Source organism: Saimiri boliviensis, chromosome 14 (assembly GCF_048565385.1).
Source record: "Saimiri boliviensis isolate mSaiBol1 chromosome 14, mSaiBol1.pri, whole genome shotgun sequence".
Taxonomy (NCBI): domain Eukaryota; kingdom Metazoa; phylum Chordata; class Mammalia; order Primates; family Cebidae; genus Saimiri; species Saimiri boliviensis.
This window is the reverse complement of record NC_133462.1, coordinates 25747708-25819796: the sequence shown is the minus strand read 5'-3', so window position 1 is coordinate 25819796 and position 72089 is coordinate 25747708. Positions and strand designations below refer to the sequence as shown.

Genomic DNA, 72089 nt, shown 5'->3' with positions numbered 1-72089 from the left:
CAGGGGAGGAAGGTGGGGAAGGGATGGCAGCGGGCAGATGCTATGCCGTCCAGCCAGGGGCCTCTGCAGACAATGGCACTTAATGCCCACAGGGAAACTGGGAGTTAACGTAGAACATGCACCACAGCTATCCGACTGCACGGTGAGGGAGCTGGGGTATTTATACACCAATGTCCAAGAGCTGACAGCTGCTGTTACCAGGGCAGAACTGATAAAAATAACTGGGAAAGTTTATTTTTCTTAGTTTTTCATTATTCCCTTATTTCTAGTCACAGCTGCATAAAGAAACGAGGGACTGTGCCAGAGCTTCCTGATCTCTGGCCAGATACCAGAGGAAGATAAAACCCCGCAAACTGGTGCAAACTGGAAGAGAGGATCCCTAGTTGCCTTTAGATCATTAAAATATCATCATGGCACTCAAGTTCTGTCCCTTGAAAAAAATCTCTGCCATCTTTTAGACATGCGACATATGAAGATGGATGTGTGTGAACTGTGCCTGCACTCCTGGAGTCTCACCTGTGCGAGTTCCTCCTTCAGCCCGTAACCAGTCTCGAAAAACTCCGTGTGTCCTATGCTTCAGGGAGAAGGCACATTTAGGGTATCAGTTCCCGTCTCCATGTCTAGCCAGTGAGCAGAACCTGGTGGCCTTTTCCAGCAAGACTTTTGTAAAATGACCAATACAAAGTGGGAAAAGGACTCTGTTTACTGGGGACACGACTGCTTGCGGAGAGGGGTGATGATGTTCATTCTCTCACACTTGGTGTGGGCAGCAAAGTTGGCTCTGGAGACCAGAGAAAACCCCCAGGAAGGGCCTGGGCTGGCAGGAAAGCCCTCAGGCAGGGTCTAGGGGGCAGTAAGGACACGGGGCATGGATAGGCACTGAGAGAGCTGCTTCAGGGGACGTTGGGAAGAGGGAGAGGAAAAGGCAGGAAAGTTACCTGTGAAGCCAGATTGCGAAACTCGGGTGTCAGGCTAGAGTCTGGACTTCGTTCCTTAGACAGTAGGGAGGTGATAAAGCTTTCTGAGTGGAGGAATGACCAGATTAGAGCTCAGCTTTTGGGAAATGAATTTGGCCGAGTGTATTGGAGAAGCAAAAACAGAACAGTGACGGTTAATTGTGCTTGCCTTACAGTGCTCAGTGACAAAGACGGGACTACAGTGACATAGTGAGGAGGAGAAGGCAGTAGGAAATGCTGGCTTACTGCTCCATAAGCCACAGGGTCCCGGCTTAGAGACTGTCGAGGAGACTGAGGGTCAGGGTGTGGAGAAGGGTGGCTCCGGGCACCTGAAATAAGCAGGTTTGGGTAAAGAACTGCCCACCATACCTTTCACTCCCCTCTCAAGTCCGCATTTCAGACCAAATGAGAAACATAAGCCCCTGGGAATTGAGAAGATAGCTTTTCCAAAGCTTCCCCAGATTTCATTCCATCCAAATCAAACGTGGATTGGAAGCCACAGGGTTTGTAAATGCCACTGTGCCATTTGAAACTAGGATCTCTTTTGCCAGCTTGCAGCCTGTACTTCAGATGCTTCAAAAGAGAGGGTTATCAACACTGACTTAAAAATAAATGCAGAAAATAAATAATGCATTCCGTCCTAATGTGGCTTTCATTTCCTTGATGATTATAGAAAAATCACTAACCTAAATTGCCCAACCGATAGGAGACCCTCAAAAGGAAACCCGAGGGAGAAGTGGCCCTCTCTCATTCCGTATAAATCAGAGAGATGCTGCTTTTCTTTACATCTGAGCAAAGGGTCCTCCAGGCTGGAGCGGCACAGGAAAGTAGCTGCTTCCTCCTCCTCAGCTTCCTGACTGCCTGAGAACAGATAGCCACTGTTTGGGGGCTGGATCTGTCAGTTCCTGAGTTACCAACAAGCCCGGAGCTCAGGGAAAGGCGTGGCGACTGTGGGCTCTCAGAAGCAGTTCTGGGAGAATCCAGTTGCAGACTTAGCAGGCTCGGGCAAAAAAGACAATTAGCTCTGCTCAGGCCAAACTGTGCTGTGCCTCTGCGTGCGTCGGGACGAGGATGGTCACCAGGAGCTGACAGGACCCTTATTCGGAAAGCGATGCCCCAAAGGTACATTTACTCATTCTACTGTCAAAGGAAGGAAGAGCAGGATGCCTTTCAGAGGAAAGGGAGCCTGAGGGTCCTCACCTTCCAAATGCCTGGCATTTACTCATTTCTTCTTCATGGTAAGTCCTACTGCCCACACTGTAGGTGAGAAACTGAGGATCAGAAGTGAAGCGAGCCGCCAGCATCACACCTTTGTTAAGCAGCTGGGTTGGGAACTCATCTCCGGACTCCTGCTCATAGCCTCCAACCACACTCCAAGCCACTGGGGAGGAGGCTGACAGCAGTTTCCACTATAAAGCCACCTTTAAAAAGCATCATGATAGAAAGAAAATCTGACTTACTTGACTTCATCTGACTTCTACCAGGCTGAATTGCTTTTGCTAATCCTTGTGTGGCCATAATAGTGCTTTTCTTGATTTTCTCCTCACCTTGTTCAAAGGTTGAAATTGTATTTGTAAAGACTGATAAAAGGCCAGAAGATCAGAATTCGGGTAGGGGCCTAAACTTTGCTAAAGAATGGGCACGATTAAACAATAATCAGGACTGTCTCTGTGGGGCAGAGTGGCCTCTCTGACCTTTTGAACTAAGATAACATGCATCATGGAACAGAGAAAGAGTGGCCACGGGGACACTCCCAGTTGGAAACAGGGAGAAGGGGGTCAGTTTCTGCCCTACTGGGTGGACATTGATACTGCTCCTTGGGAAGGCCCCCAGTACCTTGTCTTCTGTGCCTCTTAAATCTTAAATCATAGCCTGGCATTATCCTAAGAAAATTAAGGCAGAAATTGAAAGCCAAATACCACATGTATTCACTTAAAATGGAAATAAAACATTGGGTACACGTGAACACAAAGGAAAAATAAACCTCAGGGATTCCAAAGTGGGAGACAGAGGGAGGGGTTGAAAAACTACCTATTCGGAACTATGTTTGCTACTTAAGTTCATTAGAAGCTAAAACATCGCATCATACAATATACCCAAGTAACAAACCTGCACCTAAGCATCACACAATATACTCAAGTAACAGACCCGTACCTTGGCATCACTCAATATACTCAAGTAACTAACCTGTACCTCAGCATCACATAATATACCCAAGTAACAAACCTGTTCCTCAGCAGCATTACACAATATACCCATGTAACAAACTTGCTCCTCAACATCTCTCAATATACCTGAGCAACAAACCTGTACCTCAGCATCACACAACATACCCATGTAACAAACTTGCACCTCAGTATCATGCAATATACCTTAGTAACAAACCTGCCCTTAATCATCACTCAGTATACCCAAGTAACAAACCTGCACCTCAACATCATGCAATATACCCAAGTAACAAACCTGCACCTCAGCATCACATGATATATCCGAGTAACAAACTTGCACCTCAGCATCACACAATATACCCATGTAACACACCTGTACCTCATCATCACAAGAAACCCATGTAACAAAACTTCACCCCATAATCACACAATATACCCAAGTAACAAACCTGCTCCTCAGCATCACACAATATACCCATGTAACAATCTTGCTCCTCAACATCTCCCAATATACCTGAGTAACAAACCTGTACCTCAGCATCACGCAATATACCCATGTAACACACTTGCATCTTGGCATCTCTCAATATGCCTGAGTAACAAACCCCCACCTCAGCATCATACAATGTACCCAAGTAAGAGACTGGCAACTTGGCATCATGCAATATACTCAAGTAACAAACCTGCCTCTCAGCATCACACAATATACCCAAGTAACAGACCTGCACCTCAGCATCACACAATATACCCAAGTAACAGACCTGCACCTCAGCATCACACAATATACCCAAGTAATAGACCCGCACCTCAGCATCACACAACATACCCAGGTAACAGACCTGCATCTCAGCATCACCCAATATACCCAAGTAAGAGACCTGCAACTCGGCATCATGCAATATACCCAGGTAACAGACCTGCATCTCAGCATCACCCAATATACCCAAATAACAGACCTGCACGTCAGCATCACACAACATACCCAAGTAAGAGACCTGGACCTTGGCATCATGTAATATACCCAAGTAACAAACCTGCACCTCAGCATCACACAATATACCCAAGTAACAGACCTGCACCTCAGCATCACTCAATGTACCCAAGTAACAAACCTGCACCTCAGCATCGCTCAATGTACCCAAGTAACAAACCTGCACCTCAGCATCACTCAATGTACCCAAGTAACAAACCTGCACCTCAGCATCACACAATATACCCAAGTAACAGAGCTGTACCTCATCAACATTCAATATAGCCATGTAACACATCTGCACCTCAGCATCACGTAATAGACCTCCACCTCAGCATCACACAATATACCCACGTAACAGACCTGTATCTAGGCATCACTCAATAAACCCATGTAATAAACCTGCATCTCGGCATCACTCAATATACCTGAGTAACACACCTGCACCTGATCATCACACAATATACCCGAGTAACAAACCTGCACCTCAGCATCACACAATATACCCAAGCAACAGACCTGCACCTCGGCATCACACAATATACCCAAGTAACAGACCTGCACCTCAGCATCACTCAATGTACCCAAGTAACAGACCTGCACCTCAGCATCACTCAATGTACCCAAGTAACAAACCTGCACCTCAGCATCACTCAATGTACCCAAGTAACAAACCTGCACCTCAGCATCGCTCAATGTACCCAAGTAACAAACCTGCACATGCATTCCTTTAATATAAAATAAAAATAAGGTAAAATGCAGGTTCTCAGACTCCAAAAACAAAATCTATGGCATAGAAGGTGTTCTCTGTTTCATTATTCTTGCCCACCTCTAAAGAGGGTGGCGGAAAATGAGCTCTACTTGTGGAAACAGTTCTGTTTCCCCAACACGCTTCCTGATCAGATGAGGCTGGGGGCCCAAGCATTGTTTTAAGCCCCAGACAGCCTTGCCCTCTATATGCCAGGCTTGCAATTCTTTTGCAGCAGGACTCTCTTAAAACATACGTGTTTCTTATTTGTTGGATTCCAGGCAGACCCAGGAAGCATGGACCACACTGGTGTCCATTTCTTCTGACTTAATTGTGGGTGTCCTGATCGCATCAGGCTTCTATGGGAGAGTCACACCCCTAGTCTTTTGTCCTGGAGCCATAATGGGGAAACTTAGGCTCAGAAAGGTGAAACAAACTTTCTCCGGCTTCAGCCCTGGGTTTCAGGGTCTCTAGGTCTTCAGAGCTATCTACACCACCTCTGCTCATCATCCAAAATGTCCAGATTTATTCTCCTACTCTGTGTTAAGTAATTCCACAGCCTTAATAAGTCATTGTCAGAGGCTTGAAGAAAACTGAATTAGATGCTCCTAAGGACTGCAGAACTCTTAGGACTTAAGGACTCTGTTCAGACCCCTGTCCTAAGACGTTTAACCAAAACTCGAGCACGGCTCCTAGTCACATCCCCAGGATGAGGCCATGTCCCCAGGATGACCCCAGCCCTCGATTAAAATGGCTGTCTGAGAAAGCTCAACATGGCCAGGAAAGTTGCCTTTTCATTCCAGGCAACACCTGACCTCCCTTTCTTAGAGCATTTACTAAAACCAGCTCATAATTGTGAATATGTCTCTTCCGCAACTCAGGAGCATCCTTGTGGAGGACCTGAGGGCTGGTCCTTTGAAATACAATCATCAAGAAGGATAGAGCCTCTGTCTCCCAGCCTCTGTCAGAGAATGGAGCTCTAACTTAGATCACTACCCACTGGCAGACCCAACTGACATCAACACATTTACCCCAACCAACCCCCTACCCATTTTCCCTTCTCTGGCTCTACTGAGCCCCACCCTTCCCACTTCCTCCTTCTCCCTTTAACACATCCAGCTCACCTCTGCAGGAACCTGGATGAGGCTCAGCTCTTTCCCCATCACCAGTAGTTACTGGATAACATCTGTTTTCACTATTTTAGCTAGTATCCGGCTATGCTTATTTTGACACCCCCTTCTCACCCAGTGCTTCTTCCACAGACACCCCTTTGCTTTCCCCCAAGGCTCACGTGTCCTTCTCAAGCTTTAAGGAATGTTAGCATCACTGGCAGGTGGGAGCATGCTTGTTAAAAACACAAACTTCCAAGCGCCAATCTCTCGGGATTTCATTTTGTAGAGTGAGTAGAAACTCAGAATCTGCATTTTAGCAAGGAGGACCCCTCCTCAGCACCCCCCAGGGGATTCTGGTGCAAAGGGTAGGCTTGCCACTCTTTGAGGAACATTGCTCTATCAGTTCTGTCATTGCCACCTGCTAAGAAAGGAATAACGTTCTGCGAGAAAGCAGCAAGTTCTTCCAAAGATATTTGCAGACACGTGAGAGGCACTTCATTAATTTGCACCCCAGTCCTTGGAGGTGGCACCGTGATAGTTATAATAATCCCTCGATTACTTGGAGGGATTAAAGTTGTTCTCAAAGAACAAACTTAGGCACAGAAGTTAAGTGACAGCCAAATGTACCCAGCAGGCCATGAAGGGGCAAACCAAGGACACACAGGTCCCCACGGAGGCTGGACATTAGCCACAAGGTACAATAAAACACCTCCCCTTGGGCCCCAACCCACAAGGAGGGAAGAAAGCAGACAAGACAAAAGGAAGGAAAGAGTCTCCTCACTGAGCGTCCAATAAATGCCTGACTTGCAGGGTCTGCAGAGTGGGGCTCCTGTGATGGACAGGTGCTTCCAGTCAGTGTGGAAAGCCTTTCATCATCTTCCAAGAGATCTGTGCAAACTCTCCCTCCTCTGGCAGAGAAGGTAATCATCTGGACATTTCATCACACCTTGAGACAAGTAAATCACTTTGAAGTTTACTAAAATCTGCTCTACTACCATTGGCCATTGCCAGGCCATGGAAACAGGGAAGAATTTGTGGAAGCAAAGCAAACTCCTGCAGGCGAGAAAAACCTTACTCAGGTTTTCTGGCAGCAAAAGCACTTGAACAAAGAGGGACTTCTAAGAGCAAATGAACAGCTTTAGAATGAGTTTATCACCAACAAAGCCAGCTCAGGCTTGGGGCTTTTTCATAATATTTTAAAATTAAGTTAACATTCATTTAATACTAAAACAGGAATTTAATGAAGTCTGAAAAAATAATCCGGCCTTTGAATGAGATACCTAAAATTCCATTTTAATATGCAAAACAATGTAAGATAATTGTATTCAAGCAATAATTCAAAAACATTTTATCGTAATTGCAAGTTCACACAAAAATATGAAGGAATCACTTTAGTGCTCTCAATATGAGGAAATATGAGGAAACTAAAAAAGTAATGGTCTTTAATTCAAAACCAACTATTAAGGCATACAGATGAGTATTAGATTACCATAAAATTTTATCTGCAACGGTTATACCCTGGACCATGTGTGAGAATCAGTGAAAACCAAAGCCATGCTCTACAACCAGCCAGATGCACAGTCACTTCTGATTGTAATTAGCCATCCTTGGACAGCCATCTTTTCTCCTTAAGAAACCAAACAGAATTCCAGAATCTCTCTACTCTGCCACAGGTTCCCTATTCATAACGCATTTTTCGTTCTTGAATCTCTTAGTTCCAGATGATATCCAGAAATCCATTTTCAAAAGCAGCTTTTAAAAATGGCACAAAACGGCCAGGCATGGTGGATCATGTCAGTAATCCTGGAATTTTGGGAGGTTAAGGTAGTTAGATCACTTGAGGTTAGGAGTTCGAGACCAGCCTAGCCAACATAGTGAAACCTCGTCTCTACTAAAAATAAAAAAATATGAAAATTTGCTGGGGGAGGTGGTGCATGCCTGTAATCCCAGCTACTTGGGAGGCTGAGGCAGGAGAATTGCTTGAACCTGGGAGGCGGAAGTTGCAGTGAGCAGGATCATGCCACTGCATTCCAGCCTGGGCAACAGAGCAAGACTCTACCTCAAAAAAAAAAAAAAAAAAAAAGGCACAAAATATATGGATATTTTCCTGTAAGTGAAATTTATAAACATGAAGTCCACAATTATACAGCAAAGATAGTTGTGTTTCCTAGGATCAAATGGAAACCCTTATTCAGAAGTAAATGGGCCAGGTGCGGTGTCTAACGCCTGTAATTTCATCACTTTGGGAGGCTGAGAAGGGAGCATCACTTGAGCCTAGGAGGTCAAGACCAGCCTGGGCAACACAGCAAAACCCTCTCTCTACAAAAAATTCAAAAATTAGCTAGGCGTGATGGTGCATGCCTGTAGTCACAACCACTTGGGAGACTGATGCAGGAGGATCAATTAAGTCCCAGAGATCACGGCTGCAGTGACCTGTAATCACATCATTGCACTCCAGCCTGGGCGACAGAGTGAGACCTTGTCTCCAAAAACAAAACAAACAAAAAACAAATAAAGCCTAAACAATTTAAACCGGGAACTTTCTTCTGATCTATTCCGTGTGTAAGAAGTACCTCCTATCTAGAACATGGGAATGATACTGGACATCTATGATAAATCCAGTAAGATCGCTTTGGAGTGAGGGGTGACATGAGCTTATGCTTGCAAAATTATCAAATGCTGTCTTGAGACTCTTTTGGTTATAAGTCCTACAACCTATTCAACTCAACTTAATCACAAAAGGAATTACTGGTTCATGCCACTGAATAGTTGGGTTCAGATGCAGCTGGATGCAGGAGATTCAGCTGTCATCAGAATTCTGTCTGCGTCTCTTCACGTCTCTTCATGGTGTTGGCTTCATTCTCAGTCTGCCTCTTCATAAAGCTTTCTGTAGGTTCACATTTACACTAGCCTTGTGGCAATCTCAGAAGGAAACGTGTCTTCTACCCTATGGTTCTAGCAAATATTAAAGAGTTGCCTTGTTCTGACTCGATCATCTTGAATTGCGGAGCAATCCCTAAACCTACTGCCGTAGCCATTCAGGGAAGTGAAATGTTCTGATGGGCAAAGACAGATTTATGGACTCACTCCAGGATCCTTGGGGAAGAGGTCTTAGCTCCACTCAAATGTCACAGATTAAGCTTGGAGGAAAGATTAATCCCCCAAGAAAAAAAAATCATGATGCTGTTATCACAAAAAGAGGACAAGAATAATAGAAAAGCGAAAATATCCATTGTTTCCTACAAATGCCCTACAAGATATTTAATTAATCCGCAGTGGGCATACCCAGAGAGAAACAGAAGTGTTATAACAGTGGGCGGCCTCACACACAACAGAAAAAGTTCAAGGAGAGGGAAGGATGGAGGGGAAGCTGCTACCATACTTGGCTTGAGTTTCAGTTTCTTTAGATTTTCTTTCTCATAAGTCACAGACCCTTTGGCAACAAGAATCACCTCTTCCAGTACCCTGCCATTATGGACCTAAGAATCTAAATTTACATCAGTCTATGCTCCATGCATTATTAATTCATTCGATAAATACTGATTTCGTAACTACTATATGCAGAGTCCTCATCGATATCCAGAGTTAGAGTAATGACAATGAGCACACAAAAATCCTTGCCCCTGCGGAGCTTACAGTCAAGTCAGTGGATACAGACAACAAATATACCCAAAGGACTATACATTGTTCTACTATAAAGACACATTCACACGTATGTTCATTGCAGCCCTGTGTATAATAGCAAAGACCTGTAACCAACCCAAATGCCCATCAAGGATAGACTGGAGAAAGAAAATGTGGTACCTATACACCATGGAATACTATGTAGCCATAAAAAACGATGAGTCTGTGTCCTTTGTAGGGACTTGGGTGAATCTGGAAAACGTCATTCTCGGCAAACTGACACAAGAACAGAAAGCCAAACACCACATGTTCTCACTCATAGGCGGGTGTTGAACAAGGAGAACTCGTGGACTCAGGGAGGGGAGCATCACACACTGGGAGCAGTTGGGGGTGGGTAGGGGAGAGACAGCGGGGGTTAGGGAGGGAGGGGAGGGATAACATGGGGAGAAATGCCAGATATAGTATGCACCTAAATTAAAATAAATTTTAAAAAATAATAATTTTTAAAAAGAAGGCGAAAAGTAGAAAAACTTAATATAAAGGATGTCAGATGGTGATAAGCACTTGAAAATAAAAGACGGGAAAGAGAAAAGGTGTGTCAAGACTAAAGAGGGACTCTGACAGTAAGGATATGAGAAAAGTAAAGAAAGCGAAGGGATGTACCATGTGGCTACTTAAGGGAAGAGCATTCCAGGCATAGGGAACAGCCTGTGAAGAGCCCTGAGGTACCTCTGTGCCTAGATGCTTTAAGAAGACCAGTGTGGCATGAGACTGAGCAGTAAGTGGACGACGTGAGAATGGTAACACAAAGTAGAGCGTGTAGGATCCTAGATGTTGTAAGAATGCTGGCTTTTACGCTGAGTGCCTGGGAAGTAGCTGGATGATTTAAATCAGGCATCCCCAGACTGTTTACACAGGGGGCCAGTTCACTGTCCCTTAGAACGCTGGAGGGCCGCCACATACTGCGCTCCTCTCACTGACCACCAATGAAAGAGGTGCCCCTTCCTGAAGTGCAGCGGGGGGCCGGATAAATGGCTTCAGGGGACCGCATGCGACCTGCGGGCCGTAGTTTGGGGATGCCTGATTTAAATAGTAGAGGTCATATTATGAATTCTTTTTTTTTTTTTGAGACGGAGTTTTGCTCTTGCTACCCAGGCTGGAGTGCAATGGCGCGATCTCGGCTCACCGCAACCTCCCTCTCCTGGGTTCAGGCAATTCTCCTGCCTCAGCCTCATGAGTTGCTGGGATTACAGGCACGTGCCATCATGCCCAGCTAATTTTTTGTATTTTTAGTAGAGACGGGGTTTCACCATGTTGACCAGGATGGTCTCGATCTCTTGACCTTGTGATCCACCCGCCTCGGCCTCCCAAAGTGCTGGGATTACAGGCTTGAGCCACCGCGCCTGGTTTATGACTTCAACTTTTAAAACATCATCCTGGAATGGGCTACAGAGGGAAAGAGCAAAAACCGGGGGACATCTGCAATAATCTAGGTTAGAGATGAGATGGTGTCTAAAGAATTTTCAGCATCCTTGGAAGGTGAAGCTGATAAGATTTGCTGAGAGATTTGATTTCGGCTATTCTCCAAGAGAATAGGCAAGGATGACCCTGAGAATGGGTCCTTCATCTCTGGAGTTGCTGTTTACTGGCGTGGGGAAGGTAATAGAAGAAGCTTGGGAGAAGGCGGTGGAAGGTGGGAGTTCCATGTTGGACGTGTTGCGTTTGAGATGTCAGTTAGACATCTGAGGGAGTATGGAGAGTAGGTAACTGGTGTACAATTCTATAGTTCCCGGGGACGGTCTGAGATAGAAGTGAACATTTGGAAATGACCACTCTGTCATGTCTAGATGGTATTTAAAACCATGAGACTAAAGGCCATCACTAAGAGAGAGACTGTTAATAAAAGAGGATACGTATCAAGACAGCCTGGAGACATTCCAGTTTTAGCAATCATGGAAAGGACGAGAAAATGGCAAAAGAAAAGCAGAGACCCAGGAACACAGAAGAGAAGCTACAAGAGTCTGGCTTCCTGGAAGAAATGAACAAAATGTTTATGGAGGAAAAAGTTTTCAAATATTGCAAACATGGAGGAAATATTTCAGATTGCAAATAGGCCAAATAAGACGAAGGCTGATAATGGAAAACCTCATGGCCAAGGTGTAAGTCATTAGCAGTTTCAGTGTAGCTATATAAGAACATGAGAACTGGAGACAGAATATAGCAGCAATTCTTTTGTAGAGTTTTGTTGATGTATCAGCTATTTGGAAAGGTGAACTGCTGGTTCACCAGCCTCAAAAACACCCTTTAATTTATTGTCTAATATTAATGTGTGATGAGGAGCCAGACTCTGTTGGAGTTATCCTGTGCATAGCACTTTTCAGAAAGAATAAAAATCACAGAATGACAATGCAAATGATCAAGACCGAGGTGTTTCAAACCAATCTGAAATAAGATAAGCACGCTGCTCACATGAAATAAACCAGAAGTTCTCTATGTCTTTCCCCTCCTTGAAACAGGGGCTCATTCTGTCACCTAAGCTAGAGAGCAAGGGGGCCATCTCAGCTCACTGCAACCTCCACCTCCCGAGTAGCTGGGATTATAGGTGCCAGCCACCATGCCCAGATAATTTTTGTATTTTTAGTAGAGACAGGATTTCACCACATTGGCCAGGCTGGTTTCAAACTCCTGACCTCAAGTGATCTGCCCCCCTCAGCCTCCCAAAGTGCTGCAATTACAGGCGTGAGCCACCGCGCCCTGCCTCTCTATGCCATTTTTTTATACTAACACAAACATCAAAAAATTTTTATTCTTTCTCTTCTTTTCAATAATATTTGCAGATTTCCTGTTCCAGGAATGGTAGAACCTTTCCAAAGATAGCAATTACAAATTCTAGGGAAAAAATATATAAGACATGCCACTTAAGGGAACTTGGAAGCAATCAAAAGTAAGCAGAACCTGAAGAGATTTTTTTTCATTTCAAATAAGAGAGTCCACAAGGAAAAAGATCAATATTCCCACAACTTTGTCCCTAGGGTGCAAGCTGAAAACTGTAGTTATCTTGACTTGAGATGTCAAAGAAGGGAGTCTGAAACTCCTGGTGTAGACGAAAATTGAAGGGAATACCCTTTAAGGAAGAAGTCACAGAGGAGGGGCAGTCACCAAAGCTGTCTATAAACTACCCTCCAACTCTAGACTTATCCCTAAACTGCATGTGAATGATGGAGAGTCTAGGAATCAAAGGAAAATACAACAGCTGGAAGGCTGAAATACAGACCAAATCTGTCATTCAGCTCCTTTTCTGTGCATGGAAGCCAGAGTTTGAAAGTTAAAGGGGCCTGAGAAAGACTTCAGGCATTCCCCTGACATCCTAGAAACACTACACCTTAGGAAATAAGATTCTACCCCAGAATTAAGGGATTCTTCCTAGATCTCAGAGCAAAACAATGGACCTACCCTAACCATGCCTCCAGTGACTCCGGATGATAAACTAGGAATTTGTCTGGGACCAGGTGCAGTGGCTCATGCCTGCGCTCCCAGTGCTTTGGGAAGCTGAGGCAGAGAATCACTTGAAGCCAGTAGTCTGAGACCAGCCTAGGCAATGTAGCAAGACCCCATTTATACAAACAAAAAATTATTTAAAAATAGCCAGGAGTGTTGATGTATGCCTGTAATACTGACAACTCAGGAGGTTGAGATGGAAGAATCACTTGAGCCTAGAAGTTCAAGGCTGCAGTGAGCTATGATTGTTCCATTGCACTCTAGCGAGGCAAAAAAATAAATGAGACCGTTTCTAAAAAAAAAAAAAAAAAAAAAAAAAAAGAAAGAAAGAAGGAAGGAAGGAAAGGAGGGAGGGAAGGAAGGAAGGAAAGAAGGGAGGGAGGGAGGAGACTTAGGAACATAGTAATAGGAGGAAGAAAAATGAGTAAAACAAAATCAACACTTTCAAGAAGAATATAACAGAATTCAGAGTCTTTACAAAATATCATTCACAAGTGGCCTCAGGAACCTCAGCTCAATGCCCCAATTGTCCCCAACTCTCTGTGGAGGAAAGTACATGGAGCCCCTGGGAACTGAGGGTTTCCTAGTTAAAAAGGAAAAATCTTCCTAGCAAAACTTTACGCTACAGACCAGGTACAGTGGCTCATGCCTATAATCCCAGCACTTTAGGAGGCCAAGGTGGGAGGATCATTTGAGCTCAGGACTTTGAGACCAGCCCTGGCAACATAGTAAGACCTTTTCTCTACTAAAAATCCAAAAAATTAGTGAGATGTAGTGCCTCACTTGTAGCCCCAGCTACTTGGGAGGCAGAGGCAGGAGGATGGCTTGAGCCTGGTACATCGAGGCTGCAGTGAGCTATGATCGTGTCACTGAACTCCAGCCATGGTGACAGAAGGAGACCCTGTCTCAAGAAAAAAAACAATTACACTATAAAAGAAAAAAACACATCTTTTCTCTCCAAATACTTATATTTGTGCTGCTCCTGACTCTTTTTAGATGTGTGTTATTTTTTATTGTGCATTATATTTTTAGAATTTTATCTGTGGAAATAAAGACCTGGTTAGAAAGCAAGATCCCAAAAGAGTATTTGGATTTGCTTCTGCCTCATGCCTTTGAATCTATCAGCCAGAATCAAGTTACAGTAACTTTTTGGCAAAAAAAAAAAATTTTGGCCTAGGGCTGGGCACAGTGGCTCACGTCTGTAATCCCAGCACTTTGGGAGGCTGAGGTGGGCAGATCACAAGGTCAAGAGATCGAGACCATCTTGTTCAACATGGTGAAATCCCGTCTCTACTAAAAATTACAAAAAATTAGCTGGGCATGGTAGTGCGTGCCTGTAATCCCAGCTTCTCGGGAGGCTGAGGCAGGAGAATTGCCTGAACCCAGGAGGCGGAGGTTGCGGTGTGCTGAGATCACGCCATTGCACTCCAGCCTGGGTAACAAAAGCAAAACTCCGTCTCAAAAAAAAAAAAAAAAAATTTTGGCCTATTTGAGTGGTTCAATTTTGGGTTGCAAAACTATATGAGAGATAGTTTGTGATTATAAATTTTAAGAGGTTTCTTCTTGCTGTTGTTTTTTTGATTTTTACTCTCCTTCACCGACTCAGCTTCAAACTTTGAGATGGACAATTTTCTTTAAAGTTCCCTGGTCGGTGGTCAGTCATGAGAGTAAACGGTTTATTTCTAGTTCACACTCACAAGGACCACTGGTCATTTGGGATACAAGTTTTCAGTGTGGGGAAGGTGAAGGAAGAGATTTCTACTGGACTCCTACTTTTGGACAGACTCTAGACTTACTGTGTGCTCTACAGAGCCACAAAATCCAAAACTCAAAGTTACTCCATTTGGCAAATACCCTTGAACTGAGAGCTGGTTTAAATGCTCTTCTTGCTTCTGGGCTGCTGGTTTTACTTAGTTTTTGACCTCTGACTATTCCCAATGAATGTACTGTTCAGTGATGAATTTTCCAATAAGTTATATACCCAGCATTTTAGAAGAAGGATTTGGCAGAGTACCTAGTCTATTTTTCTATTGGCATTGAAATTCTCGTCTACTCTTCATATAACATTGTACTTCTAAGGCTCACATATGCTATGGTTTGAATTTTCATCCCCTCCAAAACTCATAGTGAAATCTAGCTGCCACTGTAACAGTATTAAGAGGTGAAATATTTAAGGGGTGTTTTAATGAACTTAATGCCTCTCTCGTCCTCTCTTTGCCTTTCTACTATGTGATATTTTCTGCCATGTGAGGATACAGCAAGAAGGCCCTTACCAGATGCCAGCCCCTTGATTTTAGACATTCTAGTTTTTGAAACTGTAAGCCAATAAATTTCTGTTTATTATAAATTATCCAGTCTGTGATATTCTGTTAAGAGCAGCACCAAAAAAAAAAAAAAAAAAAAATGAACTATAAAACATTTAATTAAGTTATTCTCTTTAAAACCTGTGTAGGCTCTACATTGCCCCAAGGAAAACACCACACACTTTGCATGGTTTAAAAGCCCCCTCCATCTTGCCTCTGCAGATCTCTCTGGGCTTCCTTCTTATCAGTCATCTCCCATGAAGCTTTCTTTTGCTGAAGTTGGATTAAACTATTTGCAATCATCAGAGAACTCCTGATCCTCTTCCTCTCTAGGTATTCAAATGCTATGGCCACTGCTTCTTTTTTTTTTCCTCTCTTTTCTTCTTTTTTCCATATCCTGCCTTTTCTTATCTAACTCCTGGTCATTGCCAGGTTTCACTTTTATTGTGCTTTATGGCACTGTTCCTAGAAATCTGGACTCAGGGTTCTTCCTCTGTGCTTCCACTTTACCTGTCTTTGTGTAACTGCGTGCTTACAGATTTCTGCTCCCTGAGGTTTAAGACTGACTGAACTTTCCAGCATGGTGTCTAGAACTCAGTATGTGCCCAATGCTGATCCTTTGTAATCAACTTTTGTTAGAGGAGCTTTCTGAAGCTCTGGTTGTCACCATCATGGTACCTGTCAGGAGACAGCGATAGACCAGGCAGAAATTACTGTGAACCCTGCTTGCTATAGATGAGGTCATCAAAAGCAGAGGCTGCATGCCAGGTGGACACAGTTGCCCAGGCACCTCAGTGACCATGGTCAGCAGACCCAGCAGGTCTGTACGTGTGACCAGATTCAGCAGAGGCACTCTGGAGTGGCAGTGGAAGTAAATGAAATATCGCTCTGGACAATTGAACACACCTACTTGAAAGAAAGTGTGAGCCACCCCCTGGAGCCTTCCAAAAGTCTGGAGTGACCTTTTACAGAGGAATAGCTCTAAGTTAGCAGTGCAGAGCCAAAAGTATATAATGGAATTTGTTGCTTCATTGATTCTATAGGCAAGTGAGGTCCAGAGAAACTCAGTTTATGCCCAATGGATATGACATCATTCCTGCCCCTCAATTAACTTACCAACTAGTGGAAGAAAGAGCAAGTTAACAAAACATTAACTTTGCTGGATAAGAAGTGCTACAGAGCTCTCAAAGACCTGGTGACTTAATAGCAAAAAAAAAAAAAAAAAAAAAAAAAAAAAAAGAGGAGCCTAACACAATTGCTACTTCTCCCACTACCTTGCCTATAAGGGACCCAAAGTGTGACCAAAAATCGGCACAGAATAGGTGGAGCTGCTGGTTTCCTGATACTTTTTTTTTTTTTTTTTTTTTTTTTAGACGGAGTTTCGCTCTTGTGACCCAGGCTGTAGTGCAATGGCACAATCTCAGCTCACCGCAACCTCCGCCTCCTGGGTTCAGGCAATTCTCCTGCCTCAGCCTCCTGAGTAGCTGGGATTACAGGCACGTGCCACCACGCCCAGCTAATTTTTTTTTTTTTTTTTTTTGTATTTTTAATAGAGACGGGGTTTCACCATGTTGACCAGGATGGTCTCGATCTCTTGACCTCGTGATACCAGCACTTTGGTTTCCTGATATTTTTAACCTTCATTATATATACTTGTTTTATTATTTAAAGCATTTATTTTATTTTCTAATCTCTAACTGGGCCATGTTTCTTCCCAGCTGGAGAAGCAGAGGGCTGGCTGTTTGAGTCTAAAGCATGGAGTGGTGAGGGCTGAGCCTGGGAATTGTGAGGACAAATCAGAGGGCTTTGTGTATAAAACCAGGAATCTAGAACCTTCCTGAGGGGTAAGTAGGATCCTCCTATAATCAAATTCCCTAGAGTTGGTTTGTTTTATTTGTTTGTTTTTATCACATTCTAGAGTCATTCATATCTGACAGAGCCCCCATATTCAATATTTGAGGTCCATTCAGGTAAGACAACAAATGAACCTGGCCAGTCTCATGATGGTGATATGACTGATGCCCTGGTTAAAAGGGGCAACATATCCCAGCTCCAAGTTTCTGTCCTGTGAGATTCTAAGCCCAGTTTGTCAGATTCATGGTTTTCTAACAAAGGTCTAAAAGTCTAGATTTTTCAAAAATCATATGATCATCTCACTCAGTAGAGAAAAAACATTTGATAGAATTCAGCATCCATTTATGATAAAAACCCACAACAAAATTGGCATAGAAGAGACACACCTCAAAGTAATAAAAGCCATCGGTGACAAACTCATAGCCAACATCATACTGAATGGGGAAAAGTTAAAAACATTCCCCCTGAGAACTGGAATAAGACGAGGATACCCACTTTCACCACTTCTATTCAACATAGTACTGGAAGTCCTAGCCAGAGCAATCAGACAAGAGAATGCAATAAAGTAATCTAAATTAGTAATGGAGAAGTCAACTGTCACTATTCACTGATAGTATAATTATATGTCAAGAAAACCCCAAAGAGTCATCCAAAAAGCTCCTAGATCTGATAAATGAATTCAGTAAAGTCTCAGGACACAAAATCAGTAGCATTGCTATACACCGACAATGACCAACCTGAGAATTAAGTCAATAACTCATTCCCTGTTACAACAGCTGTAAACACAAATGAATGAATAAATAAAATACTTAGGAATACACTTAACCAAGGAGGTGAAAGATCTCTACAAGGAAAGCCACAAAAGTGCTGAAAGAAATCACAGATGACACAAGCAAATAGAAACACATCTCATGCTTATGGAAGGGTAGAATCAATATTATGAAAATGACCATGCTGCCCAAAGCAAGCTACAGATTCAATGCAATTCCCATCAAAATACCATCATCATTCTTCACAGAATCAGAAAAAAAAAAATCCCTAAAATTCATATGAAACCATAAAAGAGCCCACAGAGCCAAAGCAATGCTCAACAAAAGGATCAAATTCAGAGTTATCACATTTCTTGACTTCAAATTATACAACAAGGATATAGTTATCAAAACAGCAAGGTACTGGTATAAAAATAGGCAGACCATATGTTCTCACTCATAGGCAGGTGTTGAACAATGAGAACACATGGACACAGGGAGAGAAGCATCACACATTGGGGTCTGTGGAGGGGGGGACTAGGGGAGGGAGAGCGAGGGGTAGGGAGTTGGGGAGGGATAACATAGGGAGAAATGCCAGATATAGGAGATGGGGAGGAAGGCAGCAAAACACACTGCCATGTATGTACCTATGCAACAATCTTGCATGTTCTTCACATGTGCCCCAAAACCTAAAATGCAATAAAAAATATATATAAACAAAAAAAAAAGTAAAACAAAACAAAAAAATAGGCAGATAGACCAATGGAACAGAATAGAGAACCCAGAAATAAAGCCAAATACTTACAACCAACTGATCTTCAACAAAGTGTATAAAAACATAAAGTGAGGAAAGGGTACCTTACTCAATAAATGGTGCTGGGAAAACTGCAAGCCACATGTAGAAGAATGAAACTGGATCCTCATCTCTCACCTTATACAAAAATTAATTCGAGATGGATCAAAGACTTAAATCTAAGATGTGAAACCATAAAAATTCTAAAAGATAACATCGGAGAAACTCTTCCAGAAATTGGCTTACGCAAAGAATTCATAACTAAGAACTCAAAAGCAAAGGCAACAGAAACAAAAATAAATAAATAGGACCTAATTAAACTAAAAAGCGTCTGCATAGCAAAAGAAATAGTCAACAGAGTAAACAGAAAACCCACAGGGTGGGAGAAAATGTTAGCAAACTATGAATTTGACAAAGGATTAATATCCAGAACCTATAAGGAACTCAAATCGGCAAGACAAAGACAAATAATCCCATCAAAAATGTGGGCAAATGATGTAAGTAGAGAATTATCAAAAAAAGACATACAGGCAGGGCATGGAGGCTCACACCTGTAATCTCAGCACTTTGGGAGGCCCAGGTGGGCAGGTCATCTGACAAAACAGAAGTTTGAGACCAGCCTGGCCAACATGGCGAAACCCATTCTACTAAAAAATACAAAAATTAGCTAGGTGCAGTGGTGTATGCCTGTAATCTAAGCTACTTGGGAGGCTGAGGCAGGAGAATCGCTTGAACCCAGGAGGCAGTGGTTGCAGTGAGCCAAGATTGCACCACTGCACTCCAGCCTGGCAACAGAGCAAGACTCTGTCTCAAAATAAAATAAAACAATAAAAAAAAGTACAAAGAGCCAACAAACATACGATCACTAATTCACTAATTACCAACATCACTAACATCATTAACTATCAGTGAAATGCAAATTAAAACCACAGTGAGACACCACTTTAATCCTTCGAGAATGGCCATAACTAAAAAATTTTAAAACATAGATGTTGGTTTGAATTTCATAAAAAGAGAACACTTCTACACTGCTGCTGGGAATGTGAACTACGGAAAACAGTATGGCGATTTCTTCAAGAATTAAAAGTAGTCCTACTATTTGACCTAGCAAATTCACTACTGAGTATCTACCCAAAGGAAAGGAAGTCATTATACAAAAAAATGCACACATACACACATGTTTATAGTGGCACAATTTGCAACTGCAAAAATATGGAACCAACCTCAATGCCCATCAACCGACAAGTGGATAAAGAAAACGTAGCATATATACACCATGGAATACTACTCAGCCATGAAGTGGAACAAAAGAACGGCTTTGCAGCAACTTGGATAGAGCTGGAGGCCATTATTCTAAGTGAAGCAACTCAGAAATGGAAAACCAAATAGCGTATATTTTCACTTATAAGCGAGAGCTAAGCTGTGGGAATGCAAGGCATAAAAATAATATAATGAACGTTGGGGACTCAGGGAAGGGTGACGGGGATGAGGGATAAAAGACATGGGTACAGTGTACACTGCTCAGATGACAGGTACTCAAAAATCTCAGAAATGATGACTAAAAAAATTGTCCATGCAACCAAAAGACACTTGTATGTACCCCAAAACTACTGAAGTAAAAAAAAAAAAAAGTTAAACTTCTGTAAGTCTTAAATTTTTAAGTATTTACTCAAAGCTCTTTTTAACACTTTGAGGACTCACAGGGCACCCTGGGTTCATCAGATTGTGACCTGTGGTCTGTAAACCGACTTCAATGCCCCAGACCAACTCAGCCAGGACTGCACTCTAGCGTCTTTCGGAGAGGAACCCTTTCATTGCGAAATTCTGCTTTCCTTTTACCAACCCCCTTGCTCAGGGTAAACTCAGTAAGTGTGGCCTATCTCATACTGAGTTGTCTCTAAAGGGTCCCATGAGGCCGCAGGGCACCCTTGCTGTGGAGTCCGAAAGAGGGCTTTCAGAGGCGCAAAGAAGAGAGACACAGCGACAATAACGAATGAATGAAGGAACCAGTTTTTTCCAAGAAAAGAGCCACTGTATCCCAATAGGCCTGTACAGGTTCCAGGGAAAGAACAACACGGTGACAAGATAAAGCAATCTGTGTGATTAGGATGCTGCACTCATCCCAGCCAGGTACATGCTGGAGGTGAATGGGAGGTGCTGTGCACAGTACCTGTTTACAAATTAGGCAACCAGAGGTGCTGAAAAGTATTCATCTCTTCTACTACTTCCTTCAGTATGTATAATATTAGCAAAATGTCCCAGCGGCTGCTAAATCATCTTTAATTCCTTTGGAACTCATCGTAGTAATGTTAACCATGATGGATTCTTGTGGTATTTAAAGAACTAGATTGTCAATTAGCTTTTATGAGCTACATCACAGTCATCAGCTTCACACAGACCTCCCTTTCCAAAGAAGCCAGTTATTAAAATGTACAATAATTTGCTTTTATTATCATCTATCTAAAAGCCAAAAAGCTAGTCTCCAAAATAATTTAAAGTTTTAAGTTGCAATGTAAGAGATCTTTTCTTGAAAATGACTGTATAATATAGTGTCACCGTTCTTGGTTAATTATTTTGCAGAGCATGAATTTCAGTTAATCGTCTCTTGCAAGGACCAAATAACATAGGTGCTTCCTAAGAGCCTCTCTGGGAATAACTGCTGTCCTTTCAGAAGCTAATTAATCAAGCTGTGCTCGTAAAAACTTAAGTAACTACCCACCAGGGTGAGAGTCCCCCAAGACCTCCCTGCTCCTGGAAGTCTCTTGCCCACTGTGTTGACCTTGGCCGAGAGAAGGTCAGTGAGTCAACTTGACTTGGCACAGCACCCACCAGGGACCTTCCACACCACCCAGCGTGGTCATCTGTACAGGACGATCTGGAACTTTAAAACCTCATCTTCACTGAGGGTGCCCTTCAGAACTTAGCCAGTCCTAACTGCAGCTTGAGGAGGCAAAGATGAGCTCCCATGGAAAGATGGGAAGGTGAGGAAAAGCCTAGTTCTGAATTTAGTAAGTCATTGTGAGTTTAAGTTAATCACCATTTACCAAGGACTTGAAGGAACACCAAAATCAGGGAAATTAGCTCTGACCTCAGGAACATACAGCCCAGTGGTAAAACAAACAAACAAACAAAAAAAAACCAACAAAAAAACCCAGACACATACAAGCTACTGGTAAGAGGAGGCAGAGTTTCAGTTCTTCCCTCTGCAGCCCCACAAAGGTGCATACCTCCACTATCAAATTTATCTCACGGAACTGCAATTCATAAACTCCTGTCATTGTGTTCATCTTTCTCCCCAGTAGCCTGTAAATTCCTTCAAAGCCAAAAACTTCATCTCTGTATCTGTGGCCCCTTGAACAGGGCTGGTCATGTATTTGTTTAATGAATAAACAAATATAATGACAATAACATTTAATGGCCCTTTAATGAGCATATATATAAGCTGGTCCTAGGTTAGATGCTTTACAGATATCTCATATAATCCCTCCAACAATTCTACAAGGGATTGTATAGGGAAGTATGACCTTAATACTTCCCATTTTACTGATAAGAAACTTGATTCTTGGAGAGATGGGAGTAACTTTTCCAAAGCCCCAGAGCTGTTAAGTGGCAGAGAACAGTGGATCCAGATCATATTTTTTTAAAATCATTATGCATTACTATTTCAATAGAAACTCCAGAAAGGCTCACAAAGTTATACACAACCACATACACACAATAGAGTGTGACCCATTCCAAACTAAGGCAGGAGAGCAGATACAACATGTGCCAGAAGATTCTGGAAGCCTTCCTGGAGGCAGTGGTACCTGAGCTGGTCTTCGAGGCACAGAAGGGCTTTTATTAGCATTTCCATCAGAAAAAAAGTACCATGCAGAATGCAGAGAAGGGGAGGCTACATATCGATATGTGGGTGTGAGCATGCAGAGTGGATAAATTGGCTACACCTTGGAATTTACTTCTGTAGTCTCTGGTTGACCTCGTAGAGCTTCAAATAAGCAGCCTCCCTACTGCCATCGTGTCTCCACTCCCCAGACCCGATGTTAACTCAAGAGCAGTACCAGCTGAATCAGTGCACCAAATGATGTTCCCCCACCGCTCCCCTGTGTGCGTATAGACACACACTCCGTGACAGCTGTGAAGGGAAGGGGGAACGAGAGCTCCGTGGTCAACAGTCTCTGGTCATAGGAGATAACATTTCAGGCTTGATTTAAACTACCCATTACGTTCATGATTCTTGCTGATGGGTGCCTCACAATGAATGTCCTAGGCTTGTCTTTATCAAGCCTCCTCCAGCCAAGGCTCAGAGTTATGAGTCACTGTTGGAGGGAGGAGGAATGGGCAGGGAAGGGGTTGTCAGGAAAGGTATGTAAATGGGACAGGTCCAGTGGCCAGGGAAGCCATATATTATTTCTCGGTCAGTTTGTTTACATAGCCACGATCCATTCTCTTGGGTGCCCTAGAAAAAAAAAATCGGCTAGAAAGACGAATTCAAAGTCTATTATGTGAGCTAAACACAAATATGTAACTCAGTTATGAGGGGAAGTCCCCTCTGACCCATCATTTTGCCAAAATGAATTCTTCATGGTTGAGTGGCCCTCCCCCCGCCCCCTATTCCTAAGATTAGTTTGAGCTTTCTCTGGAATATTTATTGAGGAGACCTTTCATTATAAAGCAGCCAAGTACCAGTTACTTGAAATATATGCAAGTTTTTAAAGTCTACATTCAAGGTTTAACACCTTTTTGCTTATGAAAAATGTCCTACCTGGCCTCTTCCTGTCTCGTTTGGGAGATTAAACGGTAGCTATATAGTTGAACTGCAATTCGCTGGGCTCTGAAGAAGCCATTATCATTGAAATTCAAGACCCTTGATCTAAGGTGTCTTGGAGAACTATAGCATGCTATATACTATATATTAGAGTGCAGAGTACAATGCAGAATTAGGCCTTGTAAAGAGTTACAGAAGAAAGCCTTGGATGAAACAAAATATAGTTGTCATAACAACTGATCTGCAAGAGTTGTGCATCACCCAGGAAGTCTGAGGTGTGGGTTATCCCAATCAAGGGAACAGCTGGAATACAGTCAACAGTAAAGCAAGCAGGGTATTTTCTTCTGCTATGAAAATGGATTTTTCCTCTTGAGTGAACAATACAGGAACGGAAGCAAAGAGAGCCTCAGTCTGGGAGGGACAAGGATAGTAAAAGCCAAAGAAATATTCCAGCAGGGAGATGATCAGGATGACAAGGACCCAAGAGAGACAGGATTTTGCAAAAGCAGATAGCCTAACGGACATGGTCATTTAACACCAAACAGTAATAAAAGGGGTTCTAAGCAAAAGACAGCAAAAAAAAAAAAAACACACACACACAAAAAAGAGAATTGAGGCTTTAACGGAGACATGTGTCATATGAAGTTATAGTATCCAGAGTGCAAAATATGTCGTAAGGTTTTCACTAAGGTTCTAGTCTCTTTTGAGTTGCCATGATGCTCTTCAGACGCAATCGTTAGCCAACCTACTACTCTTATCAATGTGACGTGGCTAAAAATGTGCCAGTCACCACAGGACATTTTTTAGCAGTCTGTATTCAGACCATCTGAATACAATCACCAGAAACGCTTGTTAGGAATACAGATTCCTAGGCTCTTCCACAGACCTACCTAATCAAAACTCCTAGGGACCAGGCCTGGCAACATCAATTTTAAGTATACTAAGGTTTGAGAAGTACTACCTTAAGTATACTAAGATTTGAGAAGTACTACCATATTGGACAACAGAGAAAATGTGAAATGTGGTCCCAACTATCACAAAGCATGCAGTGTACTTGTGGAATTTGTGCTTAAGAGTCTTTTGGGTACTATAGGACCCTAAAGACAATTACAGCTCAAAGAGTTCTTCAGGAAAACCTGTTTAATCTCACCGTCCTTGCCAGCCAAATGTGGCTTTCATTTTGTTTGTCAACTTTCAGATTCCTTTCTACTTCTTACTTATTTATTTATTTATGTGTTTCTTCTCATGTAACTCAAGTTTCTTGAGAATGGGAGCTGTCTAATTTATTTTTCTGATTCATGAATGCTTCAATGAATGATACATAAATGGAGAAGGAAGGGTGAGAGGAGCTACAAGAGCATGGCAATTAGGAAAGTCTTCCTAGAGTAGGAATGTGTTGATGTAAAAACAGGGTGTATTAAACACAGAGCAGAGGAAAGAACATGGGTAGGTATGAGATAATCACATAAGCAAGGTGACAGAGGCAGAGAAGGAGCATTGTATACACTGATGCCCAAATGTGTTAAATGCTCAAAGCAATATTATAGCTTCAAAAACATTCCAATTTTTATATTCCATTTAAAATTGTATTAAAAATATAAACTACCTAGGAATAAATCTAATAAATATGCACAACACTTCTATACTGAAAATGATAAAACACTGCTAAGAGAAATTAAAGAAGTCCTAAGTAAATGGAGAGATATATCATCTTCATGGACTGAAAGATTCAATGTCATTAATATACCAATTCTTCCCAAAATTGATCGATGGATTCAATTCAATTCAGCTAAACATCAAGTAGCTTCCTCTGAATGTTAAAGAAAAACACACATTTTAAAGTTTATTTGGAAATTCAAAGGATCAAGAATAACTAAAACAATCTTGAAATAAAAAGTTATAAGACCTATCCAACCTGACTTTAACACTCATTATAAAGCTAATGTGATGAAGAAAATGTGTTTTTGCTGAAAGAACAGATAAATATATCAATGGAACATAATTAAGAGCTCACAAATAGACCCATACACATGTAAAATCCAGTGATTTGTGATAAGAATGGCAAAGGAATCAAATGGGCAAAAATTTTATTCAATAATTTTTTTTCGAGATGGAGTTTTATTCTTGTCACCCAGGTTAGAGTGCAATGGTACAATCTTGGCTCACTGCAGCCTCCACCTCCTGAGTTCCTGATAAGTTCAATTGTTTCTCCTTCCTCAGCCACCCAAGTAGCTGGGATTACAGGTACCCACCATCACGTCTGGCTTATTTATTTATTTATTTGTATTTTTAGTAGAGATGGGGTTTCGCCATGTTGGCCAGGCTGGTCTCGAACTTCTGGCCTCAAGTGATCCAGCCCCCTTGGCCTCCCAAGATGCTGGGATTACAGGTATGAGCCACTGTGCCCAGCTTTCAGTATATTTTTATTAACAACCGAATATTCATACAAGAAAAAAAATCCATGAGTGTTATCCTATACGATACAGACAAGTTAATTCAAAAATAAATGTTAAGCTTAAGACAAAGGCATTAATGATTCAAAGAGAAAACAATAACGAATCAAAGAGAAATATCACCATGACCTTGATGTAGGCAAGGAGTCTTAGCACACAGAAAGCATTAGCCATAAAAAAAATGATAAATTAGACTTCATCAAAATAAAAAAAAGTATCCTATCATCAAAAAATTATTAAGAAAATAAACAGGCAAGCTACAGACCAAAGAATTATTCATAACATATATGACTATTTACTACAATTCAATTATAAAAGAACAAACAGCCTACTTTTTTTAAAAAGCAAAAAATGTAACAGATATGTCATAAATGAAGATGTGTAAATGGTCAATAAGCACATGAAAAAATTATTAACATTATTAGTCATCAGGGAAATAAAAATTTAAACTATGAAATACCACTACACACCTATTAGAATGGCTAAAATGAGCGAAGCCTTGACAATCCCAAATGTTGGCAAGAGTGTGGAGCCAGAACTCTCATATGCTGCTAATAAAAGTTTAAATGATACAGTTATTTTAAGAAACAGTTTAAGAGTTTCTTAACCTTTTAAGAATATTAAACATACATATTATGACTCAGAAATTCCACAGCAAAGTGTTTATCCAAGAGAAACAAAAATATGTATCCACAAAAATTCTTACAAACCAATTGTTCATTCATAATTATTCCAAACTGTAAACATCTGAATGTCCACCAAAAGAAGAATGAATAACTGTGGTAAATTCATATAACAGACCACTCCTTGGCAAGGGAAAAAACTACTAATACTTTCTGTCAACATAGATAAGTCTCAAAAATATTATGCTGAGTGAAAGAAGCCAGACACACATACACAAGTACATACTGTATGATTCTATTTATACAAACTTCTAGAATCGGCAAAACTATCTATGGTAAAAGAAATAAGGTGAGTGATCTTCCTGGAGGGAAGGGGTTGACCACCAAGGGACACACGAGGGTTTCCTGGGGTGACGGTAATGCTCTGTGTCTTGTAATGGATCTGGGCTACAAGAGTATAGGCATTTGTTAAGGTAGTTCAAACTATGCCTATAAGATCCAAGTATTTTACTGTTCATCTGTTTAAGTACACAATTTCTAGATGATTTGGAACAAGATAGGCTATGCTGCGGTAACAACCCCTAAATCTTTTTTTTTTCTTTTTTCTCTTTCTTGAGATAGAATCTCACCCTGTCACCCAGGCTGGAGTGCAATGGTGCGATCTCGGCTCACTACAACCTTCACCTCTCAGGTTCAAATGATTCTCCTGCCTCAGCCTCCCAAGTAGCTGGGATTACAGGTGCCTTCCACCACACCTGGCTAATACTGGTATTTTTAGTAGACACGGGGTTTCACCATCTTGGCCAGGGTGGCCTTGAACTCCTGACCTCATGATCTACCCACCTCGGCCTCCCAAAGTGCTGGGATTGCAGGCTTGGGCCACAGTGCCCGGCCTCAATTCTAACTTTCTATCAGATGATTATTACAATTTAATCGCTGTGTTCAGACATGGTCTTAGTAAACGGTGTGCCCTTCTTTCAACAGAGGGAGTTGTTTCCCTTCTTCAGACAGGGCTGAGCTAACGTTTTCTGGTAGACAGGAGTAAAGAATTCTATAAATGTACCTGAGGAAAATGCAACAACAAAAAAAAAACAATCTGTAAAATTAACAGAAGTCAGAGCAGATGCACATCCAAGTTCACTGGGAAGGAGATACAGGATGGCGGAGCTAACTCTGAGGGCCACAGACTGACAAGTGACTGACAGGCCAATCTAGTCCAAAATAAATTATGACTGGGGATAATGGCTGTGCTGGATGCATGCTGCTATGGAGAAAATAGGCTATATGAAAGAAAAGGGGGGTGTTTTTCTGGTCCACAGTGACAGTTTGCTGCTTGCCAAAAATCTTCATGTCCCTATGACTTTCTGAGTTTGTAGGTGCCCTGGAGAAAGTCCCACTGTAGCACACCACAAGGGGGAAAAAAAAAAAAAAAGACAAAACCTGCTTTGCAATTACCTTTTCTGTCTGAAATTTGCTCAAAAGGTCTTGAACACTATAACAATTAAAAGAAAATGTTCCTGCAGATCCAATAGGTAAGATGTCAGGGACTCTATTTTGAAAATATCTGGGAGACACTGCCGATTAATTTTGGCTTAAATTTGAAAAAAGAAGCAGGCACATTTTCTAAACCAACATGTGGAATTTTCTGATCATGTAAGCACCTTTAAAGTTCAGTTGTATCAGGAATAGTCAGAAATTAGATGGTCTAACTGTTCCCACAAATTTTTCAAAGGTTACCTCTCATCTAGTAGACAGGGACTGAGGTTGCATAATCACCAAAGCCCAGCTCAGAGAAGAAACACACAGATTAATATCCCTGAAGAATTTCCATCCACTTGGGAAGAGAGACGTAGCTTGATTGCAGGATGGGTTCAGAATGTGCAGCACACAAACATATCATCAGTGCTGTTGATCTAGTGACTGCCTCCACTTATTCCAGAAAATTGCAGGAGAATGATTGCGGGGTGCCAGAGCAAAGCTGTCAGCTGTGAACCTGGTGATTGATGGGGCTTGTTTAAGTGTGTTCAACCAAAAACAATTTGGGGTGGCCAGACCTACCTTTTCTTTTTGGGGTGCATAATTGACACACCCCATTTAGGCCCTTGACTGATGTTCTGGGAAGTCAGGAATATTTCTGTTCAAGGGAAAGAGGACCCAACTCAAGTTGGCTTAAGGAAAAAAAAAAAAGTAATGACTCATACACCTGAGAAGTACTGTCATTGAGCTTCAGGTACAGCTGTATTCAAACCCTCAGATGATATACACCCCATCTCTCCCCAAACGTTGGCTGTACTCTCTTCTGTATGGCACGTTCAGTTACTTGTGATTTCAAGACATAGTTTCAAGTTTGATAGATAAGCAGGAGTATATTTTCTAATAGACCTGGTCACATTCTCTAACTCACACACTTTAGACCAATATCTTCATCTCTCGGTATAATGAAACAATTACCGTGGTCAAGAGATGTAATTACACTGATTGATTAAGTTAGACTCATATTGCAGCTCCTTGGCCAATCTCCTGTGACTACTAGGATTTGCTGTTCTAATTGGTCAAACTAGAGTTACATGCTCCACCTCTGAACTGAGAGGAGCCCCACCTGAACCATGATGTAACAGTGCCGGGAGAGAAACTGTTTCGCAAGGGAAATTCTAAGTATGTTTCAGAAGAAGCAAAGATAGACTCTGGGCAGACAAAAAAAAAAAAAAAAAATGGCATCCATTATAACGAAAACTAACAGTATATTTTAATGTTATGTAACGGAAACACTTTCACAGAAATTGAGGATAGGGTCCATACATAATTCATAAAATTGTAGATTCTGAGGGTTAGAAGATACATCAGAGGTTATAAAATTAATTCCCAATTGTGATAAGTTGCAGCCAAATTTTAACTTGGTAAATGAAGTGGAATAAAGTATGTGGCACCCTTGGTAGATTCTTAAACATTTGAGGGTCCAAAAAAATATTACTAAGTGAATTAAAGAAGGAAAGAAAGTCTTTACAGAGCTTCTTGGTTCAATTACAGAAGCTCTTCTTACTCTCTTAAGGGTTTTAAAAAATGTATTTGGGCAGGTCAGTTTTAGCTTAAGTACTGGCATCATAGACTATATCTGACTAACCCTCCTGCCAATAACAACTATAATGTCTGGATAAAATTTTTTATAAAGGAAATTGTTGGAAGGCACTAGAGAATAACAAAAAATTTGGAATAAAATGGAGGAGTGATAACCCCCAAAAAGAAGGAAGCAGACTAGGTGGGATTTATGTTATTTTCTTCAAAGGTCCTACAAGTTTGCAGAGCACAGGGTATGGAGCTCAGGTATAAAGTGGCAATCTTAATGGTTAAAGACTGGAGTTTGGAGCTGCCAGAACACTGCTGAAAATTGAGTGGGGGGAATTCTCAGAATGAGGAAGCCAGAAACGGTGGATCCCTCATATCTGTGTACAACTGCCTGCGAAACTTTGGATGACTCTTAAATGTCATGCATTTATGGCAGTGCTCCCGGGAATCAAGCAGTTAGCAACAGCTGAATGGCTAAAATGCTGAGCAGAGAGTTTAGCAACTGCTGGTACTAGAGAGACAGAGTTTGACTTTCAAATTCTACCAAGTTAGAGAAGTTTGTTCAATATCTTGAGCTATCTATTAAAACATCAGAAGAACCACACCTTAAGAATAAAGATTAAGGCCGGGCGCGGTGGCTCAAGCCTCTAATCCCAGCACTTTGGGAGGCCGAGGCGGGTGGATCACAAGGTCAAGAGATCGAGACCATCCTGGCCAACATGGTGAAACCCCGTCTCTACTAAAAATACAAAAAAATTAGCTGGGCATGATGGCGTGTGCCTGTAATCCCTGCTACTCAGGAGGCTGAGGCAGGAGAATTGCCTGAATCCAGGAGGTGGAGGTTGCAGTAAGCCGAGATCGCGCCATTGCACTCCAGCCTGGGTAATAAGAGTGAAACTCCATCTCAAAAAAAAAAAAAAAAAAAAAAAAGAGTAAAGATTATACTAGGATTATGGACTATGACCTGGGAATAAAGAAAAAACTGAAATATATATGCTCTAACAAAACCTAAAACCAAGCTTCCACAACATCATGATTATTTTTCAGTAATTTGACACGATAAAACTCAACAGTTTTCAGAAAAAGATAATAGAATCTAGAGTCTCCATTACCTACAGTGTTCAGTATGCAATCAATTACTAGACATGCAAACAAGCAGAAAAATGTGACTCATAATTAAAAAATAATAGAAGCAGACCTATAAATAAACCAGATATTAGAAATATCAAATATTGTTTAATAACTACTATGACTATCTTAAAATTTAGAGGAAAACATAGATATTATAAGTGAAGAACTGGCATATTTTGGAACAGATACAGAAACACTAAAAATTGAAATATTCTAATTTAAAATACACAATACCTTAAATGGAAAATTCAGCTGAGTAGTGCTATAGACTGAATGTTTATGTCATGCCCCTCCCCACCAATTTATGTGTTGAAACCCAATTTCCAATGTGATGGTATTTGGAGATAGGGACTTTGAGAGGTAATTAGGTCATGAGGGCAGAGCCTTCATGCACCAGATTAGTGCCCCTATAAAAGAAACCACCAAGGACTCATTTTCCTCTCTGCCATGTGAGAACAGCCAAAAGAGAGGCATGTATGAGCCAGGAAGCAGAGAACCTCATCAGACACCAAACCTGCCAGCACTCAGATCTTAAACTTCCCGGCATCCAGAACTGTAAGAAATTTCTGTTGTATACAAGCCACCAAGTCTGCAGTACTTTGTTATAGCAGTCCTTGAAAGGACTAAGACAGATGGGTTTAATAGCCAACTGATCAATGTAGAAGAAAAAAAAAATGTAGTAAAACTTAAAGATAAACCAACAGAAATTTTCCAAAGTGAAGCCCAGAGAGAATGATTCTGAGAAATATTGTGAGTCTCCATGAACTGTGAGACGATTTAAGTGGTCTAACACACGTGATTTGGACTCCACGAAGGCAAGGAAAGAGAAAAAAAGAAAAAAGAGAAGCAACATCTTTATAAGAATAATAGCTGAATCTTTTTAAATGACGAAAAACAATTTCTAGAACAAAAAAATTCAGGAACACTTAAGAATAATTACAAAGAAAACCACAGTTTGGCACATCATAATCAAACTACTGACACTCAAAGATAAGGAGAAGATCTTTAAACCAGCCCAGGAGTGGAGTTGGGGCATACAATATGTGCAAGAAAACAATAAGAGCTAATGTCTCATCAGAAATAATAAAGACCAGACGGTGGACAAGATGCCGGAAGAGAAGCCTACACCATTTATCCCCTCCGCTCCCCAAAATACCAAATTTTAACAACTGCCTGCACACAGAAAAGCACTGTCACAAGAATCAGGTACCAGCCTGGCCTTAGGGGGATAGAGCAACAGGCAGGTTCTTAGGGTCCTGGAGTCCAGGCCCAGGCTGTTGGATGGCATCTCTGGACCTGACTTGGGCTAGAGGGGAGCTCACTGTCCTGAAATGTGGATCCCAGGCTTGGCAGCATTTACCACCAGCTGACGGAAGAGACCTTGGGTGAGCTGGCAGAACCCCTCATGGGCTGGTGGAAGTGGCGGCCACCGGAAGAGGTTCCTCTGCCTGTGGAAAGGGAAGGGACGAGCGGAAAGGACTTTATATTGTGGTTTGTATGCCAGCTTAGCTTCAATCAAATGGAACATCAGGTAAATTGCTAAGGTTTTGGACTCCAATGTCTGGCTCCTAGCCATCATCACTGGAGATGCCCGGACCCTGAAGGAATTTGCTGCCCTGAAGGAAAGGGCCTTGGGTGAGGCTAGTGCTCTGCTGGCTTTCAGTCTCACCCAGGACTGGCCAAGTGGTGGTGGCCGTAGGAGTGCTTGTGTCACCATACCCCGAGTTCCAGGTGGCTCAGCAGAGATAGGGAGAGACTCCATTTGTTTGTGAGAAAGTAAGGGAAAAGAACAAGAGAGAATTCTTCTTGATCTTATCCAAGACCACAAAGGCAGTGCTTCTACAAGTCTGCAAAAACCAGAGTATTATTGGGCTTAAGACCCAAGTCCCTTCAGATTGCTGAAAAGCCTTCCCAAGCACAAGCACAAACAAGCCCAGATTGTGAAGACCAAAATACATACCTAACTCTTCAATGCCTAGACATCAGTGAACATCTACAAGCATCAACCCCATCCAAGAAAACGTGACCTCACCAACCAAATGAGATACCAGGGACTAATACTTGAGAAACAGAGATATATGACCTTTTAGAGAATTCAAATAGCTGTATTAAAGAAAGAGAGAAATGCAAGATAACACAGAGAAGGAATTCAGAATTCTATCAGATATATTTAACAAAGAGATTGAAATAGTTAAAAAGAATCAAGCAGAAATTCTAGAATTGAAAAACTGCAATTGACATGCTGAAGAATGCATCCAAGTCTCTTAATAGCAGAATTGACCAAGCAGAGGAAAGTAAGCTTGAAGAGAGGCTATTTGAAAATACAGTCAGAGGAGACAAAAGAAAGAATAAAAAACAATAAAGCATACCTACAAGATCTATAAAAATAGCCTCAAAAGATCAAATCTAAGAGTTACAGGCCTTAAAGTGGATGGAGAGAGAGAGAGACAGGGGCAGAAAGTTTACTCAAAGGGACAATATCAGAGAACTTCCCAAAGTTCTAGGAAAGATGTCAACATTCAAGTACAAAAAAAGGTTGTCAAACATCAAACAAATTTAACCCAAAAATTATTAAATGACTCAAGGCATTCAATAATCAGACTCCCGAAGGTCAAGGATAAATAAAGGATCCTAAAAGCAGAAAGAGAAAAGAAAAGAAAAAAAACCATACAATGGAGTTTCAATATGTCTGACAGCAGACTTTTCAGTAGAAATCTTACAGCACAAGAGAGTGGAGAAACATATATAAAGTGCTGAAGAAAAGAAACTTTCATCCTAGAATAGTATATCCAGCAAAAATATTATTTTAGCATGAAGGAGAAATGAAGACGTTTTCAGAAAAGCAAAAGCTGACTGACTTCATCAACATCAAACATGTCCTACAAGATATGCTAAATGGAGTATTTCAATCTGAAAGAAAAGGATGTTAATGAGCAAGAAGAAATCATCTGAAGGTACAAAACTCAGCACACGGAAAACCACAGAATGATATAACACTGTAATTGTTGTGTGTAAACTGCTCTTGATTAGGTAGAAAAAAAAATGATGAATCAATTAAAAAAACCACAACTTTTCAAGATGTAATACAGTAAGACAAAGAGAAATAACAAAAAGATAAAAATCCAGGAGATCAAGTTAAAGTGTAGAATTTTATTAGTTTTCTTGTTTGTATGTTTGTTTATGCAGTGTTAGAATGACATCAGTTTAAAATAATGGGTTATAAGATAGTATGTGAAAAACCCCATGGTAACCTCAAATCAAAGAACATACAGTGGATACACAAAAAATAAAAAGCAAAAAATTAAATGATACCACCAAAGAAAATCACCTTCACTAAAAGAAAGACAGGAAGAAAGAAAATAAATAAATAAATAAATAAATAAATAAATAAATAAATAAATAAAATAGAAGACTGTAAAACAACCAGAAAACAAATATGAAAATGTCTGGAGTAAGTCCCAATGGACTACACTCTTCAATCAAAAGATGCAGATGGCTTAATGGATGAAAAAACAATACCCAGCTGTCTGTTGCTTACAAGAAGCACACTCCATGTATAAGGATGCACAAAGACTAAAAATAAAGGGATGGAAAAAGATATTCCATGCCAATGGAAACCAATATACTTATATCAGACAGAATAGATTTTCAGGCAAAAACCGTAGGAGTCAACAAAGAAGGTCATTACACAGTGATAAAAGTGTCAATTCAACAAGACAATAAAATCATTGTAAACATACACACATCCAACACTGGAGCATCCAGATATATGAAGTAAATACTATTAGTACTAAAAACAGGTAGATCCCAATACAGTAATTGCTGAAGACTTCAACATCCTACTTTCAGCATTGGACAGATCTACCGGACAGAAATTCTACAAAGAAACATCAGATTGAATCTGCATTATAAAACAAATGGACCTAAGAGATAAAGAACATTTCATCCAGTGGCCACAGAATATACATTTTTCTCCTCAGCACAGGGATCCTTCTCAAGGATAGACCATAAATAAGATCACAAAACATGTCTTACAACATTTTAAAAAATGAAACGATATCAAACATCTTCTCTGACCACAATGAAAACTAGAAATCAGTAACGAAAGGAATTTTGGAAGCTATACAAACACACAGTAATTGAACAATACGCTCCTGACTAACCAGTACTAGGTCAATGAAAAAATTAAGAAGGAAAACTGAAAATTGTTTGAAACAGATGACAAAAAATACAATTAAAAAACAGAAAAAAAGATCTGAATAGACATTTCTCAAAAAAAGACATACAGATGGTAACCAGGCATATGAAAAGGTGTTCAACATCATTGATTATCAGAGAAACACAAATTAAAACTACAGTGAGATATCATGTCACCCTATTTAAAATGGTTTTTATCCAAAAGACAGGCTATAACAAATGCTGACGAGGATGTGGAGCAAAGGGGATGGACCCTTGTACACTGTTGGTGGGAATGTCAGTTAGTAGTATGCTAAGAAGAAGAGTTTGGAAGTTCCTCAAAACAAAAACAAAAACAAAAACAAAAACAAAAATAGAGCTACCATATGATCCAGCAATTCCACTGCTGGGTATATACCCCAAAGAAAAGAAATTAATGTATTGAAGAAATATTCCCATGTGTGTTCCAGCACTGCTCACCATAGCCAAGATTTAGAATCAACCTAAGAGTCCATCAGCAGATGAATGGGTAATGAAAATGTGGTACTTCTCCACAATGGTGTACTGTTCAGCCATAAAAAGAATGAGATTCAGTCATTTGCAACAACATAGATGGAACTGGAGATCACTGTGCTAAGTGAAACAAGCCAGGCACTGAAAGACAAACATCACGTACTCTCACTTATTTGTGGGATCTGAAAATCAAAACCACGAAACTCATGGACATAGAGAGTAGATGGTTATCAGAGGGTGGGAAGGGTGGCTAGAGGATTGGGGGAGGTGGGAATGGTTAATGGGTACAAAAATATAGAATAAATAAGATCCAGTATTGTATCTGATAGCACAATAGAGGGATTATAGCCAATAATAACTTTATTGTATATTTTAAAACATCTAAAAGAGTATAATTGGATTGCCTACAACACAAAGGATAAATGCTTGAGGGGATGATACTCAGTTTCCTTGATGTGATTATTACTCATGCCTGTATCAAATATCTCATGTACTCAATAAGTATATACACTATGTACCCACAAAATTAAAAATTATAAAATGTTTGAAAGGAAATATTAGAGACCATAGGACATCTGAAACAATATGTTCAAAGGAACAAAAGGGAAAGAAAGTGTCAATATCAAATTCTGTATCTAGAGAAAATATTCTTTAAAAATGAAGGTGAAATAAAGACGTAGGTAGCTAAGTTGGAAAGGGAGAAAATCTGTCACCTGTACACAGTAAATGTTGAAGAGAAATGATGCCAGATGGAAATTCAGATCTACAGGAAGAAATTAAAGGCACTGGAAATGATAAACATGTGAGTAAATATAATTTTTTTCTTAATTTATTGAAAAACCCATATGGACAGATGTGAATTGACTGTACCTCTCGAGGTGTTCATCCACCCATGACTCAAGCTTCATACTGCCGCTCCAAGTCTTGGAAATTGTTTGGGTTTTTGTGGTTGTTGTTAAAGCAGGGTCTCACCACTTTTCCTAGGCTGCAGAGCGGTAGTGCAATTATGGCTTGCAGCAGCCTCGACTTCCCGGGTTCAGGTGATCCTCTCACCTCAGCCTCCCAAGTAGCTGGGACTACAGGCATATGTCACCATGTCCGGATTTCGTTTTTAATATTTGGTAGAGACAGGGTTTTGCCACATTGTCCAAGCTGTTCTTAAAATCGTGAACTCAAGAGCATCAATTTCCTCCCTGGTGCCAAAGGCCATTGCTCCTTTCAGGGGGTTGTGAACTCAATCAGTCTTCCCACCTTGGCCTCCCAAAGTGCTGGGATGACAGGCATGAGCCACTGCCCCCAGCCTAAGTCTTGTACATTGTTACGTCTCTCTGCTGTTGCTTGGATGAATATCTTGAATGGATAGGGACACGAACCTTGGGAATCTGTGTGGATACCTCTCTTCCTGAGGGAATTCCAGCCTGGGTAACAGAGTGAGACCCTCCCTTTAGAAGGAATTGTTTTTGAAACCATGAAGACGTCTTTCTTCCCTGCAGTGAGAACAAGATTTGTGGAATTTGAATAAACTTGTCAAATGTAAACCTAGTCTGGCAGGGTCTTTCTTCACCAATAAAAGATGACTCAGACAAAAATGAAGGCGGTGAGGACAGCAGTGAAAAAAAAGACAGAAACCTGACCACCATTGCCACCTGTTGCAAACACCAGCCGCTCTGGTCACCAGTGCTAATGGCAAGTCGTGGTGCTAATTATTCTGATGCTTTCATGTGGACAAATGCAGTCATCCAAGGCAGAAACTGGAAGCCATCTGAGACACTGCCCATTGCCACGTCACATTAAGCATCAAGTCTTACCGGTATTGGTAAATTGAAAACAAAAAGATTCTAATTTTTTTCTATGTATTCAGACTTCTCTCTCTGCCACGGCTCAGCCCCCGTATTTGATTGCCATGGCCTGCTTAGTGATTCCCTGGCCTCTAGTTTATTCCTTACTTACTCCAACCTCTCTGCTTCTGCCAACTTAGCCTTCCACAAAGGTAAAGCAATTTCCACCTCCACAGGTTCTTGCAATACACCTGCAAGGTGCTAGGTATGGGGTCCTCAGCCTTTGCCCTCTCAGAACTTCCACTCAAAGAAGATGGGTTGTTAATGAAGTGTTGACAAGAGGACTCAAAGGAAAACTCATGTGTGGGATGTTATTAACTACTAATGAAAGCCGGACTTTCTTTAAACCTTTAGGAACTACTGTATTAAAAGTGAATGGTTTTCTTTACTCTTGAGCTTCTTGGAACCTTTAAAATGACAGTGATTGCCATGAAGCTCAATAAGAAGGGTCCAATTTGCAGCCTTCTCCTGACGTGCTGACACAGAACCCTTGTGGGGGACCACATCTTTGGATGGCATTTCACCAAATAGACTATAACTAATGTTATAGGCCAGGCACGGTGTAATCCCAGCCCTTTGGGAGGCCCAGGAGGGCAGATCACCTGAGGTCAGGAGTTCAAGACCAGCCTGGCCAATATGGTGAAACCCTGTCTCTACTAAAACTATAAAAATTAGCCAGGCATGGTGTCGGGTGCCTGTATCCCCAGGTACTTGGGAGAATAGCTTGAACCCGGCAGGTGGAGGTTGCAGTGAGCTGAGAGTTCAAGACCAGCCTGGCCAATATGGTGAAACCCTGTCTCTACTAAAAATACAAAAATTAGCCAGGCGTGGTGTCGGGTGCCTGTAATCCTAGGTACTTGGGAGAATAGCTTGAACCCAGGAGGCAGAGGTTGCAGTGAGCCGAGATTGTGCCTAGGTGACAAGAGTGAAACTGTCGAAAGAAAGAAAGGCGGGGGGAGGGAGAGAGGGAGGGAGGCGAGGAGGAAAAGAAATGTTGTAGATTATTACAATGCAGCATCCCAGTGCACCAATTACAGAGGCAGGGCAGAGAGGCAAAAGCTGCTTATAGAGGGATTCCAGGGACAGGCTCTCAGCAAATAGGTGCAGAAGTGGGGTGTTGGAAGGATATCGTCTGAGCCCAGCAAAGAGCGGGAAAGCATTCCAGACCTGTGCAACAACTTGCACAAAATCTTGGCGGTCTGAAGTGCTGCCACAGCACTGGAGCACTGCATGTCATTCCATATCGCTGGGGGTGATGTATTAAGGGTTGCAGAGAGAAGAGCAAATGAACAGCCTGCAGGGGACAGACCAGAAAGACCTTTGAAACCTATGGAAGGGGTTTGAGCTTTGAAACCTATGGAAGGGGTTTGAGCTTAGCTGTTGCTTTGTTGTATCTGTTTGCTTAGTGGCTAATGACATTCTTTCATCTGTCTTTTCCTCCATTCACTCCACCAGCATTTAGAGAGCATGTGTGCGGTACCCAGCTCCACAGAAGGGAGGAGTGCCGGGCGGACTCCAGGGAGGCCAGAGACCCGGCAGGGGCCGGAATCTGATGCTCTGCAGACCGACACAGGTCCCTTGAAAGCCATTCTGTTCCTCATGCCCCCAGGGAAGGAGGTGGCCCAGGGTCTTCAGACATCCTTGGGCCTGGGATGGAGAGATGAGGCCACCACAGCCTGTCACATCAGCCAGAGTCGAATTAATGACACGGATCATTGTCACGGAGGGCATGCCCTTTTAAAATAATTGAAAGGAGACTTTGCCTGAGAGAGGAATCCTGGGAAGACAGAAGTGAAAACAAAGCTGGAGATAATGCTGGCAGCACCCGCCTCTAATGCCCTCAGCCCCACAAGGTAGGGATGACAGGAACACATAGATGCTAAGGAGAGTGATTTACGGAGCACATAGGAGGGTCCAGGCTAGTCGCAACGTGCAAGTCATGAGCCAGGGCAGATCACCTGTCCGGGAGGATGCTACCTGCAAACACAAATGTGGGCAGAGAGAGGCCAGTGGAGGTGAAAAATCTCCTTCCCGGCTCCCCAGGTGAGTGCTGGCAGAGCCACGCCGCAGTCAGCCATAGCCTCTCCATCAGCTGCCTCACGAGCTTGCAGCCAGACAAGCCGAAAATGACAGGACCGGATCAAATGCGAGGAGAGTCCCACCAGGTCATCAGCGCATGCAGCCAATGTGCCCAGCACAGAACAACAGGCACCGCCAGGTCCTATCTGTCAATGCAACAACCTCCAGAGGGAAGGGCCCTTCTCCCACCTCCCGTGTGTTAACTGAACCGCAGACCCTCACCCTATGCCCAGCACCGCCAAGACACAGAGAATTTTGTCTGCGTCTCCTGATTTCAAGGGAGAGGCAATAAGCTTTGATCCCTTAGTGCTTCTGGGATTTTATGGTTACCTAGTAGGCAGAAAGAAGTGAAAGGCCCAGCGAGTAAGAGCAAAGTAGCCTGTGATTCCCAGAGTGGGTTTCAGGAGCACGGGCCTGGAGATGTTCCCTCCAAACAGGCTTCCCTGTTGACAGTGAAACTGCGCATGTCACATTCATCCACAAGAAGAGTTCTGAGCCAGGGAAACAGGAGACACTCAGACCCTGAGGGGTGGAGGGAGGCGGTACCTCCAAGAGGTTCACACCCATCAAAGAGAGGCTGGAAGGGCCCAAGAGTGTCTCACATCCTCCACTTGTCTAACTGACTTCCACACCAGCAAGTATACTTTTCCTGGTAGAAGAAAAAAACAAGCAATTCACACGATGCAGTTCACTGAGGCTTACCGGAAGCTCATAACAAGGGTTTGCTCCCCTACGATGCTGATCAGAACTCAGTGTTGCTGTCCCAAGAGCAATAGGTTTTCTATTGTCTCAGACGGGGCTTAACCAGCTCAGCTAATTAGTAGAGAGCTTTCAGCCACCTACATGTGACCTGAGATCCTGCCTAGACAGGAAGGAGAAAAGGTCTGATCCTGAGCCAAAGCTCCTTTACCCTGCTCACTGCCAAAAAAACAGCTTCGCAGTCACACGGGCAGCGTCTCCTTGGACTAAGATTCCAACAGCATTTTGGAATCTCACCCATCAGTAACTAGAGGAGCTTCTATAAATCTTTATAGTGAGGAAAGTTATTATGGCTTCTGAATTGGACAGCTAGGTTGGAAATCGTAGTTTGGCCATGACCGGCTGGGTGACCTGGGGCAAGTTCCTCTCCAAGCCTCAATGTTTTCATCTGAGCTGTAGGACCATAGTTCCGTGTTTACTATTTTTGTTCCTGTGATGAATTAATAACTGGCCACCACAAACAGGTTCCAAAGAGAACATTTGCGGGAGAGTTACCGTTGGCCTCATCCGGCAAAGCTTTACAAGGTTCCCTGCCTAGGCTGCAGGTCTTGTCACCTCCCTGGTCACCAGTACAGGACATGGTCACCTGTGCATAAGACACTGGGCTGCGGGCGAGGCAGGCAGGGAAGCTGTGTCCCAGAGGCCATGTATTACAATTGGCCAAATGCTTCTGTTTGGCTTGGGTGGTTTTCTTCCCCACCTTATAGGACAGCCCGGGTAGTCTATAGATCCCAAACCTCCCTATGCAGATTTCATCCTGAAACATTTGCTTTCCAAGTCAAGCCTTAACATTCAAGAAGACAGCCCTTAGCTCAGAGCTGGCTCTCTGCCTGGAGCTCATGTTCTCTCCCTGTCACTTTTCTGAAATCTACAGCAATTATTCTCAAAAAACCTCTGATTGTTCATTCTTCTCTCCACCCAAGTCCTGTGGTTCTAAAAACGGGTTGGGAATTGGTAGCATGGTGATACACCAACTCCTGACAGCCAGACTAAGTCACCTGCTAGATTTGACCAGAAAAGCGCCGCCTCCCGTCCCAGCACCACAGGGTCTCCGCGGCATCTAGACATCTTTTTCCTCTTGTGCCCTAATTTTGTTCTTGGAAACCTCCTCTCCATAAATTAGACCTAAGCCTGTCAGTGTATCCCTGCTTCGGACTACAGAAATTTGTTCAGCAGTGGCATATCACACAACCAGAGTCCGTGCGGCATGACAGACTTGTGCCGATAAATACGATGGAATTTTAATAAGGGGTAGCAGCTGCCCTGCCTTGCCTTTACTTAAAAGCACAACAGGTAGGCCAGACCCTAGAGTCAGGAATTAGATTTTATAATGCAAGGTCTCCAGTCTCCAGATTTCAATGAGCAAGGAAGGTCACAGGCCTTCTGACCCAGGGTCTCTATGCACAGGCCTCCGAAACTGACTCAGCAGTCTCTCAGGAGGTGTGCAGAAGGCTGTTACGAGGCATATCCATTTGTCTCTCAAGGAGGCAAGAGCAGGTTTCGTTTTTCTTTGACTCTGCTGTGGAAAGTGTGTGAAATTCGGCCCAGATTGTGTAGTCTCCTGCAGGCTCCTCGCATGTGTGTATCTAATATGCATACTCAAGAATAAATCACGTTTCCTCCCTCATCTATGTGGGTGTGAGGGGAGAGGAGTCTTTCTGTTGGCAGGATTTTTTATTTCTCCAACAGCCCCGTTGCTGGAAATGCTGGCATCGAGTCTCTCTCTCTCCTCCAGATTTAAAGCTGGAGAAACGCACTGCAGCCATTTCTCTGCCCTTAGGGAAGAGGCTGGCTGAGAGCAAGGCTGACACCCAGGAACTGGGCCACGGACCTGGGAACAAGAAAGAGGGTGGGGATGACCTCACCCCCGTCCCTGGGTCCAGCTGTGCCTGACTCTCTCTCTCTGGATGTTGCCATTATACAAGCTGAAATGTTCCCTTTCACTGAATCGGGTACGGTTTCCTAGCTTTTGCAAGAGAACGCACCCTAAGCCTCTTAAATGCTTGTCTAAATCTTGAAATGCAGCTGTGGTGTAATACGCTTCCGAGTCCTTGAGTCAGAAGGGCTATCTAGGTACAGATTTTCCCTCTTGCCAAAGCCCCTCCCATGACACTGTCTCTGGGTAGTTGCATGGCTCATGCGGGCTCACACCCAGTGTGGAGAATTGCTGCCTTTAAGGCAGCCCAGCCCCTCTCCACACAGTCCTACCTACCAAGAAGCCCTTCCTCACCGCCCCTCCCCCTCATGGCTTGTCCCTCAAGCCATTGATTGGGCCCCAGAGAACAAGCATTCACCTTTTTCCTTAAGGGCGCTCTCAACCAAAGTCAGCTGTCACATCTCTGCAGGTCAATATGCTCTTCTCTAGACTCAACTTCTCGTCACTTACGCGCCTGATAAACAATCATTTCTTATTTGAAACCAAATCAACAAGTGAGTAGAGCTTTCTTTATCGAGGGCGAAAGAACAGAAATCCAGTTTTACCTCGTTATGGCGCTGATGGGCTCAGTGTCCTACAAGCCCATCGGAACTCGGCCGGGCTTCTCGGCAGGCAACTACCTGGAAGGCCAGGTTCAAGGACAGAGTGGAAGATGATGAAACAGTGTGTCTTTTGTGAGGAGGTCAGAAGACATTCATATTTGTTACTGCTTCAGGTAGAGAGAGGTTCTCCGGTCCAGGCTTGTAAGTGAACCATAGATGCCTCGGGGCTGTGCTGAAAATGGGCCAGCCTGGGCCCAGCGTCTATGTGTCTCTTCCCTACGAAAAACAAGAAATCAAAAGGTGTTAACTGATGAGTCAGGGAGGCTGTATTTACATTTCAGCTCTGCCTCTTCCTGTTTGAACTGGAACGAGGTACTTCCCTGTACCCTCTTCCTCAGCAGGGAAAATGACCACCTGCCTCAGGTGTGTAGCTATTTAAGCCCTCAGCCCCATATGCGAAGACGAAATAGTGGCAGTTGTTACAATAATATGATTATGGCCAGGAATGGTGACACACGCTTGTAATTTCCAGCACTTTAGGAGGCCGAGGCGGGAGGATCACTTGAATCCAGGAGTTCAAGACCAGCCTGGCCAACATGGTGAAACCCTGTCTCTACTAAAAATACAAAAATTAGCCAGGTGTGGTGGTGCATGTCTGTAATCCCAGCTACTCAGGAGGCTGAAGCAGGGAACCTGGGAGGCAGAGGCTGTAGTGACCTGAGATCATGCCACTGCACTCCAGCCTGGGTGACAGAGTGAGATTCTGTCTCAAAAAATTTTTTTTTTTTTTAATATCATGATTACAATTATTTCTGGTTTTCTGAGGCTTCCAGCTTAGCGATGCCCCCCTGGAGGGGTGAGTCTGCTGGTTCCCCTGTGAAAGAAATGCTCCCGGCAATTCAAATGGCTTGCCTCGGAGGCTCTCTGGGTCCCTCCAAAGTCACATGCCGATCAGATCATTCTACTAAAGAACAGAGTTGTTGCACGGGAGTGCAGCTATTCACAGAACAAAGGGAAACAAGCAGCTGGACTCCAGCCTCTCACTTAGCTGGCTTGAAAGTTAGAGTGCCAGGCTTCCTCCCAGCAGGGTACATGGGGTAGCGGGGCGGGCAGGGTGCACCCCGGGGGTGGGGTGGGCAGGAAGCATCCTGCCGGGAACAGTGAGAAATGCAGGGGAGTCCCTGGGCGCCGAGGCTTTGGGGAGATCTGGCTCTTCCTGCCTAGTTGTCCACAATCCTTGGGCTAATTCTGGACGGTAGCGTAGGGTCAAGAATGCTAACATCAGCCTTCCCGTGGGCAGTCGAAGGGAGGTCAGAGTGACAGGAAGGGAGGTCAGAAACGCTGAGCATCACCTAGTCAAGAAACAGGGAGGCCTTGCAGAAACTGTTTGATGATGCACACCTGTGCCCCAGTGAGGCATTGTGGTTCCTCCTCCAAGTGCAGCGTGTTCTCTGAGAATGCCTCAAGGTGCGAGGGACAGGGAGAAGAGCGAGGAGTCCCAGATCCACAGCTCATTAATCTCGAGTTTTCAGCAGTGACCACACAGCTCCCAGGCCTCGGGTGCCCACCTGTGAAATGAGGAACCTGGGCTAGATCACTCATTCACATTTTGTGGCTCTCTATCCGCCAGGTCCCTGGTGCCCAGGCGTGCAGCCACCTGCCCAGGGTGAGTTGGCACAGAGGCAGCCCCTGTCCCTGTACCTGACAGGGAGTGTCTCAGCAGCAGATGACTCCAAAGTCAAGGCCTGTGGAGAGTCAACCCAGCTTTTGATACAACTACTCGGTCCCCAGAGCACTTTAGAAGAGCAACTTGGATAGGTCTATGGATGGACAAATGAAAATATCTGAAAGACGCTACCTCGTGGGGTCCTTTCCTTTGAAGTGATCAGAAATAGCATAGAGGCAGGTGCAGTGGCTCACTCCTATAATCCCAGCACTTTGGGAGGCCGAGGTGGATGGATCACTTGAGGTCAGGAGTTCGAGACCAGCCTCACCAACATGGCAAAACCCCATCTCTACTAAAAATACAAAAACTGGCAGGGCGTGGTGGCACACTCCTGTAGTCCCAGCTACTCAGGAGGCTGAGGCAGGAGAATCGGTTGAACCTGGGAGGTGGCGGTTGCAGTGAGACGGGATCGCACCATTGCACTCCAGCCTGGGTGACAGAGTGAGACTCCATCTCAAGAAATGGCATGGAAGGCTTTAGCAGGACCATCGACAACAGTAATAGTTCTGCTTTGAAGAGTGTAACCGTAGCGGAGGCTTCCAGGACTGAAGCTGAAGAAGAGCTTTCCAACACCTACTGATAGACTGTTGGGTAGTGTCATAGTTAATGTGGCTAGAGTGGTCATTAAAATAACATAATTATGCTAAGTAGCTTGAAAAAAAAGGAGAGAGAGAGTGCAATGGAACACACTTGTGACATGAACTGTGGGTAATTGTGCTGAGATAATTTATGCCAATAACTCCTCGCAAACCCCCGTCAAGTTCAATGACTGTCTGCTGAGGATCTTGCCCATAAGCTAATTTGATGTCTGATTTAAAAAGAAAAGTGATAGGATTGTGTCTGGGCTAAATACAAGGGGGATTGCAGCGGGCAGAGTGCAGAACACAAGTCAGCTGCGTTCTCATTTCAGCTCAGGCCTGGCTAACACATTTTGGAACTCATTAAGAAAAGCACATAACCCAGCACTTTGGGAGGCCAAAATGAGAGAATGCTTGAAGCCAGGGGTTTGAGACCAGCCTGAACAACATAGTGAGACATCCCCCATCTCTACAAAACTCTTTTTTTAAACCAGGCATACTGGTGCACCCCTGTAGTCCCAGCTACTTGGGAGGCTAAAGCAGGAAGAGCCCTTAAGCCCAGGAGTTGGAGGCTGCAGCGAGCTATGATTGCACCATTGCACTCCAGCCTGGGTGACAGAGACAGTCTATGTACACACACACACACACACACACACACACACACAGTCATTTGTATGCAAAAATGCCAGAACAACACACATGGTAATATTAGGAATGCTTGTCTTTGGGTAAGATTTTTGGTGGTTTCTCTTTTTACTCGTCTGTGCTTTCAAGGTTCATCATTTTTGAATTAGAAAACTATTTAAAGGCCGGGCGTGGTGGCTCAAGCCTGTAATCCCAGCACTTTGGGAGGCCGAGGCGGGTGGATCACGAGGTCAAGAGATGGAGACCATCCTGGTCAACATGGTGAAACCCCGTCTCTACTAAAAATACAAAAAATTAGCTGGGCATGGTGGCTCGTGCCTGTAATCCCAGCTACTCAGGAGGCTGAGGCAGGAGAATTGCCTGAACCCAGGAGACGGAGGTTGCGGTGAGCCGAGATCGCGCCATTGCATTCCAGCCTGGGTAACAAAAAGTGAAACTCCGTCTCAAAACAAACAAACAAAAAACTATTTAAAATGTTATCTTTCCCTAAGTTTTCTACACTTCAGCTCTATCATAACTCTGACCATACAATATGTGCAAAGAATGTTCTCCGATAACTGTGGTTAATTCTCAACAAAAGAAAAATATTAGATCTTAAATGATCTTCCCTTGTTCTACCCTCAAGTCAATCACTGATCAATTCCCCAGCTCCTTTTCAAGTTCGTTAAATACAAGGAAACTGCTCGCCATCCACATCAACAGCCTTTGCTGCTGGAACGTGCCGCCCTGTCACTTGTCCACCCTCTCATTGTGGTCCTTCCTTCCCCAGGAAGTGCTAGGTCTTCGGCACAGCCTGGCAGCGTTTCCCGGCAGCTCTCCATGGCCTCCTTACCTCACTCAGCTGTGAGAGCCACACCGTTTCTCATCCATACTGCTTTCTACATACCCACTCAACTCAGCAGTGAGCTCTCTCTTCCACGAACCAACTCATCCAAGTAAGTACTGAGGGCAATTGACAAATACACACGTTTCCTTAAAGAATGTGATTTACACGGGTCTTCATGCTGAGTAGCATCGACTCCTGAAGGCATTAGTGACAGTGGTAGCTGGAAAGATGGTATTAAAACTTCCTTTCGGCACTCCGCCTCCTGGTTTTCTTACACTATAATCTTTATAATCCGCAATGTCCTATCCATCAAACAACGTGCAGACCTTTTCTAAGAATCTCAAAGTGACTTCTCTGGCTGGGTGCGGTGACTCACGTTTGTAATCCCAACACTTTTGGGAGGCTGAGGTGGGCAGATCATTTGAGGTCAGGAGTTCCAGATCAACCTGGCCAATACGGTAAAACCCCGTCTCTACTAAAAATATAAGATTTAGCTGGGGATGGTGGCGGGCACCTGTAATCCCAGCTACTCGGGGGAGCTAAGGCATGAGAATCGCTTGAACCTGGGAAGTGGATACTGCAGGGAGCTGAAATCGCGCCACTGCAATCCAGCCTGGGCAGCGGAGTGAGACTCCGCCTCAAAAACAAAAATTAATTAATTAAAAAGTGACTTCTCTGCTTCGAAAGGCCAGAACCCGAAGCAAGAGGGAGTCCGCACTGGTCACTGGATGAACTTGTGTGTTTCTGAGCATTTTGGGTAAGATTTATTGGCACTTACTGGAAGCAAAAAAGAGCCTGCAGACAGGTCTATTTTATCTCCATGATACCTAGTCCCCAGTTTATGAGAACTCTAGACTGAGCCCAGCATGTAGAAGGCAGAAACTCACGGGGTGCTTAATGTAAATTCTTTGCTATAAACACGGGCTTCGTTTAGGCCAGAGATACACACATTTTTCACATTAAAATCTCCATGCCCAAGTTGTTTCCATCCCATTTAAATCAGTTTAAACAAAGATGAATGCCTGGAGGTGGGTCCAGGCACAGTTTTTAAAGCTTAGCAGGTGATTCTACTATCTACCAAGTTTGAAAGACTGGCCCGAGGCTGTAGTTTTCAATCACGGCTGAACATTGGAATCACCTGGAGATCTTCTAAAAATTCTGCCTGGCAGGAATGCCTGAGACCAATTAAGTTGGCGGCTCTGGGAGCCGATCAGGTGTTAGTGGTTTTTTGAAGCTCCTCAGATGATTGTAATGAGCAAACAAATTTGAGAACCACTTCCCTAGACAAATTCCTTCGTGAAAAGCGCAAGGAAATCTCTTGGTGGTGTCCCTCACTTCCTGAAAATAATAAAATTGGCTCCTTCCCATAGAGTACCTTCCCTACCTATTAGCAAATGTTCACTCTTCCTTTTGAGACCATTGAACTTACTTCCTCCAGAGTAATGCCTATTTAATCACGTCCACCCTCACCTCCTGCAAATAAGTAACTTCCCATCCCACGTGGCTGTGCCTCTGTCTGTGGCTGTGCCTCTGTCTGTGGCTGTGTGATTCCTGCAATCTTCCCTGGTAAGTGGGCTGTTTTTGGCAAACACACAGACAAACAGACACACAGCCTAGCGAGAATGTCACACTTTGACACTTGAGACTTGTCCATGTTTGAAAGGTGCAATAAATGTAACAAACGCACAGGAAGAACAATTGCTAAATGTACGCGTATCCTTACCTGGGCAGGCAGTAGAGTGAAGAATGGAGCAGGGAAACGGGGCTTCAGTTGGATAGGTAATATTTTATTCTTGAAAATCTGAAGCGAAATTTAACAAAATGTTAGCATTTGTTAAATTTAAATGGCGGGTTCATGGGTGTTTATCATTCTTGTACTTTTTCGTATGCTTGAAATATGTCATTAAAAATTTGAGAATCTGGCCAGGTCCTGTGGCTCACACTTATAATCCCAGAACTTTGGGAAGCCAAAGCAGATGGATCGCCTGAGGTCAGGAGGTCGAGACTAGCCCGGCCAGTGTGGTAAAACCCCATATCTACTAAAAATACAAAATTAGCCGGGAATGGTGGCAGGTGCCTGTATCCCAGCTACTGGAGAGGCTGAGGCAGGAGAATCATTTGAACCCAGGAGGCAGAAGTTGCAGCAAGCCGAGATCATGCCATTGCACTCCAGCCTGGGAAACAGAGTGAGACTGTCTCAAAAAATTAAGAATCATAACAATGTTTTTGTTTGTTTGTTTGAGACAGAGTCTCACTCTGTTGCCCAAGCTGTAGTGCAGTGACACAGTCTCTGCTCGATGCAACCTCTGCTTCCCAGGTTCAAGTGATTCTTTTGCCTCAGCCTCCCAAGTAGCTGGGACTACAGGCACGCGCCACCACACCCAGCTAATTTTTGTATTTTTAGCAGAGACAGGGTTTCACCACGTTGGCCAGGCTGGTCTCAAACTCCTGACCTCATGATCCACCCACCTCGGCCTCCCAAAGTGCTGGGATTACAGGCGTGAGCAACTGCACCTGGCCCCTTAACAATGTTTTCTAAAACCTGTTCTCTCCATACACAGAAGATATTTATCCTACACTGTTATAAACAACAGAAACAAGTTTACTCTTTCAGTTTTCAACAGCATTGGGATTTGTTTTCGTTTTTAGTGAGTTCATTGGTTCTAGATAAGCACTGAACAATGTAGTAGCCACTGTCTATGTGTGTGACTATTTGAATTAACCTTAAAATAAAATTTAAAATTCATTTATTCAGATGCACTAGCCATGTTTCAAGTATTCAACATTGGCACGGATTATAGAACGTCTCCTTCATTGCAGAGAGTTCTATCGGATAGCTCTGGTCTAGATAATACATAATTATGTGACGAGGCGTAAATGACTTTTCTACAATTAGTCTCCTGCTTTCCTTTGTATTGGCTTCAACTAAAGCCATCTGTGACTTAGGAGTTATGAGTGACACAAGTAAATAAATGGTAAGTCTATTGCCATTTACACAAGTAAATACATAAGTCTAAGTTTCTTTCTGGAAAATATTTACTAAAGTCAAAATCACTGAACCCACATATCAAGATTTGCACATTTATAGCACTTTTGGGTATAGGTAGATATTTATGGCTAATATACAAAGACTTGACCACTGACAAATATTGGGAAGTACTGTCTAATATTAATTAATAGGAGGGACCAACTGATGTTCAAAGTGAAGTCGTTGATCAGGAAGAATGTCTGCCCAGATAATCAGGACAATATAATTTCAAGCTTTTCCAATTACCAAGCAAAACAGGTTGCTGTAGCAAGTAAAATAACACTAAATCTGTGAAAATAAAAGCCCTGCTCCCCACCTGCCCCCAACCCTGCGCTCCTGGGTTCATGCTAACAGAGCAACCATGCACATCCACACTCTGCTCACACCAACAGAGTAAAGCAGCGTTATAGACATAGAGGGAATTTTTGTTTTTTACCAAAGAGAACCGTGTTATACACTTTGCCTTTTTTGCTTTTTCACTTAGCAATATTGCATAGTAGACATTCTTATGCTTCTATAGATATAAATAGAACTCACTTTTCCCCCAATCTCTTTCTGCATATGCATTGAGATTCATACATGTACATTCACACACACACATATATATTTATGAATATGTTTATACAGATGATATAATTTTATAAAAGCATACATTATTATTTGTAATATTTTATAATTTTCTTATAAAATTAGTGTGCATATATAAGCATATATTCATACATATATTCATATATATACATATATATATGAATATATCATTCATGCTCAGCAGGGTCAGTGGTGTTTTCATGCATGTTAGAAAGACCTGGTTTGTTCCACACAAATACAATCATATACATATTTATATAATCATATACAATGACCTTTTCTTTCTTTTTTGAGGAGTCATGCTCTGTCACCCAGGCTGGAGTGCAGTGGCGCAATCTCGGCTCACTGTAACCTCTGCCTCCTGGGTTCAAGAGATTCTCCCGCTTCGGCCTCCTGAGTAGCTGGGGTCACAGGCACGCACCACCGACTAATTTTTGTATTTTTAGTAGAGATGGGGTTTCACCATTTTGGCCAGGCTGGTCTTGAACTCCTGACCTTGTGATCCGCTCACCTCGGCCTCCCAAAGGGCTGGGATTACAGGGGTGAGCCAATGTGCCCAGCCTACAACAACTTTTTACTGTTCCCTTTATGTCATTGTGACTTTTCTTGGGACTACTGTTAAGTTCACCAATACAAACATCGTTTTACATTCACTTTTCCAGACTGCTGTTTTTGTTTGTTTGTTTGTTTTTTCTATGGAGAGTGTCAGAAGAGGAACTCTGGGCCAATGGGAGTTTATTTTTGTTTTTGGAAAACAATCTGGGGAAATGTATTAAAACTCTCTCCTATTTATGCCAGCAATATACAAGAGTATCATTCTCTCACACTTGTTCAACAGCAAAAGACGCTATTACGCTGAAGTTCTGCCCATCTGATGGATGTAAAGTGACAGGTCTTTGCCATTGTATTGACTTTGACAATGACAAGATTTCATACCTTCTCTGTTAGGCACTCAGATTTATTTCTTCTAATGAGTGTATTACACATACTTTTTTTTTCCTACAGTTTTGTTGTTTTCTTGTCAATTTTATAAGATCTCTCCATGGGCCGGGCACAGTTGCTCATACCTGTAATCTTGGCACTTTGTAAGGCCAACACAGGTGGATCACCTGAGGTCAGGAGTTCAAGACCAGCCTGGCCAACATGGTGAAACCCCATCTCTACTAAAAACACAAAACTTAGCTGGATTTGGTGGCAGGTGCCTGTAATCCCAGCTACTCAAGAGGCTGAGGAGGTAGAATCACTTGAACTCCGATACCAGAGGTTGCAGTGAGCTGAGCTTGCACTACTGCACCCTAACCTGCGTGACAAAGTGAAAAAAAGATCTATGTCTATTACAGATACTGACTGTTCATTCACATTAACATTTTTATTTTACAGATCTATTGTCATCTGATTTGGCTAATATCTTTTGAAATTTAAGATTTTAAAAAATACAAATAGGCCTATCTTTTCTGCTATAGTTTTTTTTTTTTTTTTTTTTTTTTTTTTTTTTTTTTTTAGATGGAGTCTCACTCTATCACCAGGTGGGAGTGCAGTGGCACAATCTCTGCTCACTGCAACCTCTGCCTCCCGGGTTCAAAGCAATTCTCCTGCCTCAGACTCCCAAGTATCTGGGATTACAGGTACACACCACCATATCCAGCTAATTTTCGTGTTTTTAGTAGAGACAGGATTTCACCATTTTGGTCAGATTGGTCTTGAACTTCTGACCTTGTGATCTGCATGCCTCGGCCTCCCAAAGTGCTGGGATTACAGGCGTGAGCCACCGTACCCGGCCTGCTATAGGTTTTAAGTGTCCTTCAATGATTAAGATGGTCCTCTTCCCCCTTAAATTATATGTGCAGTTCCTCAGATTTTTTTCTTAAAAATGTTTTACATGCATCTTTAATCCCAGTAGAGTTTAGTTTTAAGCATGATAGGAGCTGAGGTCCAAGCACTGTTTATTAAACAAACCAGTCTTCTCTCACTAATACAAGAAAGATAGCATTCTCTCCATTGAATCCTGTCTTTCTTGTGTTAACTTCTCATAGCTTGACATCTCATTCTTGATAGACTATTTTGTCCACTGACCTGTCTGTCCTCATGCCAATATCATATTAATTTAACTGCAATAACTATACTGTAGGTTCTCAAATCTTTATTCTATATAAGCTTTATGATCGTTCTGTCCAAAATAAATTGGATCAAAACAAAATGCTTTAGAGAGTCTAACTGGAAGTTTATCAATAAATGTATGTTAATTTGAGGAAAAGACTTTTTTTTTTTTTTTTTTTTTTTAAGGGAAAGCAAAGCAAGCTTATTAGAACAATAGAGTACAGGAATAGGGCAGGGTACCCCACAGGCAGAGTAGCTGGAAAATACTTTTTTTTCTTTTTTTTTTTGAGACAGAGTATCGCTCTGTTGCCCAGGCTGGAGGACAGTGGCATGATCTCAGCTCACCACAAACCTCCGCCTCCTGGGTTGAAGTGATTCTCCTACCTCAGCCTCCCGAGTAGCTGGGATTACAGACGCTCACCACCAGGCCCGGCTAATTTTAGTATTTTTAGTAGAGACAGGGTTTCACCATGTTGGCCAGGCTGGTCTCGAATCTCTCACCTCAAGTGATCTGCCCTCCTCAGCCTCTTAAAGTGCTGGGATTACAGGTATGAGCCACCATGCTCAGCCAAGACTTATTCAAATGAAACTAAGTAACCCCTTTCAAAACTTGCTGTCTTTTCCTTTCTTTAGATCTTGATTTCAGCTTTTAAAATATAAGTCCTGAACCTTATGTGTTTAATGTTTTTAAAATTTTTTTTTTGGTCATAATCATTCATTCAACAAATATTTCTTTAGCACCTATGTTTCAAGCACTGTTCTGGATGGAGGAACCTGACTAAAATAAAAAGTCTCCACCCAAGAGTAACTTGCATATTGTGAAAACATTTTTCCTTATTTTCATTTTTAGGGCCGTAGGTCTAATGCAGTGAGCGAGAAGCTTTGATTTTGAACACTTACCTTGAATCTCAGCACCGTACCAAATTCTTAATTCTCTTGTAGCCTAATTAGAGTCTAGATTTTCTGGAAATGTTCTGTTATCAACAAAAATACACAGTTTTATCTCATTTTTTCCCAGATTTTTATGAATTCTATCATTTTCTTGTCTTATTTATTGCAATTTCTAAAACCTCGAAAATAGTGTTAATTCATACTAGGGATCGTGGGTAACACTAGCTAGTCCTGATCTTTGAAATCATTTTAGTGTTTTTGGTAAATAGCCTTTTTATATTTAAAGATAATCCTCAGGGTTAGGCACAGTGGCTCACGCCTGTAATCCCAGAACTTTGGGAGGCCAAGGTGGGTGGATCACCTGAGGTCAGGAGTTTGAGACCAGCCTGACCAACATAGTGAAACCCGTCTCTACTAAAAATACAAAAAATTAGTCGGGCAGGATGGCAGGTACCTGTAATCCCAGCTACTAGGGAGGCTGGGGCAGGAGAATCGCTTGAACCCAGGAGACAGAAGTTGCAGTGAGCCGAGATCACACCACTGAACTCCAGCCTGGGTGACAGAGTGAGACTCCGTTTCAGACAAACAAACAAACAAATAAATAAATACCCCTCTATTTTAATTATTCCTTATTTATATTAGGGATAGCTTTTCCATATCCATTGATGTCTTTATATGTTTTTGCTTCTTTGTTCATTTAATTGAAAGTCTTGCATTCCTAGAATACACCTTGCATTCCTAGAATTACAAAGTTGATTATTCTTTTGCAGTATTATTTTCTTTTACTAGTATTTCATTTAGAAAATTTCATGAATTTCGTAAATGAGACAATGTATTTTATTTTTTGTATATTTAATGTCAGGTTTTAATATTAAATTTACACTAAACTCACAAAATAAATTGTGAGAGAATTCTGTAGAATGCTGTGGATTGAAAATTTATCTACTGTAAAATTTATGTTAAAAGTTAATCCCCGATGGGGCAGTATTGACAGGTGGAGCCTTTAAGAGGTGATTAGGTCCATTCACAAATTCATAAACTAGCGGGTTATCACAGAAGTAGCATAAATGGTTTTGTAAGAGGATAGAGACCTGAGCTAGCATGCTCAGCCCCCTCACCAGGTGACCAGCCCTCAGAGAAAGCAACAGGCATGAGTCCCACCTCGGGACCCTGCTGAGAGTTCCCACTAGCAAGAAGGCCCTCACCAGATGCAGCCTCTCACCCTTGAACTTTTTAGCCTGCCATGGGCATCACCTGGGAAAGTGTTAGATAGAATGCGGAATCTCAGGCCCTATTCCAGACCTACAGAATCAGCATATGCATCACTAGCAAGATCTCCAGGTAAATCCCGTGCACAGTAAAATTGGAAAGCTCTGACCTGAACAGGTGGACGTTTGCATTGGAATTACCTTAATGTGTCGTGGAACGCAGCTATGAATCCATTCAGTCATGATAACTTTTTTATACTTAATCTATGCCACTTGGTATGTTTAAGGTTTTTACTTCTTGGGCTCATTTTGGCATTTTATATTTTTGCTAAGAAGTCATCTGTATCCCCTGGTTTTTACACCTTTGTTACTATGGAGTTGCATGCTTTTATTATTTTAATTTCTTCCATCAAGTGAGGATGGCTGGCTCTTTCTTCATTTATATATTTTTGCTTTGCCTCATTTTTTCCATTATCAGGCTTTACAAAAGACTTATCAAGTTTCTTGATCATTTCAAAGAACCAGCTTCACAGCCAATTAGTATTAATTCTTCAAAGCAAATAAGAGGAGGACATTACAATGTGAACCATTGCTATGGATGAATTCAGCTTTGCTTTCCATTAACATCAAAACTCTGTACTCATGAAAATCTGGACTTCCAGGGACCAAAGCATTATAAGAATGCAGGATTAATATCAACCTTTGATTCAGAATCGCATTCTGAATAGGGTCTACCTCCACCTAAGTGGCCTTTCTGCATACCTAATCACATTCTAAATGCCATTTATTGCTTCATTAAATAATGCTTTGAGCATTTGTGTCTTGTTTTACAGTTTATATACCTTTTCTATCCGCTATCTCATTTGAGATTTATATTTAATATAGTCTAAAATAGATTATCTCTTGCTAAGAGGAATACTGCCTCTAACCTGATTTTCACGTACTGAGATAAACGGGGCCAGGAATGCCTAGTCTCTTCGAAGGGTTGAAGAGGGGCCACAACAGGGTGTGCCTTGAGGAGAGAGCTGAGAAAGCAAGTATTCCCTCAGAGAAAGCGAGGCATGAGTTAAGATTTTAGCCATGCCCCAATGTAGAAAATGGCATTTCAGATATTCACTCTAGACAGGCCAATTTTGTGAAATGCATTAGCGTCCTCTCCCTTCCATTAAGAAACCAAGCTTTTGTTTGCCCTTTTAAAAATGGATGGAAACCTATTACTTAGATACTTTCTTTTCTTACCTTTGCAAATATTCTAATAAAGTAGATTTCAAAAGCCAGATGACAGTTAAGGTTTTGCACTCAAATTGACCCACGTTTAGGATAATAGCTGCAAAAATATAAAGTGTAGTTTACTGAATTTAGGATATTCAGTTCACTGATGGACCAGTCTTAGGTTGGTCATTATGGAGAAGTTATTACAGAGATACTGCTGAAGCCTTCTACAAAGTTAATTTTAATCTTGTGCTGCAGACCAGAGATTTCCGATCTATAATAATCTATTTCACAAGCATTCACAGAAGCAAGCAATTGAATAGTCTTCCTTTCATGGTGTATTTAGGTTTTCTTTAAGTACCTGGACTAGAAACCATCTTAACCTCATATTCTTGAGTTTGTGGCAGTGCTGTGTTTAGACACTGTTAAACGCCAATAAATAGTGCTGAGTACTGAACAGAGAAAATCATCCTGAATCCTTCCTACCTCAGAAGAGAACTGATCTGCTTGATAGGATTTTTCCTCTTTAACAAAAACATTCCTTTCCTAAATCCCAGGTTGGAAAATGAATAAGACGGATAAAGTGGAAAATGTAAGTGAAATGACACTCATTGCATTTATGAGTTTTGAAAAGATAATACTAAAAGATCTTTGACATTGAAGTCTCTTACATGGGCAGAACAGTCATTAGGAAACAAACATAAAGTAAAATCTCAGTTTTTATGATCTTAAATTCATTATTTATGTTTTTCAACTTTTTCTTATGGGAATGGTTTAAATTTAAATCCAAAATAATCCTGTAATATCTCCTCTGACCTCAAGTCCTGGAAAGATACACTGATTGCTTTTTTTGTTTTTTTGTTTTTGTTTTTTTATGTTAGACCTGCTTACAAAATACACTTTAGAAAATCTTCCTTTCAAATGCCATTTTTTTTTTTTTTCCATTTAGCATGCAAGTCCATGGATGAGTAGTTGCCGTGGGCCTCAGCCCTCAGTCGGTGGTGGTGGAGAGATAAACCAGGACCAAAAAGAGGTTAATATAAACACCACAATGGATATTTCCTGGTTATTTTGGAAAAACTTACTGGGAAAGGGCCTGTGAGTCAGGGAAGGCTTCCTGCAGGGCGTTGTACCTAAGCAGACTCTTGGGGGGCAAGCGGTGGAGGAACTACTAAAATAGAGGTAAGAAAGTGGAAACAGGTGGAAGGGAAAGCTTGGGGAGAAACTGAAAGAAACCTACAAAGAATGTAGGTTACAGGTAAATTCTGTTACTGTAACTACGGTAGAGCAAGGGGTTTACCGGTGGGGTGCAGGTGAGGACCTTGTATTTTAGATTATTTTTCAGATGAAGGGAAAGGAACAGATGGAGTAATTTATGTCAGGTCACACATCTAGGAAATAGCAGAGCCAGGACTGGAATCCAGAACCAATGTAATATGCTTAACCTCCAGACTACTTGTCAGCTACATGGAGGACAAATTTTATGGGGATAGAATTGGAGGAAAGATCTATCTGGAGTCTTACTGCAATAGACTGGGCAAGACTTGACAAGGCCTCAATAAAGTGCTGGAGCATAGACTGGGGATCAGGCTGTAGGCTCCGACTCCTGGAGTTAAAATCAAATTGTGGCTTAACAAACCTACCAGGTATGGTTGTAGAAAATAAACTTTGGTGTGCCTCAGTTTCGCCATCTGTAAACTATAAACAGCATCATTACCTGACATTAACTGAGTTTTTTAAGGATTAGGAGACCACATACCTAATGTACACTTAGCCTAGTGGTCAGTAATGAGTGCTCAAAAAGCCGTTATTAGAATGCTACAGATGACACAGACAGTAATGGTCTTAAGAGTAAATTGGCAGGCTGGGTGTGGTGACTCAGGCCTGTAATCCCAGCACTTTGGGAAACCGAGGCAGGTGGACTGCCTGAGGTCAGGAGTTTGAGACCAGCCTAGGCAACACAGTGACACCCCAATCTCTACTAAAATATAAAAAATTTGCCAGGCTTGGTGGCATGAGCCTGTAATCCCAGCTACTCAGGAGGCTGAGACTGGAGAATGGCTTGAACCCGGGAGCTTGAGGTTCCAGTGAGCCAAGATCACACCATTGCACTCCAGCTTGAACAACAGAGCAAGAACTCTGTCTCAAAAAAAAAAAAAAAAAGCAAATTGGCAGAACTGAGGGACTGATTTGGGGTGAGGTGGAGAAGAGCTAATGAAAACGAGGCAGGGAAGACCAGCAGGTTTTGTGCTTGCCAGGTAATTAACAAATGAGGCAGATGGAGAGCGCACTGAAATAGAGAAGCTGGTTCATGGGAGACAGAAACGTCTTTTCCTTTCAGTTTGAGTTTAAGGTGTTAACAGGACATCCACACACAGATGCCCAGTAAGCACAAGAATATGAAACTCAGGGAAGTGGTGGAGGGGAGTCACTAGCAGACAGGTGGTGATAAAGTGTGTGAGAACAGTGGGCTAAGGATAGCAGTCCATAAAATATAAACATTTATTTTGGGTTAATATATAAAATGCAATGAAATTCAAATGACATGAAAATACAGAAAATGAAATTTAGTACTGTGAGAATGAAGAATTACGTCTGATATTTAAATAGTATGTTCCCACAGTTTAGAAAAATGAGGACAGCACATTTTGATCCCAAGCCATAAATATCCCAACAGGAAAAATGCCCTCTATACACTCAGATTGAGCCAAAGATTTTACAAGGGTATGCCCAGAAAGACCAAAGAAAACCTGATGTTATCTTTAACAAATAATGCAACATTTTCAAACAGGTCATTTTTAATAACACTTTTCAAAGCATAATGAAAAGGCATGGCCCTCATGATTGTCCTAAGGATTATTCCCAGTAAAAAGCAGTCCATGTTAATGATCTGATGTCAGGCTGCTAACCGGTCAGGTTTATTCAGTAAGTCATTTCCCCCCAATACCTAGATTTTTTTTTTTTTTTTCACAGAATGGTAAAAATGTTAACACAGGTCTGCCGTGCCCATTCCGAAAAGTAGCAGGAAGTGAACTGACTTGTCCTTTCACTTGTGCAGCAAAGCTTTCTTTTAACAACTAAATGGGCCACTAGGATTGAACAGCATCCCATCAAATTCTAAATATGAATTTAGGATTTAGAATCAAAATTGTACATATGAAAGACGAAGTAAGCAGCCACCAGATACAGCAATTCTGGCACTAGGGGAGGAGCTAGGGTCCTTCAAACTCGCTACTTCTGTCCTCCATTGCCGTGCAGACACAAACACAGTGACGTCTGGCACTTCAAATATGAAACATTTCAAGGTATCACTTCACGGTAGGAGGTGATATGGGGTATCAGTATTTCTCTATGGGGAAGGGATGCTGTTGACATTTTTGGCAACACAAGTTTAGTGTTTGGACCTGTGTTCCCCTCACAACTCAATGTTTCCCATTCCATCATCCCTCCTCCAACCCTCAATCCGGAGTACCTCCACTATCTAGAGACACAAAATGTAAAATAGTTGTGTCCCACCAATTATCACATAGGCTACTTTCATTTCTAGAATGGTAGAAATGAACCAGAGCCTAGTTATCTACTCATAAGCATAGAAAGTTTGACATCTTTTTTCTGTCGGCATTTCTGTCAACACCGGTTAACATCAAAGCCTGAAATCCTGGATGGTCGGTTCCCTTTGGGCAGACCTAAACTAAGCAGTTTTGCCCTTTTTAAAAAGTGTGCATGAGATCATCAGGTGGACTCAGTAAAGCACATGGCTGGCCCATCTCCAAACAGCAAAGACAGACACGTGAAAAAGTGGCTGTGATTCTCAAAAGGCAAAGCCCACTCCTAGCTCCCTGCGGAAAATGGACCTTAGTCTTGTTTCACCTGCATAATTGGAGGCAGAAAATAGGATGTGAATTCCGACGTGCTCTGCATCTGATTCCACACCATTTGGCAGTGAAAAGTGACTGTAAACCCAACAGGAAGAAACACTCAAAATATCATCACTACAGAAACAAAACCAGCAGGACCATTTCTGCACACAGGCAGTAGTAGGTCTCAGATGCTCCCTTTCTCCCTCCTGATAGAGTGGATGCAGGAGCTTTGGGGACATGGAGGATCCACACGCAAATGAAGGAAATAGCAGAGCACTCTCATTTTGGAAAGCTTCTCTCAGATAGTATGCTCCCACTGCCTATGAAGACTAAAGGATTTTAAGTACTAATTTATAGTCATAAGGGAGTAATACAATTTCTTGGCCTGTCACTAAAGGAGAAAAACCACACCAGACCTGAAGCTAAACCCTCAGAGCTACTAATGCTTCATTTAGGACTCTTTCCCACAGATCAGAGTAAGATTATCATACAGCTTACACAGTAGTGGGGGGAGGGGGAGCAGGGGCGTGGAACACATTGCCAGGACTCTTACCAAGTCCAGTGAATAACGAATACCTAGATACTATTGTTTCTGCCAATGCCATAGAACCCTCCCAGGGCTCCGAGATGACCCGTTAATTTTACTTCACCCCAACAATGAGCTTTGTAGAATGTGTGTCCCTGATGCAATGCAGGAAACAAATATTTGGGCAGGAAAATAAAGTCAGTTATAGATTTCACAAGTATCTTGTGTACCAGTCTGTAATTTTTAATCAGAATTAGCTAAAAGACATTGTAACTTTCAAGTGTATGACTAAGCATAACAATGCTTAACAGTGGCTTTATTAAGTGACTGCTTAAAAGTATTCAACATTAAATTCAATTTACTTCACATTGTATGCAAATACATCATCAATTCTTACATATTTCAAATCAACTTCAAGTACAGAAGGCTTGCTCTCAAATAAGTCTTCTGAGATGACATAAAGACTGAAAGAAGCCTATGACTTGAGTCCAAGTCTCTAACCAACAACAACCATATCGTCGCTGAGGAACTCATATGTGGGGACTTCTAGGTTGAGAGGTGCAGGCCCCTTCCTGATCCTGCCAGACGCGTCATAGTGTGACCCATGGCAAGGGCAGTAATAACCACCAAAATCTCCTGCATTTGCAATGGGCACACAACCAAGATGCGTGCAAACACCTATGAGGATCATCCATTCGGGTTTCTTTACTCGATCTAGATCATGCTGTGGGTCCCTCAACTGGGATAATTCTACTGCAGCTTCCTGCTCAATTTCCTTCTGGGTTCTATGGCGCACAAACAGGGGTTTCCCCCTCCATTTGAAAGCCATGTTCTTGCCTTCTGGAATATCAGATAACTTGATTTCGATTTTCGACATGGCCAACACATCAGCAGAAGCACTCATGGAGGAAATGAACTGGGTGACGATACTCTTGGCAGCGTAGGTGACACCCACAGCAGTTGTTGCTGTCACCATATAGGAGAAAACTTTCCTAGCATCGCTGCTTTCTCTTGAAGACTTTGTCTTATCTAAAACTTCAGAGCGGCGGTAGTCGGAGAAGTCAGGCACCTTGATGTCTGTGTGGGAATAACGAACAGAAGCAGGGACTGCAAGACAAACGGAAGGTTAAAAAACACAATTAGATGAGTATCCTGAAGGGAGTATACACCGGGAAATAGCCCTTTATGGATTCACAAGCAGAAAACCAAATTCTAAAAAATGTGAAATATGACACTCACTGGGTCTCAGAAATAGTCAAATTGGCGGTGCTAGCGTATCAAATATTAAAAAGGAAGTGAACCGCTACCAATCATATTGCTAGGAAACCGTAAAAAAACTATTTGTAAACTGAGCTCCTTCTGGTTGAATATTGCTGATTCAGGAGTCACAACATCTCAGTGCATCGTGCTGAAAACATTAAAACAGGAAAATAAACAGTAATACCTCAAAGTTTCCGAAAATTCAACCGGCAAGACATACTATATAAATCATGCTAAATACCTCCCATACTCTCTAGATTAGAAAGCGGCCCTAAGTCTCACCTAGTCCACACGGTAAGTTGATGCTGATCATCTTTTTAAGGCAAATGTCTGCCCCTTATAGTCCAATCTATGTTCTCTGAAAGAACTGTTAACAATTCATAAAATAATAATGTCAAAACAATAAACATTCCGTGAACTGTATAACTCTAGTTGTATAAAGTAATGCTAATTTATACCCTAGAGTATAAAATAGAAACGCTAATTTCTATTTTATACTCTAGGGTATAAATTAACATTACTTTAAATTAAAATAAAGCCACTAATAGGCAGAGGTCATCCTTATCAGGACAGGCAGCTCTCAAAATAAAATAAAATCTGCAAAACTAATTATTTTGATTTAGCAAGGGAAAAAAAAGGGCAAAATTTTCATATATCACCCTATTGAGTAAAGGGCAATAATTACTTGTTAACACTAGGGGTATTATCTTTCCTTCTCACTACTGTAGTTCTTTAAACTGGAGCAAGTCTAGTGTAGGGCATAAACGAGCCCAAATGAATATTAAACAAATAATTACTTTGTAGTACTTCGGGAGCAAGTCATTTCTTTGGTTCAAGTTTAAAAAACAAAAACAAGAAACATACTATTTTTAAATATCTGATGAAGAAAATATTTTACCTAGTACCACTTTTAAGTATGTTTCAGGAAGCAAACCTCTTTGCAGACTGTACATTCATCTTAAGAAATTTGCCACAAAGTTTCCTTTTTAAAAAGGGGGACACTAAAAATTCCTCTTTTAGAAAATGTGATTCCAAAAGAAAGATTTTTATCTTATAAGATGCCTTTTTATTGTAATAAACTGCAATTCCACCCTTGCTCTACTAGGATCTCATCCAAATACAACGTACTTCCTTGAGTAGTCAACATTACAATACGGAATACTTCAACTGCTTTTCACATGATTCTCAAGGTCAGTAACTTTATGGAAGCCACAAGTATTCACAAACAATAATGAAATCTACCAAAATCACGCTATGTGCTTTTCTGACTAACCCAACCATTTCTTAGATAAGACCAGGACACAGATATTGGCAACTTGAGATTCACATCCCAGAATCTGTGGAGTCAAAGTGACATTACATCTTACACTACTCCTTTAACAAAAGCTAACCTGCCAGTATACACTGGCATTTGGAATTAAACGTAAATTACTTGCACCTAGCACTATCTGGGATTACAAAAAAAAAAAAAAAAAAAAAAGATGTGTTTCCTACCTAAAAAATAAAGGAATCAGAAGTTCATACATCTACATTAAAAATAGTATCCACAACCCTTAACGGTATACAAGGAAATGTACAAGAACACTCAAGAGAATGGCTTCCCCCTTCTCATTCAGAGATTTGGTGGCAAAAGTCTCCTCCTACTCTATCTAGCTGGTTACACTTTAGTAGGCTACACCAACAAGAATCCTTTCGGAAATTAAACTGCCAAGTTGCAAAAATCATTCTCCAAATATTGACTTGAGCTGTATTAGGTCTGACTTTTAATAAGATGCTAGATTTAGTTCTAACCTAAAGCAACTTCAAATACTTAAAGGAGAAAATTTAAGGAATGTTAACAGAGTAAGTTTTGTTTAAGATGAGCTCCAATGTGCCTTGGAAGTCTGCATGAAAATAGTACAATCTTCCTCTCCAACTCAAGGATCTTCTCAAGATCTAACCCCTCCCCTCCCATTACCCATCTTTCCATAAACCACCTAGCCAGATTATAATGTGAATTTAAGCTACAGGCTGAAATGATTACGGAAAAACTTTTCACCTTATGGTCCTACATTTGCCTGTTTCTAATTCTCTGAGACAGTTAAGCCTCCAATTTTTGAAGAAACTCTAGCAATACGGCAAGTTCAAAAGATATTTTTCTCTTGCTATTGAAATGTTCTCCTTCCTTCCTTCTTTCTCGCCCCCAAGACTAAAGGATGGGCTAGGGTACTCTACACTCGCCGTAGGCAGTTTCTTCAAAATGCACGGCTTCTGAACAATTATTCGTTCATAAATACTTTGCACTAACTGTATACAAAATCCGACGTTGTGAAAGATAGAAAAATAAAGAAGACATTACATTCCCTATGCCCTTAAGCTCAAGGTCGGAGGAGTCACCAATAAACACAATACACAGTGTAAAGTGTATGTGCTATAAAGTCAGACAAATCAGCAAATACAAATTTTATTCCCCTGATCCTTAACTGAGATTGAAAGGATGGGTAAGGAAAACATGTGGCCATGCAGCAACTTAGTGGAAGGACCATGGAGAAAGTGCAGAGCCCAGGGTGAATGAAGGCAGCCTAAAAAGAAAGTGGGGGGCAATTTGAGCACGTAGGGGAAGAATCACAAACAGCTATCAATGGAGGCAGGTTGGTAACACAATGAAACAAGCAGGCCTGGTAAACACTGTGACAAACTGGTGGAGGGCACTTGCTCCAGCTGCGGGGGCGGCCAGGACACAGCACGCTTTGGACTTTTCCCAAGTAGGAACTAGATCCCAAGTATTGCCAGCTTCCAGCATTTCGAGAGATGCCATTGATCTTTCCAGTGTTTTAGAAACTACACAGCCTGCAGGCACACTGTCCACAGGCTGCCATTTATCTATCCCCGACACAGGGCCAAGTAAGGAAGAGAAATAGAAGGCGAAACGAGGATAAACGGAGATCTAAGGACAGAGGGTGTGGAACAGCCTCTGAGAAGAGCTCAGACGCTACGACAATCCGTCTTGTCAAATCCCTGCTACCACAGGTCCACACCACGGATCCCCGTGCGAGTCACTCTACCTCGTCTGTTTTCTGATCTGTAAAATGTAAATGTCATCAATCTCTGCCTGTTCTTGAGGACTGATTATGTTGAGACACTACACGGTAACCGACCTTGTGTATGCAGTTTTTTTTTGGGGGGGGGGGGATGCAAGGGAAGGACACTGAAGGGATCGGTGGTGAGGCCAACTTCCTAAATATTAGTAAGTTTCCATCTCTTAAGCATGTAAGTGCCCAAACTGTGCTAATGGGTTCGGATGGAATTATTCTATCTAAGCCTCACGACACCCTACAAAATTGGTATAACCATGAATCCATTTCACAGGAAGGACGTTTAGAAACTTGGCCAAGGTCAAACGACCTGCCAGCAACAAAACCCCTCAGAGGTGGCTGGAGCAGGGGCCCTGCAGAGCTCGCGAACTCGGTCGAGGAGGAACCATGCAAAGCCAGCGGACGCGAGCCCAGGCCGGCCCCCACAAAGACGCCCCGGGCACAGGCACTAGGCCCAGCGTCGCGGAGGCCGCCCAGCCCGACCTGATCCTCCCACCGAGGCTCCGCTCGAGCGCCCGCGGCCTCTCCCTGCCGGGGGCGGGAGCAGCGGGCACCGGAGACCCTCAGCCCCGCTCGCGGCCCTCGGTCCGGCTCACCATTGAGGCCCACGGAGGCGACCAAAGGCCGGCGGGCGGCCTGGCCGCTCAGCGACTCCCGGCTCAGGATGGGCCGCTTCGGGTCCAGCACAGGCGGCTCCGGGGTGGCGGGCACCGCGGCCTGCACCAGGGGCCGCAGTGCGCCCGCCACCCCGCGGGACTTGGCTGACAGGACGGGCGCGAACGGGCCTGAGCGGGCGGCGACCGACAACATGGCGATAGCTGCTCCCACCGCCGAGCCGGTTACAGGGACGACCTTCCGCCCACGACGCAGGCGCGAGGAGTCGCGGGACGCGTGACGTCAGCGCGACGCAGGGAAAAAAAAGAGAGTTCTGCGGGGCGGGGCGAACCAGGAGAGGCGCTGCGTCGGGGGGCGGGGCTTGCTGCCCAACTGTCAGTCCCCGTGCTTCTCGGTCTGCGCCCTGGGATCCGTGCAGAAGAAAGGAAGGGCTGGACAGGGAGCCCCCAGTGACGTCCGATGAGCCGACTTCACCGTCCTTCCTAAATTTATGTAGGAAGACCTAGAGATGACAATGAACGATTATAGTTTAACTGAGGATGGTCATGCATCTCACCTAGAACACAACTCGGTACAGAGTAATCGCTGTGTTTACTAGACGATTTTTATTATGTTCGTCTAACAACAAACAGGCCAGAGACATCCGTGCAAAGCTCGATGATGCTAATGGCTTCTGTTTATTAAGCATTCAGTGTGTATCTGGTTTTGTGTATTATTATACCTAAATGGTTTCATTTGTAATCAAGTTTTCTATGAAGTCAGAACTGTTAACATCAGCATTTTACCCGGAAGAAACCGAAGTTTAGAGAGATTCTTTTCCCAGAGCTGGATAGCCAGCAAGATGTGAAGCAGGGTAATCTGCCTCCTGAGTCTATATGCTCTTCACCGCCATCACTGTTCTCCAAGTAAGATTTTAGAGGATACGCAGAGTTCCCTCATTCACTTTCCATCATGTGGTGAGAAAGTTTTTTTTTTTTTTTTTCTTTTAATTTCTCTTTCAATCCTTCTGATTGCACCGTGAGAAAGTCTCAGTTTGGGGCTAATACATCTTTAATTAAAAAAAAAAATTGTAGAGATGGAGTCTCACTATACAGCCCAGTTCAGTCATGAACTCCTAGCCTCAAGGAATGCTCCTGCCTCTGCCTCCCAAAGTACTGGAATTATAGGCATGAGCCAATGCACTCGGCCTCAGTTTGATCCTAATATATCTTTAATTCTTCTGTACAGTTATGCCCCCCTTTTAACTGAATAGATCTTGAATTAGAAGCTCTTAGCAGACAACTGAGTCTAGAAAAGTTCATAGTATCGATTTTCTATCCATACTGGTTTTCTATTCTGTACTGTACTTAGATAAAGTTTTTCACTTATTTAGGTCAAAAATTACTTAAATATTAAGTAAATATTAATGTAAGCGGTACACAGAATTGGCAGAATTGTCATGACGGTATTTGAAGCACTGAAATTTCTCAGCACTGCTCTGTGCTGTGCATGAGCTCCGTGACAGGGCAAGTTCCCTCACCTCTCTCTGCTTCAGTTTCCTCACCTGCCAAATGGGGGCAGTCGTGATGCCACGTGTGTTGTAAAAGTACTGGGAGAAGTAAATGTACTGAAACGTGTAAAGCATTTGCAGGCAGGCCCAGCACATAGTGAGCACCAACGTGAGGATTTGCTGGTGGTGTTTTTACCTGAAATGCCACCTCCTCTAAGAAGCCTTCCCTTGATCCCTGCTGACTCATTGCCGTTCTTCACGCCGGGTCCAAAGTGTACTGACAGCTTTCCCCTTTGACCTTCCTCTGTTAGGGCCTAGGCTTTGCCCAGCCTTATAGCCCAAGGGACTGTACTGTACTCTCAAGACTGGGGGCTGCCTCCTCAGGGGCTGCCCTGGCCAGGCTCACCACGCAGCTGGCTCAGTGCTCTCCCTGGCAACAACCTTAGGATAAAAGATATTTCCAGAGAAGTTATCACACACCATGCATGGTTTGAGTGCTTCACATGAAATAATATCACCCTCTGAGTTGGTAAGAGTAAATGAAAAATGCATGCATGGATGGATGGATGGATGGATGGATGAAGGAGTCTTCAGAAAACCTTCGCAATGTCCCAGTGGGGTGAACAGAATAGGAATTCTCTCCAGACTTCCTGGGTTCAATTTTAGTTTCACCAGTCACTAGCCGTGCCCTAGGGTGAATTATTTAACCTGGCACACTGTGTGTGCCTCAGTCTTTATCTTATAAAACACAGCTAATAACAAGATCTATCCTAGAGAATTATTTTGAGGATTAAATGGATTAATATATGTCAAGTGTGCCTGACACACAGTTTGTAAATATCCGTAATAACTTTCTATGTTCTAGATGAAGAAACTAAGACTCAGAGAAGACAGATGGCCTGCCCAAAGACACATTGTTAAGAACCCATCTGGTGATGGTTCTAGTCCAGTGTCGCGGCAGAGAGAAGGGCAGCTGTGTGGCAGATCACGTGTCCTCTGGTGGAAGAAGGAAGCCAGTGTCCAGGAGTGGCAGGCATATTGGAATTTGGACTTCTGTAGGCCAACTCGGGTTCCACTTGGTAGACGGGGGTCTTGCTATGTTGCCCAGGCTTGTCTCAAATGCCTGACCTCAAGCAATCCTCCTGCCTCAGCCTCCAGAGTAGCTGGGACTATAGGTGCACACCACTGCCCCCCGCAGTGGTTGTTATTTAACTAAAGGGTGTTTTCGCTTTCATGCATCGGCTTACCCTGGAGCCAGAGAGCCTGACTTTCATGCCAGCTCTGCCCCTTACTACCAGTGTGATGTCAGGCAACGTTACTGTCAGATTTCTTATCTGTAAAACAGGGATGAAAATGAGATTGCTGTGCAAATTAAAAGTAGGAATCCATGTGAAATATTTAGCACAGTGTATGGCATACAATGAGAGCTTAATAAACATTGTCAGTTTTGTAAACAGAGGGAAAAAAATAGCCACAGGCCCTGGAACATAAATGCTTGGTAAGCTTCTCAGTTCCCTGGAAGTCTGACAGGCAACGCGTAGGTATGAACAAGGCAGGAGGCAGCATGACGCCACGTCTTCCTTTTAACAAACAGTGTTTAAATCAGAGATCAGAGGTCATAGGCTGGAGATGCACTCTCTCCACTCACTTCTGCCCAGAGACACCTGGTGATCTGGAATACACAGTGCTGTGAATCTCAGAATTATTTGCTAGCATTTACAAATTGTATTCCCACATACACACTGTGGTAGACGGAATAATGCCTCCCCACGAAGATGTCCACAGCCCAGTCCCTGGAACCTGAGAATACGTTACTTGACATGGCAAAGGAATGTTGCAGCTGTGATTGAAGAGACTGAGACAGGGAGAAGGTATTAGTCCGTTCTCGTCCGGCTATGAAGAAATACCCGTGACTGCGTAATCTGCAAAGAAAAGAGGTTGAATAGACTCATAGTTCAGCATGGCTGGGTGGGGAGGGCCACATGAAATTTACAATAATGACAGGAGGCACCTCTTCACAGGGTAGCAGAAGAGAGAAAAAGCTGAGCTAAGGGGGCAATCCTTTATAAAACTATCAGATCTCGTGAGAACTATCACAAGAACAGCATGGGGGAAACTGCCTCCCTGATCCATCACCTCCACCTGGTTCTGCCCCTGTTACAATTCAAGGGGACTGTAAGGATTCAAGGTGAGATCTGGGTGGGGACACAGAGCCAAGCCATGTCAGAGAGTCTTCCTGCAGTGTCTGGGTGGCTACAGTGTGTTCACAGAGTCTTAAAAGAGGGAGGCAGGAGGTGAGAACGCAGGAATGCCACACTACTGGCTTAGAGGGTGGAGCCAGAGGAGGGGCCTGCAGGCAGAGGTGCAGGGGCCTGTCAAGCTGGGAATGGAAAGGAAACTTTCTCCCTTAGAGTCTCCAGAAGGAGTACAGCCCTGCAGGCCCATGTTAGGTTTCAGACCTCCAGAATTGTAAAATAATAAAATTGTGTTATTTTAAGCCACTCAAGACCCGTGTCCTCAACATAGAGAAAGACGGTGGGGTGGTGTCAGCCAGGGTAGGTACGTGCTTGGTGGTCTGGGTCCTTTCCCACTATGTCCATTCAATTATGTTTCCTGCCCGTCTGCTGAGGCCTCGAGTTTGGGACCTCGGGTTTATACGATTCCTCGCACAAGCGAGGAACTGATTGCAGAGAGTAATAGAAGAACGCCAACATGCAGAGGAATCTCCTAGTTCCAGGTGTGAGTTGTAATCTAGACACTTCCTGTTCCCTACAGTCTTTTTTTTTTTTTTTTTTTTTTGAGATGAAGTCTTGCTCTGTCACCCAGGCTGGAGTGCCTTAGTGTGATCTCGGCTACAACCTCCACCTCCTGGGTTCGAGCAATTCTGCCTCAGCCTCCCTCCCGAGTAGCTGGGATTACAGACATGCATCACCACGCCCAGCTAATTTTTATATTTTTAATAGAGATAGGGTTTCACCATGTTGGCCAGGCTGGTCTCGAACTCCTGATCTTAGGTGATCCACCTGCCACAGCCTCCCGAAGTGCTGGGATTGAAGGCGTGAGCGGGGCCTGACCGTCTTCCCTGCAGTCTTGATATGTTCATCTGGGCAATGTGTGTGGGGGTGGCATAGGGAGAGGCGCTCTAAGGCGAATGTGCGAGGATTCTGCAATCGTCGTCCTCAAAACAAATTTGTCACTGGGTAGTTCTGCCTGTGATCCTACATAACGTGCAAAGCCAGTAAGTTGCCTGTGCCCTCCTCCCCAGGGAACGTGCCTCCCCGACACTTTCATCTCACCTTGTGCCCACACAGAAAGGCAATCGCCTCCCTGCTGAAGGGACCCCATGCCTGTCTCCTGTTTCCACACAATTACTCAGGGAAATGCCTGGCTTCTCATTTCCAGTTGCAGCCGTCGTGACAGTTTTCAGCCTCTCCCCCAAGCCCACGTCCCTCGCTTGAGCAGCGAGACGTGAAGATGGACAGCCGCTTGAGAATCGCACAGACTGTTCTTAATCTAAGCCAGTTAAATGGCATTTCTGTTCCGTAAAACCTGTTTTCGTAATTCTGTGCCCCTACTTCTTTGAAAGATGGTAACCCTAGGGAGGAGAAGAAATTAGCCAGGGAGGAGAAGTTCAGATGTGCTAATATTTTAATCGCTCATTCTTTGAACACATTAGTCACATTCATTAAGTATGATTAATTTCAGGCTTTGTTGAAAACCCCATCAGTTCCCCTATCAGCCACACATCCATCTCTTGCCAGGCAGGCTGCTGCAGTAGCACTGAAAGTCCCCCAATATTTCTTACACCTGGATTATATCATGTGCCCCCTGAAAAATGTGTGGAATTAATTGGACTCATTTGTTTCAAATACTTTGCAAGAGCCTGGACTCTTGAGCCAGGCAGCCTAAGTGTGATCTCAAGTGGTCCACTTGCAGGAGTCACCTGAGCAAGTGACTGATGCCCTCTGAGCCCTGATGTCCTCGTCTGAGGATGGAGATAAGAATACCTATCTCAGAGGTTTGTTGTGAAGATGAAAGAAGGCTTTTGAATTGCTCAGTTAGTTGGTTATTATTGTAATTAAGGGCCCTTGGAGATGGCTCATTCATCCTTTCATTCAGAAGACTTGTGTACAGTGATTGTCGTATGTAACGCTGTGTGTCAGTCCTGATGAGAGACACAGCAGCAAACACAGCAGTCAAATGTGTGTGGCCCCCAGGACCTTATATTTTAGTGGCGGGAGCTAGCCAGCCACCAGACATGTAATATACCCGATGGTGGTCCGTGCTATGGAGGAAAGAAAGGACGAGGAGCAGGGAGTCCTGGGCTGGTGAGACGGGGTGCTGGGGCTCAGAGGGAACTCAGAGATCACCTAGTTCAGGCCCACAGCACTCATGCTTTACACACTATGCTAAGAATTTAGACATTCTTTCTCCAGGAATAAGGACAGCAAGAGCCAGCGAGCAGGGAAGCAGAGCAGGGATGGTGCCGTCCGGCCGCTCGCCTGCTGGCTGGAACTCGGGGAGGACTCTGTGAGGATGCGGGCGGCAGGTGTGCAAATGTGTGACACACGGAAGCCCTTGGCATGTGATCCACTCTCTATTCCAAATCGCCATCCTTTCTGCATGCTGTTAGGGGTTTCTCCTGCTCTCTCTGAAGAGTGAATACTCTGAGAGAGACAGGTCTAGGATGAACCGTTTTGATGGAGAACTGGACACTTTTTGGAGGGAAGGAATATTTCGGGGTTGGGGGATAAGGTGAAGGGGCATGGCTCTGAAAATCCCAGGGCAGTCTGTAGAGGATGGGGAGGTGGTAATGTCAGTTTCTCTCTCCTCCCACCTCCGCCTCCGGCCTTCTCAGCAGTTTCATGGCTTGCTACCTTCACTCAAACGTTGTTCTCTCTCTCTCTCTCTCTCCTTTTTTTTTTTTTTTTTTTGAGATGGAGCCTCTCACTGTCTCCCAGACTGGAGTTCAATGGCACGATCTCAGCTCACTGCAACCTTCACCTCCCGGACTCACACGATTCTCCTGCCTCAGCCACCCAAGTGGCTGGGATTACAGACGCACACCACCACACCAGGCTGATTTTTTGGTCTTTTTAGTAGAGACAGGGTTTCGCTACGTTGGCCAGACTGGTCTCGAACTCCCGACTTCGTGATCTGCTCACTTCGGCCTCCCAAAGTGTGGGAATTACAGGTGTGAGCCACCGCACCCGGCTGGCCAGTCATCTTGTTCTCAAGTGCTGGATCCACTCGGCTGTGACCCAGCTCAACATATCTGTGGAAGCTTTGCCCAGCACTCAGGAGAAGCTGAGATCCAGAGACTGATGCCCACATTATGTCATTGCAAAGGGAACCCCACCAGAGCCCTATTCTCCCTGAGTCTCTAAGACAGTCCCAGGCAGCCCTGGGCACCTTGAATGTGAGCAAGGAGAGCAGAAAGGAAGCTCAGGGCCCATCCAGGGCCCCTGCAGGGTCTGCACACACAACTCCAGATCCTCATTTCCCTCTCCTAATGATGCCCCAAAACATGAAGGGAAGTTCAATCAAACCGCCAGGTGTCCAGCATGAACAGCTGAAATAATAAATTCACAGGTTAAATAAGAAATTTTATTTGTACTATTTCAAAATGGTTAGATGCAGGAAAGCAAACTGTGATGTGCTTGGGATTTAATTTGTATTTCAAGGCACTCAGGAAGGCAGCATCCGTTTGCCCAAAGGCCTTTTCATCCCTGAATCTCAAGAGCACTTTTCCAAGCATACTGGGAATAAATTAAGTTGCAAAACCTCCATGAAAAAGATTACGGGTAAAACAT

General features: G+C 42.9%; 1 protein-coding gene across 1 annotated transcript; it reads right to left on the bottom strand.

The window, feature by feature from the left end:
- Window positions 1-57930: 57930 nt before the first annotated feature.
- UQCRFS1 (ubiquinol-cytochrome c reductase, Rieske iron-sulfur polypeptide 1) lies at window positions 57931-65065 on the bottom strand. Its single transcript, XM_039466177.2, has 2 exons — window positions 64769-65065; window positions 57931-60945 (listed from the first exon to the last, which is right to left on the bottom strand). The coding sequence occupies exons 1-2, from the start codon at window positions 64980-64982 to the stop codon at window positions 60335-60337; spliced, it is 825 nt and encodes a 274-aa protein (XP_039322111.1). The 5' UTR covers window positions 64983-65065; the 3' UTR covers window positions 57931-60334.
- Window positions 65066-72089: the final 7024 nt, after the last annotated feature.

Excerpts from the sequence above, each read along its gene's own strand:
- UQCRFS1 (XM_039466177.2), bottom strand. The coding sequence starts at position 64,982 with ATGTTGTCGGTCGCCGCCCGCTCAGGCCCGTTCGCGCCCGTCCTGTCA. Across the intron at positions 60,946-64,768 it reads CGCCTCCGTGGGCCTCAATG|TCCCTGCTTCTGTTCGTTAT; the intron begins GTGAGCCGGACC and ends TTTGTCTTGCAG.